At 36.6% G+C, this 66,673-nt stretch overlaps 3 protein-coding genes and 1 long non-coding RNA gene across 4 annotated transcripts in view; all 4 read right to left on the bottom strand.

The window, feature by feature from the left end:
• LOC134790084 (uncharacterized) overlaps nucleotides 1-5,429 on the bottom strand; it is a 14,964-nt gene extending 9,535 nt beyond the window's left edge. The window contains exon 1 of the mRNA XM_063760849.1: nucleotides 5,270-5,429. Coding sequence (XP_063616919.1) covers nucleotides 5,270-5,318 — 49 coding nt within the window. The 5' untranslated portion in view covers nucleotides 5,319-5,429. The remainder of the gene's footprint in view (nucleotides 1-5,269) is intronic.
• Nucleotides 5,430-39,080: 33,651 nt separating this feature from the next.
• LOC134790085 (uncharacterized) lies at nucleotides 39,081-46,601 on the bottom strand. Its single transcript, XM_063760850.1, has 7 exons — nucleotides 45,940-46,601; nucleotides 44,618-44,933; nucleotides 44,082-44,247; nucleotides 41,571-41,626; nucleotides 41,144-41,200; nucleotides 40,849-41,089; nucleotides 39,081-39,356 (listed from the first exon to the last, which is right to left on the bottom strand). The coding sequence occupies exons 1-7, from the start codon at nucleotides 46,204-46,206 to the stop codon at nucleotides 39,338-39,340; spliced, it is 1,122 nt and encodes a 373-aa protein (XP_063616920.1). The 5' UTR covers nucleotides 46,207-46,601; the 3' UTR covers nucleotides 39,081-39,337.
• Nucleotides 42,128-44,075, bottom strand: LOC134790086 (uncharacterized). Its single transcript, XR_010144157.1, has 2 exons — nucleotides 43,896-44,075; nucleotides 42,128-42,403 (listed from the first exon to the last, which is right to left on the bottom strand). It is a non-coding gene; the product is annotated as an uncharacterized LOC134790086 (long non-coding RNA).
• A 1,619-nt stretch (nucleotides 46,602-48,220) lies between the features above and the next one.
• Nucleotides 48,221-60,319, bottom strand: LOC134789532 (uncharacterized). The gene is made up of 5 exons (XM_063760106.1): nucleotides 60,162-60,319; nucleotides 59,914-59,974; nucleotides 59,776-59,835; nucleotides 59,038-59,136; nucleotides 48,221-48,389 (listed from the first exon to the last, which is right to left on the bottom strand). The coding sequence occupies exons 1-5, from the start codon at nucleotides 60,270-60,272 to the stop codon at nucleotides 48,337-48,339; spliced, it is 384 nt and encodes a 127-aa protein (XP_063616176.1). The 5' UTR covers nucleotides 60,273-60,319; the 3' UTR covers nucleotides 48,221-48,336.
• Between the last annotated feature and the right edge of the window lie 6,354 nt (nucleotides 60,320-66,673).

Genomic DNA, 66,673 nt, shown 5'->3' on the forward strand with positions numbered 1-66,673 from the left:
GATGTAATCCCATTTGTCCCCTATCCACGTGACCTACGCCATACATGAGGGACAAATGGAAATGTTTTATATACAGCGCCTATTCCCATCGGGGAACAATAAGAATACACCCGTTAATGGTGTGTTCCTATTTGTTCTTGCTTCAATGAAGTGGGGACAAATGGGAAAGATTGTTTGTCTTTTCCCACATGTTCCCGAAGGGGACAAACGGGAATACCCCCATTATTGGTGTATTTCCAGTTGTTCTCACCCCACGTGACCGCCAATACATGAGGCGTATTCCCAGTTTCCACACCTCAAATCAACCAAACAGATAAACCGATAGAAAACATTTTCTTTTTACTATTGGGATATAAAACAGCTAAATAGTTATTTTGTAAGCTAACTATTCGACAATATTATTCGCAAATAATTTATTCGTGGGCTATTTTATTCGCCGAATAAATTATTCGCGAATGAATTGAACACGAATGATCATTCGAAAAAATTATTCGTCATTCGCGAATGATTTGGTAATTCTCATTCGTAATTCGTCATTCAAATGAATTTTGCCCATCTCTGACTGAAACTACCACGAACGGAATATGTTATATTTTCCTTTAACAAAATCGCATTTTGCTCACTGTTAGCAAAGTACCCTTGTTCGAGCTGCTGAGGTGAAAAATAAATTAAATTGGTACAACACATATCAATCACATTGAACATCCATATATACATTACTACAATCTCCGCTACACGCCAAGGACGGGTTAGGCCCGCGTGTATTTAAAGTCCGTTTCGCCGTGTACACGGGTACACGGGTACCCGGATACACGGATCTTAATTACACGTGTGCACGACTACACGTGTAGAACGGGTCAGAAAACCGTGTACGTGTAGTTCGGAAACGGGTACCGAACACGTGTACACGAAACCCGGACACGACCGCGAGCCCTAGTATTTACGTCAAACAACGTCAAACGAGAATAATGAACGAATGGAGTCCCTTTGGTACATTTTAATAGGTATTACTGTACAGAAAAACCAAAGTAATAAATGAAACAAATTTAATTTGATCGGGAGTTCAAATAAAATTTATTCATGGTAACAACCCGTGTAAGTTATCATAAAACAAATTTATTTTTTAATAAGTAAGTATACGTCTTAAAATACTATTTTCCTTGAAATAAATGTGTATTTTAGATCTACATAATACTCTTTGCACTTTCGTTCTTTGCAATATAGTGCATGGGGACATTTAGGTCGCTACTGGTACTGATTGGTTATGGTCTTTATCAAAAAAATCCTGTGGTTGTCACTGTGTTCAGACAGGTTTAGCATTTACAGTTAGTCGATGTAAGCCCTTATTGGTCGTGTATATGTCGGAAACAGGGAAATGGGCCGAACGCACAAGTGCCGTTTTGCCTTGTTTAAAACTGCATCACCCCTATATCTTGCTATAATAGCAGTCCACTCTGCACGTCGCATAGGTTTTCTTGGAAATCTTGAATTTAAACATAATATTATATCTTACGAATTCCATATAAAAATAAAAATATATTGACCTCACATCGACTCATTAGATTTTTGTTCCTTCACATCCCTTCTTTGGTACTAACAAAATAATTTGTTCAAAACCATGAAATTACCACCAGATTACATAAATTATGTAATGCTATCCAAAGAACTAACCAAAAGAAATACATTCCATGCTTTTTCCTTGTTTTATCATTGTTATTTTTGCATATTTTTACGACCATTTTACGACATTGTTGACAACTTCACATTTGAGCGGTCCATACAAGACTAAACGAAAAAGTAACGCGTGATCTGTTTTAACGTTACTTTTGCGGGGCCATTTTATGCGGCTGATTGGGTATCCAGTTCTTATTCTATATCAATGGTTTTTACCTTTAATTCCGACGTTTCAGCTGAGTTGCACCAGCTGTGGTCACGGAAAGACTGACGTCCCAACAAATGTCAACAGAGATATTAATAAAACACCACTAAACTACCCGAAATTCGTTTATAAAAATGTTTGGGGTAGACAAAGAAATTGCAGCTACCCGTTAAAGTTTAATGTTTATTGTCCACGGCACGACACGCAACACTCACAGTATCCGTACACTGGTCCGAAGATATATCCGCTGGTTTCAACATTTGAATCACTGGTCCCCAAGTAGACGATAATTTGTACCCGTCCTCTCGGTTGAAATTTTTAGGGTGTTTTTTAATTTCAATCGCCTCTCTCACGATCCGCGGATAATAGTGTCGCTCGTTGGAGGGGACTTTGGCATTTTTATAAACGAATTTCGGGTAGTTTAGTGGTGTTTTATTAATATCTCTGTTGACATTTGTTGGGACGTCAGTCTTTCCGTGACCACAGCTGGTGCAACTCAGCTGAAACGTCGGAATTAAAGGTAAAAACAATGAAATTATATCGCGGTAGACCCGTTTGTGCAATTAAATATTTTCAGTATCGTTACTCTGCATAATAAATTATTTTTTACAATATAATTCTAGTATAGCATAGCTATGTATAGCCGAGAGATTACACGAGCAAAATTTCATTTAACTTTAAGAAGTAATGGACATAATATAGGTAAGGTTTAAACCCGCGAGACGGCCATATCTTCCGACGCAATTTAAATTTCGCGCAGCGCGCCATATCTTTTGTTTCCTTCTAATTTCCTGGCTTCACGCCCCCTCTTAAATGAAAACAAGATAAAGTTGTACAAATATATTCTAACCAAACGGCTTTCAGACAGGCAGGCGAAATTGCAATTACTTGTAAGTAAATGTATACATAAATTGGAGAAACGCAGCAGACTAGTAGAGCAGTACTTGTTTGAGAAACTGGGTAAGTGAGCTTGGCCAAATAAGTCTCACTGTCAGGCTCTTGTCTTGTTTACTTTTCACTTTAATTGCAAGTTAATACACCGTTACTAACAGCGGGACACAGCTGTCATCCTATAGTTGGAAAATCGTTAAACTTGGCTTAATACTTAGTTAAAATTGTGTAAGACATCTGCACAATTTTACAAGCTTTTACCTGCGTATTTTGATTTGTATTCGGGTAAGTCATATGTATTTATGTATTCAATTGACATCAATTTGAGTTGAGTTATTAAGTCAATGTTGTGTGCCCTTACAGGGTGTCATGGTCTGATTTGTATTTTATTGTATAACATCTGGATTTACTATGTACATGACGCAATAAATGAAATGATGTGTAATTTGATTTAACATGAACTAATAGAGCTGATCTGATGATACAACGGTAATGGGGCCAAAATAATTCGTAACGAAAAATGGCAACTGCACCGAGTTATCTCGACGATAGGAAAGGTTTAGTACCTATACAATCGGCAATAAAAACTTGTGTCATATATTACATAAATTATACTTGTGACTGCCAAGAGACAGCTTTACCTCTACATATTTTTATTTAGATCGTTTTCTCTACATATTTTTATTTAGATCGTTTTGTAACTATTAGTTAAATATATTTTCCCACACTTTCCCAAGCAAAACATGTTAAGTAGGATATTCGTTTATTAAGTACTACTTAAAATGGATAAACAAGTGGCTAAAGCTAATTCCATGACCAATAGTATAAAAGTATTTAAGTCGGCGAAGGAAGTCATCGTCCGCTGTCCAGTGGCGCGCATCCCACCGGGAACGGGTTGATCGCGGTTTTTACATTATTATAAAATTCCGTTCCCCACAAATAACTTCGCTACACGCGACACCCACTGCGCTTTTGCTACCTTCATGTGACGGCACTTCAAAGATGTACAGCAATGAATTTGGTAAAGATGGATACGATTGGTTGGAAACGTAACAGGTTGAAGTCATGCCAATTAACTTTTTTTGGTTTTAATTCCAATGACGTGATACTTTTAGGCACCGATGAGTTCATAGTGCCCTCTTACTCGGAAACGTTGAGTCCGTTTTAGATTTCGCGGGGCGATACGATATAAATTTCAAGGGCTATATGTTTTGTGTTATGATTCTAAAATTATTTTGATAGGTATGTCTAATTATGGGCAAACTTTCGGCCCCATTTGAACTTTAAGATACGTCAATTAATAGATCTAGAAACGATATGTCAAACAAAAACGTCACTTTTGACACTGTCACATCTAATCCATATCGTTAGAGATCTATTGATTGACGTAAAGTTCGAATCGGGCGGTTTGGCCAAAAATATATTCTTAGTTCACAAAAATATTCGTATTACTTTACTGGTTACTGGCTGTTTTACTGGCAGTCTGAAAGCAGTTAAGTGCTTTTTGATGGCCGCGGTTTTTTATTTATTTTGCGTTGTTTAAAGATAACGGACTTCAAAATTGGATGTGATACTCCGGCATCGCGTAACTTAAGAGCACATTGACCTAAGAGTAAGTGAGACTAGGTTACTGCCAATTACTTTCATGCATGTCGATTAGGTCCGGTTCCTCGATCTGATATTTAGAGGTTAATCATAACCTGCTCAGCTATGACTCAGGTCCATCCAAGTCAGATTCATCGCTTGTGAAGGTACTTTATTTAATTATGTAATTGTAAATATAATTAATCAAATTGTCCAGATTGATGATGTTATTGTATCGTTTGTTACTTACTTACACATATTTTTTGTAACAAAATCATGTTTATTCAACAAAAATGACTAGGTAGAGCTAACCGGTATATTCAATAAACAATTAAGTTTTTGCTCAACATTGGGGCTTTGATTGAATTGTTGGGCAGTGTTTTAAGTTTTTTTAAGAAGGTTGATCTTGGGCATGATCGCGGAAAAGATGCGCAAGAGATCCACGCTCGTGATTCATTGCCGAATAAATTATAGGTATTGGCCATTAATTACCGTGTCAACTAGTTTTTGTTTCAGCACTTTGCTTAATTGTGCCGGTTCGGGAAGGCACAAAGCACTTTAATCGATGTTTTAATTTTAGGAGCATCCTTACAATGTAACTAATGGCTTTGATCTATCATGTTCGTTAAAAACAAAAAAAAAACATGGCTTTACCATGTTTTAACAGTCACTCAATGTTATTTTTAAACCGTCTTACAATTACTTAAGCATAGGTTACCTACCTACTATAAATAAGGCAAAATAATGTAGCTTGTAAATTCGACTAAGTACTTAGTTTTGTATCAGTACTTGGAATAAATTAAATAAGACTTTCTTAATTTATTTTTTCGCATTCAGTACCGACCAAATTATTATAAACCTGAATAAAAATAATTGCAAATATAAAACATTTAACAAATTAGATCAAGGACTCACCTATGACAACACAGTAAACAACACACAGCAGAACCAAGGACTTGTACATCGTGATCTATTTACTCTGTTAATTACAAATAGTAGCGAGTGGCCGGCGCGGGCGGCGGCGAGAGGCGGAATGGAGCGCCCGCGCCGCCGGCCGGGTTAAAAGCGGTAAAACCTGCGCGCGCCGCCCTCGCCGGAGCCCCCTGCCCGCTCGGACAGCTCCACTGGGAACATTACTTTTAAAGGGGTACACTTTAATTTTTATTGAAAGTTTAACTAGGTACATACAGGGCCGGATTAACCCTAAGTCAAAGTAGGCAACTGCCTAGAGGCCCCGCCTCGGCTAGGGGGCCCCGGCGGCTCAGCGCGTACCAAATTAAATTTTGTTCCATAGGGTCAAAATTCAAGAGTAAATTTTTTATTCTTATAATAATGAGTATGCTTTGTTATTGTTTTTTCTTCGATCAATTCTTTAAATTAATGAAATACTGTAATAAAATTGAAGCAATACGTTACAGTTTACGGGGCGTATTCTGCGTACCTGTTGTAAAGTTGTAATAATAGGGGATTTCAGTAAAAATGGTTCACTTTTTTCGAACAACCAACAACTTTTGGGTTATTTCGACTCAGAATCACGAGGACTATTGATTAAAACAAAGAAAAAGAAAGAAGACGAACGTGTCCCTAGTTTTTCATAAGAATGCTCGACCTTCAGCAACTTTACTTCAATTTACCATTGGTTTGTGTTCCACATATCCTCTACTTCAGCTTAGCCTTTGGCCTCGCTGCGCCAAGCTCGGCCTGCGGTCTCGCTTTTTAATGCAATGGAAATTGGTTCGTTGGTTCGTATCTGTGCTCCACTATTTATCCTGAAGCCTGATGAAGCACGGCTTTGAGTTCGCATGAAAGCTCGCCTCACTGGGGCACTTCGGACTTTTAGGCCCAGATGAAGATCGATACCCGGCCTTAAAACGCTTTCACAATTTGCGATAAGTATTGTAAAAAAAAATTTCGCGCTCGCTGCGCTCGCGTTTATTTTTGGTTCTTTACTTGATTCTGTATCATCTACATGTTAGCTTGACTGGTGAATGAATAGAGTTAGACCAAGAAAAGTCTGCCATGATTTTGATAGCATACGCAGTGCAAGTGTTATTTATACGTCATAATTTCATAGAAGTTTTGACGTTTAAAATAACACTTGCACTACGAGTGCTATCAAAATTGTTGCAGGCTTATCTTGTTCTAACTCTAGTAATTTAAGTAATTTTAACATGAAAATTCTTTATTATAAGGTTGATTCTAATCATGTGGCTCGGCGTTTGGTCTTATGGTCGGACAATCGCTGTTGAGCCTCGCAAAATATTAACTATTGAGAAAATCAACTTTGCGCCACTAGTTGAACTTAGCCTTTAGCCTCGCTTAAAATTTGCCATAAGAGGTAGAATAGGAAAGTGACGGTGAAGCTCACGTCTTTGGTATTCCACTGGGAATTGGCCTTAAGCCTAAAGGGCTCTCCCCACACTTGACGCGACGCGGAATCGGCAAAAACCGATAGAATAAAGCTTTATATCCATGCAATAAGAGCGAAAAAGACATCGTTCGATTTGGATCGGCTCGGCCGACGCCTGAAGATTGAAATTAACCCTTTGACCGCCGTTGGCATGTATACAAGACAACGATAGAACGATACACTGGCGCCGCTGTCTTGTATACAAGACACAAATTCAACCGCTCGGTAAATGTGAAAAAAATATCAATTGTATTTTGTTTTACACTCATGTTAATGTTTTCGGTCTTTGTTTAAAAAAAAAATGCATTTTCAAGCAGCTATATAAATCCATTCTTTTATAATAAGGCTATCAAAAATATTGCTCCAGATTTCAACGTTTTTCATGTTCCTCGTCGCCGTTGTCTTGTATACAAGACAGCTAGGGATGGGAATGTTAACTCGATATGAGAATATTCAACATAAACATCAAATCTCGTTTTATTTAAAAAGCATTTGAACACTTGTTAAATGCCAATTGGTGGTAACTAGTAACTAGAATCCGCAAAACGAGAGAGAGACAGGCATAACTATAGCTGAAGTTCAGGGAGCTTCTTCAGCTGTCGATAGTAGAGTCAGACAAGTAAATATGTCCTTGTGGTCTAATTGCAGAACAAATGATTTATTTTGAGATGATCGTGTAGGGGGGAGTAATATCCTGCAGTGACCGCTTCGCACAAGAATGGTGGGTCTCTATTGTTTCCCAAACAGCTCCAAGCCACAATGCATTGCTTGCCCGAATTTTCGTTAGTCACAATTGGTTTTTCACAGATACGCGTAATTTTTCAGGATTGCCATCAGAATAACCTTACGAAAATCCTGAAAAGCTAACGGTTTCAGTTTTATGACTAATGATAATATATTATGACAAACAATACACTACGACTCTAAACTTTATGAGAAACAAAGGGACCCCAAGAATGGTACAGGCGGACGCTCGGACTAGTCAGTATCGCCTCACTATGAGAATGTTATATATTAAAAAGAAAAAATTGTGATGTCATCCTCGCTGGATGTAATACGGGAACTGACAAGCTCACCTAAGGAACATGTCGAATGTGAAACATGCATTCCCGAACATTTCCGATCCCCACCCTTTTCCAATATTATTGTTCTTCACTAATTGACAATTCAACCCACGTGTAATTTTCCCCAATGCTGTTCCGGTACATTTATATTATCGACACACGATGCGCAGCTCTAACGTTACGCTTATAAACTTTACGTACCGACAAGCGCTTACGCTGTTGACCTAGAGACTATTATTACTTAATTCGCGCGGAAACCGTCCTTGTCTGTCTACACTGCGGACAGTCCATGCGCGCCGTTGTCTTGTATAAAAGACTTCTCGTACAGCCTAGTGCGATGATATTACGTCATGAATCGATATTGTTTAGTGGTTGTTTTTAATGATAAAGACTTTTTATGAGAATTAATGAGAAATTATTTTTAACATGGTCGAGTGTAAAACTTATGTTAATTTTTGCCATTTTAGAAATAAATTAAAGCTGGTTAGGAACAAAGCCAAATTGAGAGATTTTTACCATAAATTGTAAATATCGATATCACTATTTGCAATCCCTAAACTTTTTATTAGTTGTTTACTTAAAATTTGCTCTGGCGTGTGAGTGAGCGTCTTTGCGGACTAGGTCCGGCGGCCAAAAGGTTAAAAACGCAAACTTATTTCCCTGTACTGAATATGCTGTGTGCAGAATTGACTGTAGGGGGCCCCGAGCCTCGCACTGCCTAGGGGCCCCGACATGCTTAATCCGGCCCTGGGTACATATACCTATGCAACTTATATCCAGTTTCAATCTCACATTCCACTGATCCGTATTATCAGTATAATGAAAACCCAGCGTAACTTAACCTAACCAGTGTTAAGTATTGGTTTGGTACTTGAAGTAGGTAATAGTAGCGGTAAAGTGTGCAACTTCCAAAATGGAAGCTACGATTTCGACCCCAGCTCTCGATAGCTAAGCTCTCGGAACTTATTATGAACATGTCACTGATACTCTTCAAGAGACTCAAAACTGCGTAAACAATCCGCATTGGGCTAGCATGGGGACTGCCCAACCTTCTCGTAGAGCTCTGTGTCCATCATTTGAACATGTAGAAACGAATGATGATTATATTTCATAGTTTTCCTTATACGATTCGCCGTTTGCCAGCTCATTCGCCCAAATGGTAATCTAGATGCATCCTTATCCTTACAGTGACAGCTTCCTGGATACAATTGTAAAGTCACGTGGTCACGTGAGTTGCGAGAGCGGCAGGAGATCGTCTGGATTATGTCATATGAGTCATATGACATAATCCAGACAGGCACACAGGCCTAACACAATAACAGGCATTAAAGACCAAGAATATACTATACTTGCCTGAGACTGTTCAACTGTTGTTATTCATCACCATCAGAAGTCAAAGGATCTTGGACGAAACGTTGTCATCGAATTACCTACACAAAATTTCAGAGAGGGCTAAAACTTTGCAAACTGTAAGTATAAAGTTATTAGAATTGTATCATGTATACCACATGTTTTTGCACCGCCTACCTACATACAACTTATCTGCTTTGCCTAAAGGTTGACTGGTAGAGAATGCCTTATGGCTTTAAGTTCGCCTCTTGTACAATGTGTTTTTCCTATGTGCATTAAACACGAAATAAATAAAAAACATTTCATTTTTGAAAATCTGATACTATGCACTTTATTTTCTAGGATATTTAAACTTTAGCATGCCATTTTATTTCGGAATTAGTCACTTGTTTTACCCTTATAGTTAGGCGGATGATAATTTGCATGGCTGCTTCAAAGTTTCCATTAGCGATTGCTAAGACTAGAAAAATGTAACACTGTCCTTTTGTTGTTGGTAATATTGCACCACAATCAGGGCCGGATTAAGCATGTCGGGGCCCCTAGGCAGTGCGAGGCTCGGGGCCCCCTACAGTCAATTCTGCACACAGCATATTCAGTACAGGGAAATAAGTTTGCGTTTTTAACCTTTTGGCCGCCGGACCTAGTCCGCTAAGACGCTCACTCACACGCCAGAGCAAATTTTAAGTAAACAACTAATAAAAAGTTTAGGGATTGCAAATAGTGATATCGATATTTACAATTTATGGTAAAAATCTCTCAATTTGGCTTTGTTCCTAACCAACTTTAATTTATTTCTAAAATGGCAAAAATTAACATAAGTTTTACACTCGACCATGTTAAAAATAAAGGTCTTTATCATTAAAAACAACCACTAAACAATATCGATTCATGACGTAATATCATCGCACTAGGCTGTACGAGAAGTCTTTTATACAAGACAACGGCGCGCATGGACTGTCCGCAGTGTAGACAGACAAGGACGGTTTCCGCGCGAATTAAGTAATAATAGTCTCTAGGTCAACAGCGTAAGCGCTTGTCGGTACGTAAAGTTTATAAGCGTAACGTTAGAGCTGCGCATCGTGTGTCGATAATATAAATGTACCGGAACAGCATTGGGGAAAATTACACGTGGGTTGAATTGTCAATTAGTGAAGAACAATAATATTGGAAAAGGGTGGGGATCGGAAATGTTCGGGAATGCATGTTTCACATTCGACATGTTCCTTAGGTGAGCTTGTCAGTTCCCGTATTACATCCAGCGAGGATGACATCACATTTTTTTTTTTAAATATATATAGTTCCCGTATTACATCCAGCGAGGAAGACATCACAATTTTTTTTTTTAAATATATAACATTCTCATAGTGAGGCGATACTGACTAGTCCGAGCGTCCGCCTGTACCATTCTTGGGGTCCCTTTGTTTCTCATAAAGTTTAGAGTCGTAGTGTATTGTTTGTCATAATATATTATCATTAGTCATAAAACTGAAACCGTTAGCTTTTCAGGATTTTCGTAAGGTTATTCTGATGGCAATCCTGAAAAATTACGCGTATCTGTGAAAAACCAATTGTGACTAACGAAAATTCGGGCAAGCAATGCATTGTGGCTTGGAGCTGTTTGGGAAACAATAGAGACCCACCATTCTTGTGCGAAGCGGTCACTGCAGGATATTACTCCCCCCTACACGATCATCTCAAAATAAATCATTTGTTCTGCAATTAGACCACAAGGACATATTTACTTGTCTGACTCTACTATCGACAGCTGAAGAAGCTCCCTGAACCTCAGCTATAGTTATGCCTGTCTCTCTCTCGTTTTGCGGATTCTAGTTACTAGTTACCACCAATTGGCATTTAACAAGTGTTCAAATGCTTTTTAAATAAAACGAGATTTGATGTTTATGTTGAATATTCTCATATCGAGTTAACATTCCCATCCCTAGCTGTCTTGTATACAAGACAACGGCGACGAGGAACATGAAAAACGTTGAAATCTGGAGCAATATTTTTGATAGCCTTATTATAAAAGAATGGATTTATATAGCTGCTTGAAAATGCATTTTTTTTTTAAACAAAGACCGAAAACATTAACATGAGTGTAAAACAAAATACAATTGATATTTTTTTCACATTTACCGAGCGGTTGAATTTGTGTCTTGTATACAAGACAGCGGCGCCAGTGTATCGTTCTATCGTTGTCTTGTATACATGCCAACGGCGGTCAAAGGGTTAATTTCAATCTTCAGGCGTCGGCCGAGCCGATCCAAATCGAACGATGTCTTTTTCGCTCTTATTGCATGGATATAAAGCTTTATTCTATCGGTTTTTGCCGATTCCGCGTCGCGTCAAGTGTGGGGAGAGCCCTTTAGGCTTAAGGCCAATTCCCAGTGGAATACCAAAGACGTGAGCTTCACCGTCACTTTCCTATTCTACCTCTTATGGCAAATTTTAAGCGAGGCTAAAGGCTAAGTTCAACTAGTGGCGCAAAGTTGATTTTCTCAATAGTTAATATTTTGCGAGGCTCAACAGCGATTGTCCGACCATAAGACCAAACGCCGAGCCACATGATTAGAATCAACCTTATAATAAAGAATTTTCATGTTAAAATTACTTAAATTACTAGAGTTAGAACAAGATAAGCTTGCAACAATTTTGATAGCACTCGTAGTGCAAGTGTTATTTTAAACGTCAAAACTTCTATGAAATTATGACGTATAAATAACACTTGCACTGCGTATGCTATCAAAATCATGGCAGACTTTTCTTGGTCTAACTCTATTCATTCACCAGTCAAGCTAACATGTAGATGATACAGAATCAAGTAAAGAACCAAAAATAAACGCGAGCGCAGCGAGCGCGAAATTTTTTTTTACAATACTTATCGCAAATTGTGAAAGCGTTTTAAGGCCGGGTATCGATCTTCATCTGGGCCTAAAAGTCCGAAGTGCCCCAGTGAGGCGAGCTTTCATGCGAAGTCAAAGCCGTGCTTCATCAGGCTTCAGGATAAATAGTGGAGCACAGATACGAACCAACGAACCAATTTCCATTGTATTAAAAAGCGAGACCGCAGGCCGAGCTTGGCGCAGCGAGGCCAAAGGCTAAGCTGAAGTAGAGGATATGTGGAACACAAACCAATGGTAAATTGAAGTAAAGTTGCTGAAGGTCGAGCATTCTTATGAAAAACTAGGGACACGTTCGTCTTCTTTCTTTTTCTTTGTTTTAATCAATAGTCCTCGTGATTCTGAGTCGAAATAACCCAAAAGTTGTTGGTTGTTCGAAAAAAAGTGAACCATTTTTACTGAAATCCCCTATTATTACAACTTTACAACAGGTACGCAGAATACGCCCCGTAAACTGTACCGTATTGCTTCAATTTTATTACAGTATTTCATTAATTTAAAGAATTGATCGAAGAAAAAACAATAACAAAGCATACTCATTATTATAAGAATAAAAAATTTTCTCTTGAATTTTGACCCTATGGAACAAAATTTTATTTGGTACGCGCTGAGCCGCCGGGGCCCCCTAGCCGAGGCGGGGCCTCTAGGCAGTTGCCTACTTTGACTTAGGGTTAATCCGGCCCTGACCACAATAGAATAAGTGTTATAGCCAGTGTTCGGGTGATCCTTGTGAACATTGAACCCAAATTATGATTGTGAAGTCTATAGTCTGTAGTTTGAACTTTGACGTCGTTAGCTCCAGACACTGCAACAACGAAGCGGCTTGATACTGGTTTCATCGGGATCACGTATCAAATATGTAGCCTAGGTCATTTTTTGCAAAAGACGCAATTCAATCAGGTTCTCGACGCAGTCTGTTCATTAGTACCTAAGTAGGTAGGCACTTCAATTGATAAGGGATATCAACCTTAAAGCAGGCCACTGACGAGCCTTCCAAATGGATGCCGTTACAATGGATTCATCCAAATGGCCGGCATCCTAATGTTAAACATTGTACGTTTTTGACATTCACGGACCGATTTTGGATTGCAGCCACGCTATTTGGACTGTTGGAAGGCTCGTCAGTGGCCACCTTAACAACTTTATTAGTTCCATTATTATTACATTGTAATTAATTACCTACCTACTTTAATCGTGACACTGCTACTGACCCTAATCCGGTACACATTTACTCTTTAGGAGATTATACTCATGTAGGTATATTAAACCACTTTAGGCTAAAAACCACGATGGCCCTAAATATAAATAACAGACGGCTTTGCTTTTTAGTGACTGACTTTCTGTATGACATAATCTATATTTTAAAAATACCAAAAAATTTAATAAGGTCATAATATATCAGCCCGACCGAGCATAAGAGCCATTGCAAAACGCATTCAATTGTTTATTGTATTCCTGTTCAATAAATTAAAGATTCATACTGATTCTCCATTGGGCGTTACAGCTTTTGTACTACATACAAAAGCAGTAACGGGCAGATATATTGGAAAAAGTTTTTAAACATGGCGTAGCTGTTAATAACACCAGGCGTGGCTCACTCCGCGATTTCGTCGCTTTGCTACAGGTAGCTAAAAGTACATCTGTTCCACACCAATTTTGGTGGCTAGCCATAAGCCGCGCGTGGCGCTGTCGCCACCTGGCGGCCATATCTATCCTGATTGTAACAGACGCGCTTTGTTAGAGAGTGAGTCTGCTGTACCTAGTACTATTATTTATTCTCTGGTAACACTCTTAAGTGACCATATCTGGAGCTTATGTCGTTCCAATAAGGTTTACGACTTAAATGGTGTAGACTATGGTACATACAACAACACTCTTAACTGTCCATCGGAGGACCTTATGCCTTTCGTAATAAGGTTTACCAATGGACAGTTAACAGTGTAGGCGATGGTACTAAAATGTTGTTGTTCCCGCCATAATCACGTAGGTACAAAACATCCAATTCCTGTTAGTGCGATCTCTTGAACTTTCCAAGAATTCGATATCTCCAACACGCATGAATTATTACAAAAGAGGATCTAGACGAGGAAAATACTAAAGTAAATAATAAATAACAACCAAAGATAAATCGAATACGATCATTTAAACAAAAACAATCATAATCGTAGGAAAGATGGCAGAGAGTTGAAACACAAGAATTATTTGACAATGGTTGATCCTAATAAGGATCAGTCTAATAAAGCTGATTCTAGTAAGGTTGGTATTTAATTGATGGTCATTGTTCCAAGAAAGTGCACTTATAAGATTACGGAATCAGATAATCAGATAGAATTAGCAACGAAATATTTATAGGTAAGTATACCTACATTATACTTAAAGATCGCTTGTTGTTGTAGAAGTACAGGTAGGTACATTAAAGATTTGTATGTTTGCGGTACCTATTGTAAAAAGGCACCATTCGGATTCAGACTGTACCAGCGCTAGTGCTGCAATATTGCTGCACGACATTACTGCGGACTGCAATGCTGCTGCAAATGTCAAAAATCCGGGCATCGATATGATTTTGACATTTGCAGTAGCAATGCATTCGGTAGTAATTCTACGCCACAATACTGCAGCAGTAATGCTGCCATTGCATTCGATGTGCAGTAAAGAGAATACTTTACAAGCTTTAATCGATCAATGTTCGACGCAAATCAAGACGTGACGAGTGTCTCAAGCAGGGATCACAAATACGGAATCATGAGTTGGAAATTCGCACGATATAATCTCTGCATGCTGAGCGTGATTACAATTCAATTATAATGTACATTATTAATGGTGAATAATGTTCTTACATAAATAATATAACCATTCTTCCTGTTACCGTAAATAAAACCACCTAACTATAGTTCAAAAGCTGCCAACTGTGGTTCGAAATTACCTCGAATATGTTCAGGTGTAACGGGGTTAGCAAATAATCAGATAAATATCTGAGACATAATATCGTAGTGGCGTACACGAAGAGAGGCCTATGCTCAGCAGTGGGCGACTGAAGGCTAGAATGATGATGATGATGACGATGAATATCGTAAAAAGAAAGCTTAAATACCTATAAACTATGAATACCTATGAACAGATACATAAAACCTAGAAATAAAACTTAGGAAGTTAGAAACCTAATGATAAATCTCAAATCAAAGCTAAGTGGCAGCTGACATCGTTCCATCTATCTATAAAGTATAATACGAGTACATATATTATATCCCATAAATGTTTAATGGAATTGCATTGAAAGCGCGAGAAAGTAGTACTTGACCATTGAATGGTTGTCCCTGTAACAATATTATGAGCGGAAATCCATGCTTTCTACGACTCTTAGGCCTTATTGAAGTAGCTGCTTGAGTCGGAGAGTTTCACAGATTGTATAAGCAACACGAAGTACAGTCGGCAATGAAATAACTATAACGTATCTAGAAAGGGTTTAAAATAACTGAGCATGCATTTTGACGCCTTAACAACTCGTGATCAGATATAAATATTTGGCTTTCCATCTGAGAAGGGTCCTTATTTACATGAAGCATAAGTAGGTACCCTTTTCTGATGTAAAGCCACTTATTTGGTCAAGAAATCTTATGGCAAGTCTGCCGCCTAATTATGGGTTTAATTTACATTAACATATTTGACAGAGCCTATATGAAGCAGAGGGCGTCCGTTCTGATTTTCTATGCTAATCGGGGTGAAAATTCCCGGCTCATTACACTTCAAGACATTATATGACTGCGCCAAGACATTCCGCTCTTAGCTCTTTAGCCCCAAGCCTTAATGAGGTTATTAGCCCCAAGAGTCTAGGATCTTAAATAGAACTAGGCTCGGGGGCTAAAGAGCTAAATAGGCTTTTAGCCTTTTAGGCGTCAAGAAATGAGGCGAGCCCTAAAAAAAGAGCTAAAAGCTCGAGTCTTTTGGTTCACTAGCCCAGCTTCAAGTACATGCGTGTCATTCAAGAGGCTAGTGTTAAGTTGATAGGAATCTTGCCCTTGATCCCCTATCAAAGCCACCGCAAGGCCGGATCAGTGCATTTACTCGAACGTTGACCGCGGCAACTTTTGCCACCGTTCAGGGTTTGCGTCACTGTGTCACGCTTCATGCACACGCTCGTCATCCATAGAGGTTTGTGTCACGTTGATCATAACAGGTGATCAAGGCTGCCGCAAGGCCGGAACAGTGCATTGGCCCGAACGTTGACCGCATCATCTTTTTGCCACTGTCCAGTGTGCAGTATAGTTGAATTATCGAGAAGATGGAATTGCATTTGTAGTGGTTGTATGCTGATAGTACAAGAAAATAGAAAATTCAAATATAGAATGCCTGTAAACAAACAATACTACTACATATGCAATTCCACGCTCTCGATGATTCAACTATAGTCGCGTATTGTTTTTGTGACTTGTGACTATCGGATGGCAACTGCAGCTGCATTATTTTTGGAATTATACGGCTACGGCGGCGCGCGGCGTAGACTCGGTCGGTGTGACTGACAATTTTCTTGATAAAATGAATACGTGACTTCAATTTTCTTGATAAAATGAGCCACGTTCAATCCGTCACTCATTTTATCAAGGAAATTGACAGTGACAGCGTCCGCGTCAATACCGCAACAGTAATGCAGAATGCATCAGCTGCAATTGATATCCGAAATATCAGGCACAGTCGCACATTAGTGTAACTTGTAAAAAGTGATTATTGTTTATCCAAAGCAATAAGCGCGTGAAGACATAATTATTTAAATAAAAAGTACATAAGTATTTATTTCATTCAATTATGTATATTAAAATACGTGTTCTGAAAGCAAGATACATAAACTTTAATAGGTACTAGTGATCCCTTATTTGGCTTTTGGCTTATAGCGGTTACCATTTTAGGGTTTGCTTTCATTTCGTAGAAATTGTTTGCATGTAGGTAACCATTTTTACTAAAGTTACGAGTTCCACTTACATTACGCAGTTGTGTTGTTATTTATAAAAACGTTTGTCAAATAATATTATACCTACATACGAGTAATATTAGGTATTTTGGACATTCTTGTAACACGTATAGTTAGACGTAACGTAAGCAAGAAGTATCTGAATTCTAAAGATGGCAGTCTCCTCGTGTTAGATTCTGGAAAAATACTCGTGAAAAACTTATAACGAATATGTAATATTGTGGTGCAATAATATCTAAATGACAATTCAGTGCATAATTACCTACTCAGATTTTATTTTGGAGAAAGGAAGCTCCTGCTTCGTAGGCACAGGGTCACTACCGACTAGACAGTATAAAGAGACTTTTTTGGGACATAAAATACAAACTAAACAATAAAACTAAACTACATGCAACATAAAACTTAAAATAATCTTATAAATAAACTTATAAATAAAAAATGCTCCCCAGGTAGCTGTCATGTGTTATGGTGCCCAGAAGACTGGCAGCGTTACCTCGTTGGATGGCCAGACTTAGTCTCTGGCCGAAGTAGCTGCCAGCCCTCTGGTCACCAGACGCTCAGAAATGTCTTTATTATATAAAGATTTCGCACGGGGCCCCCACGGACCCAGAGTTTCGACTCCGAACGGCGCAAAAATGTAGCCCTCGCCGAGGACAGCATATTTGCGCCGCTTGTTTAGTTCCGCTGTTGTGGCCGCAGCCCCCGCCTTGATGGAGGTCGCCTGTAGGTGAGACGGCGCGAGCGTGTCAACGCAGGTGGCGTCCCACACAAGCGTCTTCCCCAGCTTCCACGGAATGAGTGACATCCCGTCGGGCCGCTTGCCGTCGTCGCGTGCGATACCTGCGATGCTGACGGAAGCAAGCGCCCTACGGATGACATCATTCAAGGATGCGTGGCGGGAGATACGGCCGGCGCTCCTCTGGCAAGACAAGCCGTGGTGACCCAGTTTGTCTACCATGGTGCCACAGCGGCAGCGGTGGGGCTCGTTAGTTTTGGTGCCCAGTCGTAAGCAGGTGGCAAGGGTGAGGGTCGTCTTGTCGAGCAGGGTGCCAATATTGGTTGATGGTAATGCGTGAAGCCAGTAACCAGCTTCCGGTTCCGCCACTGCCAGCAGACGAGCGCGCTCTGCTGAACTCTGAGCAGAGTCAATGAGTTCTTATAAGGTTGATCTGCAGAGCGGCTCGTCCCATTGTTTTTGTGATTTAAGGGAAACTGGAAGCGGGCTGCTGGGCAGGACTGCAACCAGACGTCTTGGGCCTCATTCAGAGTGGTGGTGCTATTTCCGACTAGACTATAGTTTGTTTTTTTTAGCATTAGAAAAAAGGTAGAGTTAGACCAAGAAAAGTCTGCAGTGATTTTGATAGACCACGTAGTGCAAGTGTTATTTATACGTCATAATTTCATAGAAGTTTGACGTTTAAAATAACACTTGCGCTGCGTGGGCTATCATAATCTCTGCAGACTTTTCTTGGTCTAACTTTAAACAATTTTGACGTGTCTGTTTATTGAAAAACACTTTTGAAAAATAAGTCACGGCCAAATATGTAACAATTACGAATCATATACGATTATTTACAGTCTTTTGCTTTCATAAGTAATAGTTACTGATTAAAAAAAAATTAAATACCGTGACGCACTTATCGGATAATTGCATCAACAATAGCTGCGACCTAGGCAGTTAGGGTCAGATAAGTGCGCACGCAGACTGTACCTACTGACGTTTCAGATAACTGAGATAACTACGAGTATTGGGTGAAGGATCAATCGTTTACACCGGTTATAAGATACGGGACCACACAGGCACACAAGTACATACATAATGGAATAATTAATTTAATTTCAGTGTTAAGACTACCTGGTAGATAAACAAGGTTTTGTCAACGTCATTCAATTAAACTTTAATTATAAGTAGGTACTTATATACAGTGTTCGGACCATTTATCGCAAAAATAAATATTGTATGGAACATGATACATTTTTTTTTACAATTTTGAACTGCAGTTTTTGAGTTTAATCTGAAAGTTTTATACCTAAAGATACTGTGTACATAATATGTCCTATTTTGAGATATAAATGATTTTTGATGGTTTTGCGATGATTTGTCCGATCACTGCTTATATACTAGACGCTGTCTTTAAATAAGAACTGTGAGTGCCAGTTTTAAGCTATACTCGCGAGGTCTATGTACAGCTCACAGAGCCACTGTTAAGGTAGACTTCCGGCGCAATCGCTGCGATCGCACGTGGTTTTGAGCTTATGTCAATATGTATTTAGAATATCTAAAAAAATAATATTAAACCGACACAAAAGCTCCTGAATTTGTCATCGTTCTCGTTTAAATGCTTTTTTCTTCAAAATGCTTTAAATGCCTTCACCCTGTTCTACTTTTGAAAATTGAATTGGGTAGGCTTCGCTCCACAGTAAAAGTAACGAAGCAAAAGATCGTCAACCTCCTCTTCTTCTAATAATATTTTCGTAATTAATCGGTTCATCACGTCTGCACCGTATGGAATAACAACTGCGACTGTCGCCGGAGTCATGGTATAATAATATACTCCGCCTGGTACTCTATTCCGAGATTCGCGTATGACCTAACTGACACGGGCCTACGTCATCATGCTGTTTACAGGTTCTCAAACTTTAAAATGTGGGAGAATTTTAACCAACGGTGAAAATTATTTTAACGGCATTAATTTTAAGTTAGTCATGTAGAAACATAGTAAAATAAAACAAATGTAATGTATTAAATTAAACTTTATTTATCTATACAAGACAAACGTTTGAAAAACTAATTCACAGTTACACATTAATTACCAAGCTTACGACGTGAAAAGTTTGGAAAACACTGCGACTGCTGACACTGAGCGAGAAGGAAATAACAATTAACACGCGTTCGACAAGGATGACGGTCAGGGCATGAAGTTATCTAGATCCGAATTGTCAAATGTGACAGCGGTATCCTGTGTTGCCAGTAATGTAAACAGAATTACCCGAACGTCTGAAATTTCTTTCGTGAATCGGAAGATATTGCTAACGAATAATTAAAAATGACGTGTTATTGTAAAATTTAAGATAAAATACATATAAATGAAAATTATAAAATTTTAAAGAAATATTTTAACTTATTGACCATAGGTATAATGTACCCATGTAACATGTTATGTTGAAATAAAGTGGCAATGTTATTGTGACGTAGGCCCGTGTCACTCTGGGAATAGAAGACCATGTTTTATTAGACCATGGCCGGAGTCGCGCCGCTCGGAAGCGAATCTGCGTCAGTTAACGCTGCGACACTGAAGCAGCGACTCTGACGCTGCGGCAGTTGCGTCAGAGCCGCTTTGCTCGGAAGTCCAGCTTTATATCTAGGAGTGATTCTCAAGAAAGTGGCATCGACAGGTTAAAGTAAATGAATTTTTTTTTTGTATTTTTTTTTACTTTTAAGAATGAAAAATATGTTTTACTACTTCAAGTACCTACCCCAAATTTTCAAAAGGGAACGGAAAAGAAGAAGTTATTTTCAAGACTTACAATAACCTATATACATTGAACACAGGTTAAAGTTAAGCAGGTTACAGTGAAAAATACATTCATTTTTAGGGTTCCGTACCCAAAGGGTAAAATGGGACCCTATTACTAAGACTTCACTGTCCGTCCGTCCGTCCGTCCGTCCGTCCGTCCGTCCGTCCGTCCGTCTGTCACCAGGCTGTATCTCACGAACCGTGATAGCCTGACAGTTGAAATTTTCACAGATGATGTATTTCTGTTGCCGCTATAACAACAAATACTAAAAACAGAATAAAATAAATATTTAAATGGGGCTCCCATACAACAAACGTGAATTTTCACCAAAGTTAAGCAACGTCGGGAGTGGTCAGTACTTGGATGGGTGACCGTTTTTTTTGCTTTTTTTTTCCGTTTTTTTTTTTTTGCATTATGGTACGGAACCCTTCGTGCGCGAGTCCGACTCGCACTTGCCCGGTTTTTATTTTTTCCCTTGAACGGATAATAATACGAATGTCTCACTTTAAGCATAGATGAATAAACCTTCATACAATATTAAAATGATGTTATTACATTAGGACCCATACCAAATTCTTAAAATAATCGAGACAAGTTAAAGTTAACATTCCGTTACAAACCCCCAGATGTCTGCCTTTAACCACTTGTCTCTACGAAACTACGACACTTGGGTCATGATGGTACCCTACGGCGGTTAACTTGATACTTACCTAATACTTTGCCATAGTTATGATCTAAATATTTTTTTCTGTGTATGAGTCAGATGACTCAGATGCAATACCGCGCATGTACAGGTTGGTACAGGTTAACAGTGAAAATATCCTTGCACAAACTTCGTGCTTGAATATTGTTGTAAAAAATATATATATAAGGCCTGTGCAAAGTACATTTTAAAAGGTATTGTTTATGTTATTATATAGCATGATATTTTATTTACAAAAATTGATGCTTATAAAATCTAAAGAACTAAAACTGGAAGAGCGATGCTTTTGGACAAGACAGGTTACAGTGAAAAGTGCTACTCTTTATTTTTTATAAATATAAGTATTAAATTTAAATAAAAATAATGACTTGGCCTCGATAAACATTGTTTTAGTTTATCTAGATACATTTTTGTTTCATATGAAAAAGAGCAAATAAAGATACATTCAATTCAAATACTCGATGACAGGTTAAGATGCCACTATTTTGAGAATCACTCCTAGCTAAGAAAGCCGCAGCGCAGGTTCAGCTTTTATCAAAGATCACTTTTGTACGAATTCACCTATAACAGCGATTCTTAATTAGATAAGTATTTAATAGGTACTTAACTAATAACAGGTACAGTTACAATTGCAATAACTAAAAGTACTGTTATTATAAAAATTTTCCTTATAAATCGAATAGTTCTTTAAATGTTATCAGTAATAATTGTACCTAATGAAACTCATGGTAGGTATCTTGTCTTCACAATATGAGTCATTTTGTCGTTCGCTCTGACCAATACCTTTTACACGAATACCTACTCGTTATTTTTCACATCACCTATTCGGAAAAGGGCTTTTTCTTCCCCGCTAGGAGGGATCAAAGTGGCACTTTTCCTCCCTGCTAGGGGGGATCAAAGTGGCACTTTGCGTTCTAGGACACTGTTTTTGTTATTTTTTGCATTATTTGTTTAGCTTGAATAATATTTTGTAACATAATAATTGTGTCAACACTAATATTTTTTTATTTTCCTCATAGTTGATGTGAAAAGCAGTATGTGTCACACGGTATCAAAATTATTTCGTCTTGGGCGTTAACACCCCATATAACCATTCCAGTCGCAGAATCACAAAGTGGTAACTAAATGTCAGATGTGTCGTAACAGAGTCCACACAATGTGTCTAGAATTGTTTCGAAACAAAGTGTCGTCGCCGTGTCTACACTTTTCCGTAACAAGGTGTCGACACATTTGTGTGCACTTTGCGTGCGGTTTGCGACTAAATCTGACAGCAAATTTGTGACAGCAAATGTCAATATAAAATACCTTTTGAAAACCAAGGTTTGTCAAACTACTATTAGTGTCTCGTGTGCTCGTAATTCTAGTAAGTCATCATGGGCAATGCAAATGATAATAATCGACCGAAACCATATAAACACCCAACATCCGTCAAGTTTTTACAGAAATGCAATAAGCTACTTAGGTCAGGCAACGAATGCTCCAAAAGTTGTAGAGGGAAATGCTCGGAACACAATTTTTGACTCCGTAACTCGGTTTGACAAGTTAGGAGGTGAACATATCAAAAGTCCCCGGCCGTAGCCCTTGAGCGGGGGGGCGAGAGAGGGGGATTTGAAGGTCCCATTTTCCGGTTTTTCGATTATATCTCGGAAACTATGCATCTCAGCGACATGGCCACTTATACAAAATGAAAGTTAATTTAATTTGTTACAAGTTTATTCCGTCAATTTTTTCGATATGTTGAATAGTTTTTGAGATATCCGCTCTTGAAAGTTTATTTAGGGCTCTCAATTTTATCTTGATATATCTATATCAGTGAAGGTGCTAGGCCGTGTTTGGTATCGTTTTTGTATACATCTGGGGTGCTGAATCCATTTAAGGTATCACATTGACACCATTCCACAAAATAAAAATAAAAATTTTTTTAGGGTTCCGTACCTCAAAAGGAAAAAACGGAACCCTTATAGGATCACTCGTGCGTCTGTATGTATGTCCGTCTGAATACACAAAATAGTTCTTTACCTATAGATGACAGGAAAACCTATTAGAAATGTGCAGTCAAGCGCGAGTCGGACTTAATGTACGGAACCCTTAATACGCGAGTCCGACTCGCACTTGGCCGGTTTTTTTGAAACTCCTCTTGACGCTTAACCGCTGAACCGATTTCGTTGAAATTTGGTATAGAAATAGTTTGCGTCAAGAAAAAGGACATAGGATAGATAGATCTTATAACCAAAATCATCTTTTGAAGGTGTGAAAAGTGGCGTGGAAATTTGTACGGGAAATCAATAACCGCTGAACCGATCTATATGAAATTTGGGATGGTCTACATCTTTGATTTAGTTAAAAATGATAAAAAAACATGACTTCAAACCTAAACTTAAACAGTATTAACTTCAAGAAGTCAATTCTGAATTCCCCCCTACACCTCATTTCACACCTTTAAAGGATGATTTTTGAGATAACTTATTATGTGCTGCCTCGGGACTCAAAATATATGTGTACCAAATTTAAATTAAAACTGTTCAGCAGTTTAAGCGTGAAGAGGAGTTTAAAAGAAAGTATTTTAATAAGTTTATATGTTTTTACTTCGGAATGGTGTCAATGTGATACCTTAACTAAATTTGGTACTGCGAATTTATACGAAAACGATACCAAACATGGCCTCGTAGCTTTACTGTTGTAGAAGTCAAAATAAAATTGAGAGCCCTAAATTCTTATTACTTGGCCAAACTTGTGTAGAAGGAAAAGGTAAAATAAAAGTCTTCGGCAGGAATATAAGACACAAATATTTTTTTTTTGCGTTACTATTTCAATCATCAAATATAAACATACCTTGATTATATTATTCTAGTGAGATCCTCATAGATAAACAAAAACATTTACTTAAAAAATTACAAGGTCGAAATGTCACGGAACTTGTGAGAGTAATATGTGAAAAATAAAAACTTTTATGACAAAAAAATCTGGACACAATTTAAGAATCACTTAATTGCGTCGAGGAATCATCTGTATTTTTGCTTGTTTCATTACCTCCTCGCTTCTTTTTTGTCCTTTGTATTCTGTAGCAATTTGTTAGATCTGAAAATAAAGATAACTTGCGTCGTCACGGATGTCGATTCATAGGTTTTAGGGAGTGCAGAATTCGAAAACGATGATCATTTTATAATCCAAGATGGCGGCTACGTATTTTGTCATAAAAGTCGTCATGAATATCGTTTTATAGGTTTTAGGAAGTGCCGATTTCGAAAATGATGACCAGTTTGGAATCCAAGATAACTGCCGTGCACTTTGTCATAAAAGTCGTCATGGATATCGTTTTATAGGTTTAAGGGAGTGCAGAATTCGAAAATGATGACCATTTTGGATTCCAAGATGTCTGCCGTGCACTTTGTCATATGACCCGTCATGGATGTTGATTTATAGGTGTTAGGAAGAGTAGAATTCGAAAATGATGACCATGACCAACGTGCACGGCAGACATCTTAGATTCTAAAACGGTCATAATTTTCGAATTCTCCACTCCCTAATACCTATAAATCGAGATCCATGACGACTTTTATGACAAAGTGTACGGTAGACATCTTGGTTTCCAAAATGGTCATCATTTTCTAAATCTGCGCCCCCAAAACCTATAAAACGACACCCATGACGACTTTTATGAGTGCATGGCCGCCATTTTGGATTTCAAAATGGTCATCATTTTCTAAATCGGGGCCCCCTAAAACCTATAAAACGACATCCATGAAGACTTTTATGACATAGTGCATGGCCGCCATCTTGGAATCCGAAATCTGCGCCCCCTAAAACCTATAAAACGACACTCATGACGACTTTTATGACATAGTGCATAGCCGCCATTTTGGATTTCAAAATGGTCATCATTTTCTAAATCGGGGCCCCCTAAAACCTATAAAACGACATCCATGACGACTTTTATGACATAGTGCATGGCCGCCATCTTGGAATCCAAAATGGTCATCATTTTCGAAATCTGCGCCCCCTAAAACCTATAAAACGACACTCATGACGACTTTTATGGCATAGTGCATGGCCGCCATTTTGGATTCCAAAATGGTCATCATTTTCAAAATTGGGGCCCCCTAAAACGTATAAAATGACATCCATGACGACTTTTATGACACAGTGCATGGCCGCCCTTTCGGATTCCAAAATGGTCATTATTTTCGAAATCGGCACTCCCTAAAACCTTATACAGGATGTCCCAGAAGTACCACGCCACACTGAAACCGGAGGTAGGTCAACTCCATAGGAACACAACCAGCCTAACATGACCTCAGTAAAAGTTGCACGGTTTTCGAGTTATTAGCAAAATTAAGAATTTTGATAATTTTCCCGTATTTTTACATTTTTAGTACCAGCATCGACTTAAAACGCTATAAAAACAGTTTTTTTTATTTCTATTAATAGCTGTTGAGTTAATTCAGAAGTGCAAAGTGCTATTTCGTCTGTCACTAATTTAAAATGCTGAAAAAAAATCGATTAATCTTGATTTAAATTATCAAATAAACATGAAGATCATCTTTGACCGCCTACCATGGGAAAAAAAGATTAGAAAGGAAACAAGCAAATAAAAACACTAAATTAGGCATGTTATGCAGATTTAGAAATGGTATGACACTTGTATCTTCTACGATAACATGAGGCATTCTTATCACATTAGCGATAACCCATCCAACGAACTTAAAACTGAAATTCCGAAAGCAGTCACTGTGCGGTACAAATAATGCTAAGTACATCTGTTATTTGATCGAATTATTGTGCCTGGCTAAAATACCAACTGTTAACTTCTCATTTGGAGGCTAAGGAGTAATAAATTGTGGATAAAACATCGATGATAATAAAAAAACTGTTTTGTCTTTTATTGATTTATTTGAACAGTAATTAGGTTAATAAGTATCACAATAAATGTTCGAATTGTCTTCCGTGGACCCTAATGCATAACAAACATCTCCTCATAAAATTTCGGCTTAATCTTCTTAAGTTGAACTCCGATATGGTACGGGCTGCGTCGAATACTCGTTGCCGCAATTCTGCTTCACTGCGGATTGGTTTGGCGTAGACTTTGTCTTTCAAACACCCCCAATAAAAAAAATCAAGAGGGTTTAAATCCGGAGATCGTGGTGGCCATAAAATTGGTCCTAATCGCCCAATCCATCTCCCGGGGAATTTATCGCTGAGGTGCTCGCGGACTAGCCGAGCGTAGTGTGCCGGGCAACCATCTTGTTGGAACCACATCTTACGTCTCAGTTCCAACGGCACATCTTCCAACAAACCAGGCAAGTCTTCTTGCAAAAATGTTAAATAATTTCTACCATTAAGAATAGGAGGCAGCTCGACCGGTCCTACAATTTGTCCATTAAGGATTCCACTCCACAAATTAATTTTAAATTGGTGCTGGGACCGATCTTCTCGTTTTTCATGTGGGTTTTCTGTCTGCCAACTATGGATGTTATGCAAATTAAGATATCCATCTTTTTTGCAAGCCGATTCGTCAGTCCACAATACTTCATTGAAAAAATTCGGGTTTTGTCTACACATCTGTACCATTCTTCGGCAAAATTGGACACGGAGTTCGTAGTCGGCTGGAAGAAGTGTTTGGACTCGATGGATGTGGAAGGGATGGTATCGATGACGCTTCAAAATTCTTTGTACCGAGGATTTTGATATGCCAGTGCGGCGTTGCACAATCCGCACAGAAGTCCCTGGCTCCGCTCGTACTTCTTCCAATACCGCATCGTCGTCCACAGTCTGAGGTCTTCCTGCTCGGCCATTTCCTCCGGGTAGCCTTCCTTCTCGATATGCGTTGACAAATCTTAAAATAACTTCATGCGTCGGTCGATTACGTTTTGGATATCGGTCTGCGTACAATGTTGCTGCCAATCTTGCGTTGTACGAAACATTGCCTTGATTTGAACCCCTCCTTGTTTCGCCATAAATCAAGTGCATGTCAGCGTACTCACTATGCAGGTACTGGTGATTCGCCATTTTTGTTAATCAGTGTCCAAGGGGTGCCAAGTTGTCGTTCAGATCCATAAACAGTCTAGTAAAAAAGCAAATCAGAGTCCGGGGCAGAGCCAAGTCGATAAAGTTTAAGAAATCAGGAATACAGAAATAACAGAGAACACAGGTATCGCACAAAGCGCAAGATAACCAACTGATGTGGCTTTAATAAGCTACTGCTATTAATAACTACTACTACTAATACTCATGTACTCCATCCCCCCTTTCTTTAATGAGATGAGACACATCCTAAGAGAAGGCTTGAGAAATTAACATGTGCGTGAGAGGGAGAGCTATTGTTGGTCAATCTCAAAAGGGAGATAAAGATTAAAAAGACCACGTTGCACAATACGATAGCAGTAGCACTAATGATGTTTTTACTGAACAATGATGGCTTGCGGCATCTCTAAAGTGATAAGAATGATTGCGCATTTTGCAAAATCATTTGATCAGATAACAAATGGGTCATTGTTGCGACCGCTTTCGGAATTCCAGTTTTAAGTTCGTTGGACGGGTTATCGCTAATATGATAAGAATGCCTCATGTTATCGTAGAAGATACAAGTGTCATACCATTTCTAAATCTGCATAACATGCCTAATTTAGTGTTTTTATTTGCTTGTTTCCTTTCTAATCTTTTTTTCCCATGGTAGGCGGTCAAAGATGATCTTCATGTTTATTTGATGATTTAAATCAAGATTAATCAATTTTTTTTCAGCATTTTACATTAGTGACAGACGAAATAGCACTTTGCACTTCTGAATTAACTCAACAGCTATTAATAGAAATAAAAAAAACTGTTTTTAATAGCGTTTTAAGTCGATGCTGGTACTAAAAATGTAAAAATACGGGAAAATTATCAAAATTCTTAATTTTGCTAATAACTCGAAAACCGTGCAACTTTTACTGAGGTCATGTTAGGCTGGTTGTGTTCCTATGGAGTTGACCTACCTCCGGTTTCAGTGTGGCGTGGTACTTCTGGGACACCCTGTATATCGACACCCATCTCGACTTTTATGACAAAGTGTTTTGCTACCATCTGCATGCAAGACATTTCTATTATTTTTACGTACAAAAATGGCCCCCTGTCAACTTTCAATCGAGATTTAATCGATAATTTATTCGATTAATATTCAGATTCATTCAATTTCAATCTATGTTAGGTCGACTAAACTAATCGCGATTAAAATTTGAGAATTAACTTTTTTTATTCCATTAATTAGTCGAATAAACAGTTAATCGATTAATGCCCATTTCTGACCACGGCATTTTTACACTTTGAGAATATCTGAAAACAAATCAACACAAGGAGCCATTTTGCAAATCCAGTAACATACCAGTAACTTTGTTATTACTTTTGACAGCGCGTGTCATGTGTCAACACAGAGTCGACACAAAGTCGAAACGTTGCAACTACTTTGTGACTGCAATATTTCTCAGCCTTAAACCATATTTATACATCATAATTAACAAGTTTCGTAGTATGTAAAGCGTTATTTCTGTTATTTAAGTATAGTATACGCATCGAAGTACTAAAAATGCTTCAAATAATATAGTTATGAACACAGGCACTGAGAAGTAAACAATTTCATTTCCGGCTAAACTAAAACAATGTGGTGGCGCGTTGATTATATTACACTTAGTTTATCAAATCACTCGAGCAGTTTAATTCCCCATAATAATTTAAGTCCTATTGTAATATAAATGCAAACAATATATAATTACGTCTTGTAATCCGTTTGCGAGATGGCGTATTAATGTCACTTATTTTTATTTAAGTATTTTTCCATCTGACAGTTTCCATTTGACAGGAACAAAATGAACGAATGAACGAATGATTTTGGCATAAAGTAGTCGCAAACTCGAAACAATGTGTGCACACGGCGACCACACTTTATGTCACTTTGTGTCATGTGTCGACCCTTCCCCATTTCTGGTAACTGTGTCGACACGGCGACGACTCTGCGACTGGAATTGTGACCGAAACAGACGGTGTCGACACAAGATGTGTCAACACCGCGTCGTAACGGCGACTGGAAATGGTTGTATGGGACTTGAATCCCTCATTACGCTCAGGATTCTATTGTAGAATCTATCGCTTCATTCAGGATTAAATGTACGCCCTTGACGGAAATATATCATTTTGATCCGTTGTAACACAAACTACTATTGGGGTTCTGTTTTTAACCTTTACGATAGGTACAACCTACCCTTTTGTTTTTGAGTAGACAAGCTTGGGGCTTTTGATTGCGTAATGATGATTTGGGTATTTTTACCCCTCCACCTCATTTAAGGAACTATAACATTTTTGATATTTCCCCTCATCCTTTTTAATTTCACAAATTCAGACTAGTTAGTCTAATAACACCTCATACTGACTCATACATTGCAATCCGTTAAACGTTACTTAAGTACGAGTAGGTAGGTAAACCCGGAAGCTAGCTAGGAAAGCAAATCATTATAAAAAAATTACTATATGGCCGTGCCTAACAATTAGACATAGGTACATATGTATCTAGTACATACTCGTAGAGGTTACATATGTAGGTTTGACAACGGGAAGTGGCGTAAAAATCAATAAAAATAGTTTGGTATTTTGTTTAATTGCTCTATACATATATACAAATCGAAATACGCTTCTTCTCATAAAATCCTATCATTCAACTATTCAATTTTAAATATGAATATGGTGCTAATAATATTTATTCCGCCAAGCTTAATGCAGATTCACACTTGTCCTATTTTTTAGCATCCCCAGCGAGATCATCACGACTACCAATTAAATTAATTGTGTTCGATCAAAGCATGACGGCCGTTTGAATAGGTGTCAGACTCGTCAAGTATGTAATGCTCGTATTTATATCTACAAATTACTCAAGTAAATAAAATACCAATCCTTTTTTATTTGAGTTGATTGGCGTATTCGAGAAATATCAAAGACTAAATTTTTATTAATTGGTTTGAATTTTAATCCCTTCCAAGGCACAAGGAAGCCCACTTGTATAGACTTTAATACCTAAAAATATAATTAACAAATTCGACCAGTTATTTTTGATGAGAATGAAAAGCATATTCGATAGCAACTCATTTTATTCGATCTACCCGCTAGTACATATTTGTATGAATACCCACAACAACAATTTTGTTTCTAAAAAATGTAAAGGAAACTAATTATGAATTATGACTTCAGCCTTTTACGTTCAGATTTTTTTAATTGGGTGTTGTACTTAAATGACTAATCAATTAGACAGAATTACGAAACACATACTTACTGTCTGATAATATAAAAATAATTTTATAAATAAGAAAATGTTGAACTATGGGGTATTTTAATCACGATAGATATTACTCACAAGCTATCTCTAAGCGTGATCTTAGCGTTCTGCATAATTCTCTTGATTACTTAATTGTAAGACCTAGGTCATATTAATAAACAAAGAACATGAGTCATATACAAATAGAAGTCACACAGTTGTACAAAAAATCATTAATGGTAATGTTTCATTAGACAACTAAAATCATTTCGTCTGTGCTGTGGGCTTATGTTATGGAGGCAAATCTAATCATATTTATCCTCTACAAACAAAAACCTAATAAGATAATGCCAAAGAATTAAAAATACCTAATTACAATAAATTATAAGGCTTTTTCTAGGCGTCTATAGTCTGTAGGCTTAGCACAAGAACGCCGCAACAGTATCTCCCCTGCCCACTCTTAGGGTTGCCAGATGGTCGGGGTTTGGCGGGATTCTCCCGATTTTTAGCATGTGTTCCCGATTCCCGACAAAGTGAAAACTGTCCCGAAAAACAGCTTCACGTTATAAAACAATAATTTCAAGTTCCGAACTGTCGTCGAGCGAGCGAGTGACCCACGTCGAGCGTAGTGCCCATAATGTAAAATATCGTTGTTTTTAATACAATTACTTTAATTTGAATGTTTTTTTTTCCCGACTTAAGTCCCAAAATCCCGAAAAATTTATATTTTTTCCCGATAAAAGCACCTTTCGATCTGGCAACCCTATGCCCACTGGATGGCGAAACCTTACTTAAAACTCTAAAGGCTACTTGCACGTTCCAGGATTAGCCAACTAGTTCGGAGTTAACCGTTTAAACTCGGAGTTAACCGTACTTAACCCTGTACCTATAAGTGCCACTTGCACCATACCACTAACCCGGGGTTAACCGGTTAAACCATTAACCCAGTGTCAAATTGTACTGGTACCCATGGTTACTCTGAGGTTGAATCAGTTAACCCCGGGTTAGTGAATGGTGCAAGTGGCCCTAAACGGTTAACGGTTAACTCCGAGTTAGTTGGAACTAACCCTGGAAGTTGCAAGTGGTTTAAGTGATTCACACAAGTAGAGAATCTGTCATGTAGGTACTCGTATTATCATAACGGACATAGGAGAACTTATACTTTTCAGTATAGCAATATGTCTGTTGTAAAAAACTGCGATGTTTTGCAAAGTTTGAGTGGACAGGATATGTCACAGACAGATTTTTTAAGGCCTCCATGCACTATTGCGCCTAAGTTTCCGAAAAAACGTATACGTATACGTAGAACTATACAACTTACAATAGTGTTAATTATAATATACGCCTGACGCGTGAGTACGAAGTCACATCTGCGAGGTAATTGTACATTTGTGATTAACAGGCGCTTATAAGGAAACTTATTGAAAACTCAGTGAATTTTATGTTATTGTGTATTTTTTAACCCACAATAAATTCATTTTAATCCGACTTCAATCTCGCCGCACTTTGTCACTACGTTTCAGTCCTGATGGGCTTCCTGTCATCTATAGGTAAAGAACTATTTTGTGTATTCAGACGGACACACATACAGACGCACGAGTGATCCTATAAGGGTTCCGTTTTTTCCTTTTGAGGTACGGAACCCTAAAAAGATTTATTTTTATTTTGTGGAATGGCGTCAATGTGATATCTTAAATGGATTCAGCACCCCAGATTTATACGAAAACGATACCAAACACGGCTTAGCACCTTCACTGATATAGATATAATTATCAAGATAAAATTGAGAGCCCTAAATAAACTTTTAAGAGCGGATATCTCAAAAACTATTCAACATATCGAAAAAATTGATTGAATAAACTTGTAACAAATTAAATTAACTTTCATTTTGTATAAGTGGCCATGTCGCTGAGATGCATAGTTTCCGAGATATAATCGAAAAACGGGAAAATGGGACCTTCAAAGCCCCTCTCTCCCCCCCGCTCAAGGGCTACGGCCGGGGACTTTTGATATGTTCACCTCCTAACTTGTCAAACCGAGTTACGGAGTCAAAAATTGTGTTCCGAGCATTTTCCTCTACAACTTTTGGAGCATTCGTTGCCTGACCTAAGTAGCTTATTGAATTTCTTTAAAAACTTTTCTGTAAAAGGTTGACGGGTGTTGGGTGTTTATATAGTTTCGGTCGATTATTATCATTTGCATTGCCCATGATGACTTACTAGAATTACGAGCACACGAGACACTAATAGTAGTTTGACAAACCTTGGTTTTCAAGAGGTATTTTATATTGACATTTGCTGTCACAAATTTGCTGTCAGATTTAGTCGCAAACCGCACGCAAAGTGCACACAAATGTGTCGACACCTTGTTACGGAAAAGTGTAGACACGGCGACGACACTTTGTTTCGAAACAATTCTAGACACATTGTGTGGACTCTGTTACGACACATCTGACATTTAGTTACCACTTTGTGATTCTGCGACTGGAATGGTTATATGGGTTACGCTCGGTCAGAAGTCAATTTGAGGATTAGATCCAGTGTTTTGTTGGAGTGCAAAGTTCGATGGCATGAGGAACGCAACAATTTTACTTGAGGCCTGTCGTGAATTATTAGATCTCGATTACAAAGTCTCGCTTACCCCCCTCGTTGCACAATGTAGGTACCTACTATTAAGCACTTGTTTGTAAGTCTCATCTTATTGCGTGCCTAGTGTAGTATGTACGTACTTACAATGGAGTGATGCAATAATAGTAAGATTTATGGGACCAACTAATCGGCCCTAGGAAAATCCTGCTTGTGGTTTTGTTTGAATTAATCATGTTTAATTTGCTCCACTTAGTATTACCTACGCGTTCTTAGAATCCATCTCATTATTTTTTTATTGGTTTCAGTAAGAAATACGATGTGAACTCTAGTCATGTACAATGTTGTTCCATTGTTTCAGGCAGGTCATTGTCATCTACTTAATCCCTACTAATACGTGGGCAATACTGAAAGTTTCTGTAATGACTTACATTAGAGATGACGCAGTGAGTTAAAATAATTATTGTTAGAAAATCTAACTCTTTAACTATCAGGTAGTCACAATTTATTTCGGTGTGATGTGTATTTTAGGAATGCCGTCAATTTGAAAAGTGTATGCCAAGCGTTTTCATAATTTTTTATCGAGAATTTTTTATGCTAGAATTTAATGCGGCTTCAATGTGCTCTGAGTAGACAACAAGTTTAATACCAAGTTTCGAATATTATCTATTTATTTTCTATGAAGCCTAGTTATCGTGCGATGATTTGTGGTAGGTTTTATAAATTTAAGAAGTCTTTCAACAGCGACTATCCAAATTGAAATCGCAGCGGTGTGCTCAATAATAATAAGTTACAAGAAAGTCGTATATGTAAAGGGCCCCTGTTTCGACAGGTTAAGGCTCTTGAGAGTGAGTTGAGAGTTTGTATATTTTTTCAAATATTACTAAGCATATCATTACCTTGAAAGCTTTTGAATAAGTTATATTAGTTCTTTGTTAATAATTTAATGTATAAACTGTAGGGTTTTAGTTGAAACTTTTCGTGATACAAATTTAGGTCAGATCCCAAGTTCGTGAATTCGTGTCCCCTGTTTCGGCATAAAGTTTTCTTAGAGTAATTGGTGATAATTTGCTGATAATCATTTATATTTATCGGTCTTACCTACTTACGAATAATTGTATGGTCAAATTAAAAATAATATTTAAAAACATGTTAAATTGAGAGCTAGCTTAAAGTTGTTTGTACTCGTCGACTTTAATGGTTGAATTAAGACTTTGTAAACCATATTATGGGCACTTTAATACGTGATTAAGAGCCAAACTATTTAAATAAAAAAAAATTAAATTAAAATTAAAAAAAATTAAAAAATAATTAAAAATAAAAATGATTTACAAAAAATAGTTTACTATCTTATACGTTAAATATAAACATACACAAAAATAAATCAAATAAATTGAATAATAAATAAAATTGTGCTAGTAGTTAAGATGAGAATATACGTGGAATATACCTTAAAATTTTTAACTAGGGTCACATTCAAACTCGTTTTATGAGAATTCTAGTGAAAAAAACATATACCGAATTTCGTTCATACGAAACTTTATGAAATACATTAATTGTTCATTAATTTATTTTTTTAATTATCTTCGTTGTTATATTTAAAAACAAGCACTCAAAATGTATCTAGAAAATCCTTGATTCGTTAGTGGCACGAAATAGGAGACACACGAAAAATAAAATGACCGCTATTTCGTGAGTCTTGCAATTTTAAGTTATTTCTATGCATATATTCAATCTTTTTTCTTATCAAATCAATTACTAAGGAACCCACAGAAACACTCCCAAAAACTTTTATTCGAATGGGTTTATCTTTTCCTTCCTATAAGCTTAACAAGTGAGAGCGCGCACCTTACGCCTAAAAAAAGTGCACGCATACAAGTACAACACAGCTGTTCGCGGCCGTCTGACAGTTTCGACCGTCGTATTACTCTCAGTTTAGTTACTAAAATATTGGTTATTATTTTATTGAAGAGATTAAATAATACAGATTTTTTTCATATGTATAATTTGAATAAAAAATAATTGAATTCCTTATTATTTGCGCCAGAAACAAAACTAACGAAATAACGTACTAACACGAACTTGGGGCCGTTTACCTTAGTTACAATTTATTTCGGTGTGATGTGTATTTTAGGAATGCCGTCAATTTGAAAAGTGTATGCCAAGCGTTTTCATAATTTTTTATCGAGAATTTTTTATGCTAGAATTTAATGCGGCTTCAATGTGCTCTCAGTAGACAACAAGTTTAATACCAAGTTTCGAATATTATCTGTTTATTTTCTATGAAGCCTAGTTCTCGTGCGATGGTTTGTGGTAGGTTTTATAAAGGCCATAGTCGGTTTTCCATAGTAAGTTGGCCCTTAAGTCAATTTGATTCGGGTTTTTTTTGGGATTACCTCTTATGGTGAAGGATATTTTTGCTGAGTATCAACATCCTACTAGTGACAGTTTTTGAGTTATGATTTTATTAATTTTTTTCTTTAATGTATTGGTTTTCGGGATGTATTCAAGCGATTTGCTTAAATTTTTTAAATAGTGTTTTTTATTTAGGTATACATCGGTACTCAAAAAACGAATACCAGTTGTCATATAAAAAAATGGAAAGAAAAGTAAAACAAAAATATTTTTATTTTTTTTGTCGTGGTGAAATACTACTACATTGAAAAACATCGATTGAGTACAGAACTTAACCACACACATTGTAATAATCAAGTTCAATATCCCCACACTAGAGGCTCGTCGTAAGATGTTTGACTTTTTGAATTTATATAAAATTGTACACTCAAAAATTGACTCTCCTGCACTATTATCATCCATTACCTTTAACACGCCTAGATTTAGAGGTCGTAACACTAAACTTTTCGCACTTAGAGTGTACAAAAACAACACTTCATTCTATAATCCAATCACAAGAATGTGCCGCCAATATAACGATTTAATAGCCGGGGATCATCGCGGTAGGGGCACTGATACTGATATTGATATTTTTGACCCTCACATCGCTAGGTTTAGGAAGTGCTTGGCTGGCGTCCTCTTCCCCTCTTCTCCCACTTAACTGATGACATCTGCCTTAATCCTCTAAGTTTGTTTCAGTGATGTTTAATAGTCTTTATAATGTAAAGTTCGTTACTCGTTATATTGTAATGTTTAGATAGTTATTTCTTCTATGATATTTTTCACTGTAGCTATAGGAATATGGTGTTAATTAGTTTGTAATATTTCCGCTCAATTGTAAAACATGCTGTGTACACTTGTTTTGGATCTCGTGCTAGATTTAAGCCATAATGTGCAATTGTATTACTTACCCATGATATTGTACGATGTCTGTTTAGTGTACCTAATAAAGTAAAATAAAAAATAAAAATACATTGCTAATTTTTGACAGGAAGTACCGTTTGGAAAATGTTGATATTTAGGCAAGTATTAGGCCAATGTTTGGCCTACAACTAGAAAAAAAAATTAGAGGTGTCGCTACTTCACCACGACATAAAAAAAATGTTTTATTTTTGGTTTACTTTTTTTTCTATTTTTTTATATGACAACTGGTATTCGTTTTTTGAGTATCGATGCATACCTAAATAAAGAACACTATTTAAAAAAAAAAGCAAATCGCTTGAATACATCCCGAAAAACAATACATTAAGGAAAAAAAATAATAAAATCATAAGTCAAAAACTGTCACTAGTAGGATGTTGATACTCGGCAAAAATATCCTTCACCATAAGAGGTACTCACAAAAAAAAACCCGAATCAAATTGACTTAAGGGCCAACTTACTATGGAAAACCGACTATAGCCTTTAAGAAGTCTTTCAACAGCGACTATCCAAATTGAAATCGCAGCGGTGTGCTCAATAATAATAAGTTACAAGAAAGTCGTATATTAGCGGATTCAGACAACCTTAGGTACAGCTATACAAATAAGTCAAGAAAAAGAAATCCTACATGCACACGTAATACATCAGAAAACATCTAAAACGATACCCCACAAGCGCCATACAAAATCACTGTACCTACGCCCAAATTTTCAAATGAAAAGTGCCTTAGGAAAAATGTCCCATTTGTACTTTTCAGGATGATCCTATCGTAAAGAAAATTTGTACGCATTGTCAAATAGAATTGAGAAAAGGAACTATGAAAGAAAATATTACATATTTTCTGTAGTTTTTAGAATATAGGAACTTTCATTAAATATTATAACTGCGAAAGTAGGGATTGCAATCCGGTCCGGCGGATCCGGTAATCCGGCCGGATCCGGCACTTTTTAGGAGCTACCGGATCCGGACGGACGTTGAAATCACCGGATCCGGACCGGATCCGGGAAAATAGAAAAAAAGATCGCACGCAGCACCCACTGCGCGTTTTAGGTGAGATAAGGGCGACGGATAGAAGAAAGAAGTTAAACAAAATAAAGAACGAATGAAAAAAATCCAAATTTAGTAAAATAAGAAGATATTTAATATGACGATGATTGAGAACAGAAGAGGATTTCCTCTTCTTTCATGTTGGTGGCACGAATCGGCACGATACGACGATTACTTATATAATTACAAGTACAAATTAAAGGATGGAGATGCCATGGAAGGCATTTGTAACGACCGGTCTGGCCTAGTGAGTAGTGACCATTCAGTGACCCTGCCTATGAAGCCGATGGTCCTGGGTTTGAATACCGGTAAGGGCATTTATTTGTGTGATGAACACAGATATTTGTTCCTGAGTTATGGGTGTTTTCTACGTATATAAGCATGTATTTATCAATATACTATACGTATATATGTCGTCGCCTAGTAGTACTACCTAGAACTCTAGCTAGTGCCCATATTACAAGCTTTGCTTGGTTTGGGGCTACGAGTAGGTCGATCTGTATAAAATTGTCCCCAAATATTTATTCATGAATTATTTATTTATTTGTGATTAAGGCTATAAAACTATTTTCACGGATAAAAAATGAAAGCAAGATAATATTGAAGCGCATTTCATACAATTTTGGTTAAAGGTAAAATATCTTGTTACTAGAATGGATGTCAGCGTTACAAATAATTCCATCAAAGAACAGTTACGAAAACTTGTCCTTTCAAGGAGTTACATTTCCCATCCCATAATTATCCCATTAACAGGCTTTGGAATCTAATCAAATTTATATTTTTATTGTAAACGTATAAATTTGAGCAGAATGTGAATGATTAAATATAATAAAATTAATAAATAACTTAGATTTCAAATTTTATTTTTAAATTGAGATTGACTAAGTATGTGACACTTTTTAATATTTAGTTTTATTTTATTGTTAAAAAGTTATTTCTTATTAACTTCAATTGTTGTTTTATGAATACATTTGTAAAAATACCCTTTGTTTCTCATATAACGCATAAAACTTGAAAAATATGTCATTTAATTAACTTTAATATCCTTATACCTAACCGGATCCGGTCCGGCCGGATCCGGCCGGATCGAAGCCAAAATCCGGCCGGATCCGGCCGGATTGAAAATCAATCCGGTTTGCAATCCCTATGCGAAAGTATAACTCTGTCTCTCTGTACAGGTAACATAAGAAAATTGTATTTCTTTGTTTTACGGTTCGGTATCATATTTTGCGTAGACTATCATCAACACTTGGCACGGTGAATTATGCAACCCACAAAACCATAATTTTAATATCTTGACTATAGTTCGTTTTTTTAGCATTAGAAATAAGGTAAGCAATCTTGATGTGTCTTTTAATAGAAAAACACATTTTTTAAATAAGTTACGGCAAATATGTAACAAATATGAATCTAATACGATCATTTATATTCTTCTTGCTTTCATAAGTAATAGACTAATAGTTACTGAATTTTAAAAAGCGTTTTTCAATTAAAAGACATGTCAAGATCGCTTACCTTCTTTCAAGTTCATTCTAATGCTAAAAAAACCGAACTATACATCTTATAGATCTAGAAAGGGAAGAATAAAAGACAAGATAAATAAAAATCAAAGTCTTTAATCATTGCACACATTCTTAACACAGGTACCTACCTATTCCTCCAGAAACTAGGTAGGTATAGGTACCTGATATCGATCATAATTCATTACATTCTTAACTAAAATGTTCTTTCGCTTCTCTTACTGCTATTGTTTTTCACATTGTAAATGTTTCTATTTTCTCTCACGATCACAGATTACTTCACAAATTACAATTGTCTAAGTAACGTCGACTTTCACTGTAGTCCAGCCAGACTTAGCGTTTTTTACCGTACCTGAAAATAAAGAAAATATTTTAATCTTATTATCATCATACGAATATGTACATTTGTAACTTGTTTAACTATTTTATTAAAGGCTATATTTATATATCATAGGTACCTAGTAGGGGGATTACCGTAGGTACTTCATAGGTACAAGTAAGTACCAGCTTTTACGACAAAATTCGAATGACGTAGGGATTATGAAAATATTAGGTCATTACCTATGAAATTGGCGTTTTGTACGGAGAATTTCAACGAAACACGAATTTCCATACAATTAATTTTGCGGATATTTTTTTGATGGCTAATTCAAACCAAACAAAATTTTTCCAGTAATTTTTGACACCTTTAAGGTATGTTTTCAATATCTCCATTTCTTGAAAATTGGTACCATTAGAAAAATATAAGTAATTTTAATACTCGAACCGACAGCACATGAAAAGACCTATTTTCAAGGCTTAATTCTGAACACTTAACAATAAAAAATAACAATTAATTGTATGTAAAATCGTTGTTTATTGAGTGCACTGTAGTTTTATTGTAATTGTGTATGTACTTTTGTAAAAAAAAAAAAACTAGGATCAGACTTATATCTATGAACAAAAACGCCAATTTCATAGGTAAGGACCCAATATTAACTCTTGAAAATCAGCCACCTCATTTATAAGATAAGATAAGAAATATTTATCAGCACAAAAAGAACATACCTAATACACTAATTTATATTTAAACGAACAGATAATTGTGCTAAAAGGTCCTCAGCTTGATGTTGATTGTGATCATGAAATTGTGGCAGTCAGTGAACTAGGGAGGCTTGTAACTAGTATTTACCTACTAGAAAATATCAGGTAATAAGTTTGGCCAAAATGGTCAGCGCCTTATACCAGAGAAAACATACATAAACTTGTAAAATCTGACTCGTAGTAAGAGCAATGAACTTGAAAGAGTTGAAAGTTCGGTAGACGCCCCAGGTCAAACTAATATATTAACAAGTAAGACCTTATGACACACAACTAAATTGGATAATATGAATGCATATAATATAGTTACATATATTGGAAATTGACCTAATATGACTAGCGTCAGAATCAGAAACTAAGCGAAAGGTCACGTGTTTGGCTGACATTTGAATAAAACCTGATTAAGAACAGACATAAAAAATCTAATGTACGTCATAAGGATAAATGGATGCATAACAGGCAAATATTTCCATTACAGGTGGTTCGTGTTATTGGATTTATATTTAAATACAAACTGTGATTTAAAGCCATGTTTTGAATTTTATATTTTTAGAGCAGTAATATCACATAAAATTGATATAAGTAGTCGACACCGGCAATCGAAAAACATTAAAATATTATATGATTCAAAAATTGTATACTCTTAAATATTGCATCATTTACCATTTAAAACTTATCTCATAAATATTTAAACGCTTATATAAATATTTGTGTTGGAATCGACTCCGTAATAATTAATAGATCACTGTAAAAATTATACATACCCTCCGCCGTACGAGCTGGACTGAGCAGTAGCTGTAGCAGTGGCAGTAGCGGTGGCAGAGGCAACGCCGCCTCCATTTCCCCCGCAACCGCCTCCGCAACCGCCTCCTTGATTCCCGAAACCAACGTGGTTGTCACCGCCGTATCCGTGGCCGCCACCGCCACCACCACCGCCGCCGCCACCGCCGCCGCCGCCGCCGTATCCGCCGCCGTAACCACCGCCGCCACCGCCGCCGTAGCCACCTCCGTAACCGCCGCCGCCGCCATAGCCGCCACCGCCGTTGCCACCTTGGTAACCGCCACCACCTTGGTAACCGCCACCACCGTGGTGACCGTAATGACCGCCGCCGTGATCTTTAAATAAAAAGGAAAATATTAAAAAAATATACATACATAAGAACAATAAATACGCAAAATAATTGTTAACAGACAATGTATCAAAATATTCAAAATACAGTTTGTTATTCTGGGCTCGTATTTAAGTAATAGTCTCAATTAGAAGGTGACGAGGCTAACTGCCATAGGTAATTTGGATAAGTGGCGTATCGAACTGTCAAATTTTGTCTGTCTTGCAAAACTTGATAGTACCATTGACTTGCGATTGTTCTGATTTAGGTAACCCTTCCGTCTTTTATTACTTTCTCATTACTAATAAAGAGTGATTACGAACTGACGAAATACTAGATTTTGAGTAAAACTAACAAGAAGTACTACAGATATTTACCATGATTCTCATGAACGACTTTCACAACTATCGTCTTGGATGGCTCCTGGTAACCACCGCCGCCGCTGATCCGGCCGGATTGAAAATCAATCCGGTTTGCAATCCCTATGCGAAAGTATAACTCTGTCTCTCTGTACAGGTAACATAAGAAAATTGTATTTCTTTGTTTTACGGTTCGGTATCATATTTTGCGTAGACTATCATCAACACTTGGCACGGTGAATTATGCAACCCACAAAACCATAATTTTAATATCTTGACTATAGTTCGTTTTTTTAGCATTAGAAATAAGGTAAGCAATCTTGATGTGTCTTTTAATAGAAAAACACATTTTTTAAATAAGTTACGGCAAATATGTAACAAATATGAATCTAATACGATCATTTATATTCTTCTTGCTTTCATAAGTAATAGACTAATAGTTACTGAATTTTAAAAAGCGTTTTTCAATTAAAAGACATGTCAAGATCGCTTACCTTCTTTCAAGTTCATTCTAATGCTAAAAAAACCGAACTATACATCTTATAGATCTAGAAAGGGAAGAATAAAAGACAAGATAAATAAAAATCAAAGTCTTTAATCATTGCACACATTCTTAACACAGGTACCTACCTATTCCTCCAGAAACTAGGTAGGTATAGGTACCTGATATCGATCATAATTCATTACATTCTTAACTAAAATGTTCTTTCGCTTCTCTTACTGCTATTGTTTTTCACATTGTAAATGTTTCTATTTTCTCTCACGATCACAGATTACTTCACAAATTACAATTGTCTAAGTAACGTCGACTTTCACTGTAGTCCAGCCAGACTTAGCGTTTTTTACCGTACCTGAAAATAAAGAAAATATTTTAATCTTATTATCATCATACGAATATGTACATTTGTAACTTGTTTAACTATTTTATTAAAGGCTATATTTATATATCATAGGTACCTAGTAGGGGGATTACCGTAGGTACTTCATAGGTACAAGTAAGTACCAGCTTTTACGACAAAATTCGAATGACGTAGGGATTATGAAAATATTAGGTCATTACCTATGAAATTGGCGTTTTGTACGGAGAATTTCAACGAAACACGAATTTCCATACAATTAATTTTGCGGATATTTTTTTGATGGCTAATTCAAACCAAACAAAATTTTTCCAGTAATTTTTGACACCTTTAAGGTATGTTTTCAATATCTCCATTTCTTGAAAATTGGTACCATTAGAAAAATATAAGTAATTTTAATACTCGAACCGACAGCACATGAAAAGACCTATTTTCAAGGCTTAATTCTGAACACTTAACAATAAAAAATAACAATTAATTGTATGTAAAATCGTTGTTTATTGAGTGCACTGTAGTTTTATTGTAATTGTGTATGTACTTTTGTAAAAAAAAAAAAACTAGGATCAGACTTATATCTATGAACAAAAACGCCAATTTCATAGGTAAGGACCCAATATTAACTCTTGAAAATCAGCCACCTCATTTATAAGATAAGATAAGAAATATTTATCAGCACAAAAAGAACATACCTAATACACTAATTTATATTTAAACGAACAGATAATTGTGCTAAAAGGTCCTCAGCTTGATGTTGATTGTGATCATGAAATTGTGGCAGTCAGTGAACTAGGGAGGCTTGTAACTAGTATTTACCTACTAGAAAATATCAGGTAATAAGTTTGGCCAAAATGGTCAGCGCCTTATACCAGAGAAAACATACATAAACTTGTAAAATCTGACTCGTAGTAAGAGCAATGAACTTGAAAGAGTTGAAAGTTCGGTAGACGCCCCAGGTCAAACTAATATATTAACAAGTAAGACCTTATGACACACAACTAAATTGGATAATATGAATGCATATAATATAGTTACATATATTGGAAATTGACCTAATATGACTAGCGTCAGAATCAGAAACTAAGCGAAAGGTCACGTGTTTGGCTGACATTTGAATAAAACCTGATTAAGAACAGACATAAAAAATCTAATGTACGTCATAAGGATAAATGGATGCATAACAGGCAAATATTTCCATTACAGGTGGTTCGTGTTATTGGATTTATATTTAAATACAAACTGTGATTTAAAGCCATGTTTTGAATTTTATATTTTTAGAGCAGTAATATCACATAAAATTGATATAAGTAGTCGACACCGGCAATCGAAAAACATTAAAATATTATATGATTCAAAAATTGTATACTCTTAAATATTGCATCATTTACCATTTAAAACTTATCTCATAAATATTTAAACGCTTATATAAATATTTGTGTTGGAATCGACTCCGTAATAATTAATAGATCACTGTAAAAATTATACATACCCTCCGCCGTACGAGCTGGACTGAGCAGTAGCTGTAGCAGTGGCAGTAGCGGTGGCAGAGGCAACGCCGCCTCCATTTCCCCCGCAACCGCCTCCGCAACCGCCTCCTTGATTCCCGAAACCAACGTGGTTGTCACCGCCGTATCCGTGGCCGCCACCGCCACCACCACCGCCGCCGCCACCGCCGCCGCCGCCGCCGTATCCGCCGCCGTAACCACCGCCGCCACCGCCGCCGTAGCCACCTCCGTAACCGCCGCCGCCGCCATAGCCGCCACCGCCGTTGCCACCTTGGTAACCGCCACCACCTTGGTAACCGCCACCACCGTGGTGACCGTAATGACCGCCGCCGTGATCTTTAAATAAAAAGGAAAATATTAAAAAAATATACATACATAAGAACAATAAATACGCAAAATAATTGTTAACAGACAATGTATCAAAATATTCAAAATACAGTTTGTTATTCTGGGCTCGTATTTAAGTAATAGTCTCAATTAGAAGGTGACGAGGCTAACTGCCATAGGTAATTTGGATAAGTGGCGTATCGAACTGTCAAATTTTGTCTGTCTTGCAAAACTTGATAGTACCATTGACTTGCGATTGTTCTGATTTAGGTAACCCTTCCGTCTTTTATTACTTTCTCATTACTAATAAAGAGTGATTACGAACTGACGAAATACTAGATTTTGAGTAAAACTAACAAGAAGTACTACAGATATTTACCATGATTCTCATGAACGACTTTCACAACTATCGTCTTGGATGGCTCCTGGTAACCACCGCCGCCGCTGTAGCCGCCGCCGCCACCGTAGCCGCCGCCACCACCGTAGCCGCCGCCGCCCCCGTAGTTTCCACCGCCCCCGTAGTTTCCACTGCCCCCGTAGCCACCTCCGTAGCCAACGCTGAAACCACCTCCTCCATACTCGTAACCACCGCCACCGCCACCGTGGCCCAAGAGGATTTTCTTCAGCAAGTGTCGCTTCTGACGATTACTTTGAGTCTTTGTGGTTTCCTGTTGCACTTTTTGGTCTTCTAGTTTCTGTAGCAGAAAATTATACATACGGGTCATGTTTGGAATGTAGGTTTTCAGGTAAATTGTATTCTTTTAGTGTTAAATACAATGTGCAAAGCACTTTCTTCTTATTAGTTACTTCTTACTAGTACTTTAGGTACTTATTATTAGTAGGTACTTTCTTTACGAAACACATACATCTATAACAGTACAGTATAATTTACAAACCGAGTAATTATCATTGCTCTGATTTATTAAAAAAAAATTGCCATTCGCTTTCATTCAGTAGGACTAAGCTCTTGAAAAAATATTTAGCATACCAATATAATGCAACATAATTATGTCTACAAAGTTATATTTATATGTACTACTAAAGTCATACTAATTTGCACATACGTTCACATTTAAGTAGGTATGTACCTACTACATATTAAATCCGATATAACGAAGAAGCAACTTGACAGACCGGTCGAGATGTTGTTAAACATGTAGCGCTTCCAATTATGGCTAGACTAAGTATCAAAATAAAAAAGCTTAATAAGTTTCAAGGTTAAGTGACTAGTAATATAGGTACCCTATAGAGCTTTCCATGTACTACTTCTAACACTAAATTCTAAAGTACCTAAAAGAGTTTAAGTATCTACTTAATTTCTTTTGGTTCACAAAATCATTTCTGTGGACCAGAAGATAAACCTACTTCTAAAGAAAAGACAATACAAAAATCTCCAATTTCTGAGGTCTCCTATAACCTAGTCTAGACCATGGTAGCAATGTCCAATATCCAAATGTCTTGAGTATGTTATCTTAAAAAGGGTTATCGCCTTGGTCCCACTAATGTATGAAAGGAAACTACTCATACATGCTTGCAATATATAAAAATAATCATTTGAATTATCCATATTTGAACCTTATCCTTGTTCTGAAAATTCTCTTTAAAATACCTACACTTTTTACTAGAAACACATACCTACAGTAACCACGATGTCATAGCTACAAACTAAACTAAAAATAACAATGTTTAATCACTATTCACCTGAACATAAATCGGCTTGGGTGGCCCGCCTAAAGATTTGGCTGAAGGCTCGGAGCGGCCTTGCGGCGCATTCTGCTGCGCGAGAAGCACTAGCACGGGAAACTGCCGCGCACGGTCATTGCTGTGAGTCCTGGAGTCCCTCGGGGGGGCCAGCACAGGGGCCACTAGGACCACCCGCTCCCCGCCGTCGAGGGTGTTGTCTGTCACACTAGCCGCGGTCAAGGCGACCAGCGCCAGCAAGCTCGCTACCTCACCAACGCGTCCCATTGTGATCACTGGCGCTGGACCCACAACGCCCACCTATTTATATGACCAGTTTTTTCTGCAGACTCTGTGCGACGTCACAACTCAGCCGTTTCGTATGAAGCAGTGCGTCTGATTCCCACAATGACGTTATCGTTGATGAGATACATTAATCTATGTTCTATCCTTCGATAACTGTGTTTTTCCTGATTTAAATTAAAGTATCTACGTATTACGGTAGTTCGGTATTTGAGGTTGCTGTAAACAAAACAAAAGATGATAACTCGTACTGTGCGGCCGAGCAAAACGTGATATAACACGCCTGGTAATTTGCAAAGTCCACGCACGTATACATCTGGTTATTCCCTTAAACCGGATGCCGGCTTGGAATGTATCTATATAATACGCACGCCTCATATGTGGTGAGAGCCTTTTTATCTTTTTTTTGCGAGATTAACATAGTTTATTTACATATATGTAGTTATAAAGCAGTGTAGATTTATCTTACGCCTGGTTTGTTCCTTTTTTAAACACGCTTGATGCGTGCGGGGCGCAGTGATTGTGATTCTTTATTTGTGGCGAATCTTGACTCGCATCACATAATATTATGTTACAGGTTTAAGCCAGGAATAAAATTCATATAAATTCAAAATTATATATGTTAACGACCACTGTCCTTATACACACTCACATTACCTCATAACATAACTAGTGAATCGGCAGAATAGATGTAGGGACAAGTGACTGAAAGTAGGTATACAGTCATAGGTTCATAGGATAGGGCATTGACAATTTACTCTCATCTACCTAAGTTTCTACGCTACTGGCGTACGTCGTATGTTCTCCATACGACACAAACATTTCCACATACGTACAAATACTGCTAGAATAAAGTCGGGCCAAGTTATATCTGCACAGACTGCAGTAACAGAGTGCCAGATTTCTATGAAAATATAACGTTTATAGTGGGCAACATTTTTGTCACTACATAGAGTACATAGTCGATGCAAATTTATTTGTCATGAATGTCATGATCCATACTTGCGTGGGTAAAGGATGGCATCGCTGCTTGATCAGTGCATGGTTCACCGCAATTAAAGTCGGACGGGAGCAATTAATTGACGCTAATGGATGGTTCCGAGTAATGTGGAAAAGGTACAGCCATTGTCCCTTGATTAAAACCCATAAGGTGAAATAATCAATGCAAAAACTTGCTCACGTTACTGTAGGAATTAGATGGTGTATGCTACTACATTTTAGCTTAGAGCTAGGCAAACCGCGGCTCGCGAGCTGCATGCAGATTGCAGCTCCATGGACCTACAATCGCGGCTCTTCATGACTGCCAAACTATTCGAGGATTTAGGCCACTCAAATCAACTTTTGTGGATCTTTGACAGTCTTAAAACTGATGGTTTTTACTGTGGTTGACTTGTCTTCAACAGTTTGCTAACCCCCTGTTGTAGCTGATTAACTAAACTAGCGTAAAGTTTTTGATGTACCTACCTACATATACCTAGTACAAGTATATCTACTGATATCTTTACATCCTTGCCATATGAAATTAACCCTAGATTAACGCTGCATTGCACTAAAGTAGCGGTCGGCTACCTTTTAGCAGCCAAGGGCCATATAGTAGTTAACGCACTTTGTTAATATTTATGACTTTACCAGACATTGTCATTTGTCAATATTACATACAAAATAGCCAGGGAGGCTCGCTGGCCGCCTGTTGCCGACCGCTGCACTAAAGTATTCCCCTCTTTACCTAAAGATATAATAGGTAGGTACCTCAATAAACCTCAACAGGTTATTGACAGGTTGTACTGCTCATACTCACACCCAGTAGTTAACATAAAACAGGCAAGTACGTGATACGACATGCAAATGAATAGATTTAACTTTTTGACGGCGAAAGATAACGTCATTTCTGGTTTACCCCCAGAAAAAAACTTAAGTACCTACTTATAGGAAGTTTTAACATTCCCAAAATATATTTTTCTTTGTTAAATGTTGTTTGAGGATAATAATACAAAGTTAATGTCGGTAATCTATTTAATTGAAATAATGCTTATAATTTCTAATTTCATTTAAAAAAATTGTACACGCTAATTTAACGAATATATAGTGACTAAGTACGAATATTATTTTATATCCTTATAGGGCAGGCACAACGCCGTAGGTTCGACCAATACCGTTGTAATTATATTCTGTAACAAGAAAATAAACATTTAATATTGTTTACAAGTTTTTCTCAAAAACGTTACTCAAAAGCAGTTAAAGAGCGTGAATCACGGCTCTTTAACTGCTTATGGGTTCCTCTCCGGATGTTGTCTGTCTGTCGGTTTATAAAATATTTCCATACAATTCTATTACTAACTAGTCCCAACTCGATGGAGTGTAATTTGTACCGTAAAACCACCATACTGGCTAATGTCCTCTATAAACGTCACCAGTAATCGTATGTAATTTGCAACACATCGCGGCATTTGACCGATCGAAGTTCGTTGCTCCTACTTAGCCGGCAATTATGTAAAATCGCACAATGATATATAACTCAAAATAAGTTATAGGCCTTCCGAAATTGAAGCGCTTACCTTGTACAAATTGTACGTTGCCTTTAGTCGCACCTCATCAAGCGAGAAATGTGCACGTGCTTACCACAAGCTTTTTTCAGTTTTGTCTGAGTTTTTCTTCCATTTATGAAAATATTTTGCTTTAGAACTGCGTAATTTAATAATAGTTATACCTACCTAAACAAATATATTTGTTTTAATTGTTTTGGACCATACTTGGTTTTGGACTATAGTTGTGGTTATCTATGTACAGATAAATACATACATACTTTTAAGAGCCAACAGGAGTGGTCATTCCTCCATACAAACGTAGTCCTCGTTTTCCTCCGTGGTTTTTGAAGCTAGAGCAATGATTTTTTCAACACAGATTAATATTGTCAATATCTGTGTCGGACCGTTTTGCTTTTTTTGATATTTTTGTTTTTTAAGGCGCTAGAGCCCTTCAAAAACGGCCAAAATGGCCTAATAGACTATGCCGCAATGAGAGGCGTGGTATTCAAAACTGATATCAATTAGCCAAAAAAGCAAAACGGTCCGACACAGATAATTTCATAATCATTTAGATTTCCAAATTTGGTTACGATTGGTTAAGTTTTGGGGGAGGAAAAAGAGGACTACGAAACCTCGATTTTTGTCATTTTTACGCAGGATTTTTCGCCTCAGCTGCAGTTGTCCCTATCGCACTAATTTTAGGGGCGGAGTCAAGTTTCTAAATACGTACACAGCCAGAAAAGTGATGGGCAATAGTCGACATTTAATGTCGATAATCTAGTGATGTAAGAAGTTATCGATAAACCGTCTTGTGTGAAAATATCTAGATCCTAAGATACAAGGGGTTTTGGGTTGAGAGTAGGGAACACATTTTTGTAGTTATGATATACAATCTATTATGAACTTTTTGATTCTAATATTTCAAATTAGAAATCAAAATCAAAAATATTTTATTGCATGGTTAAAATGGGTTAACACAATTTTTAGGTACCTACAGGCACGCTTCGTAATTGTCGAGCAATTTAGGGTCCTAGCTGAATTGGTTGTTCCATACTTACTCGTGCTCTATGGAATGTCCAATTTAGCTAGAACCCTAAATGGCTCAACAATCACGGAGCGTGACAGTACAAATGATTCATGTTCTGTATATCCTGCCCTACAATGGCGTTAATATTTGGTTGTCATGTCTATACTTCGTTTTTAAGCATTATTGAAAAAAAAAAGTAAATACTAATATTAACCACTAAGTACATAACTATTACAAAAAAAGCTAAATAATTATACGATTGCATGCTTAAAAAAGACACGTCACCTTCACTCTAATGCTAAACAAACGAAGAATAAGAACTAACAGCGATAAGACCGCCTGTTGCTACCTTTATCTACATTGTAAATCGGTTTTAGGGTTCCGTACCCAAAGGGTAAAACACGGGACCCTATTACTAAGATTCCGCTGTCCGTCCGTCCGTCTGTCACCAGGCTGTATCTCACGAACCGTGATAGCTAGACAGTTGAAATTTTCACAGATGATTTATTTCTGTTGCCGCTATAACAACAAATACTAAAAACAGGATAAAATAAAAATTTTAGTGGGGCCTCCCATACAACAAACGTGATTTTTGACCGAAGTTAAGCAACGTCGGGCGGGGTCAGTACTTGGATGGGTGACCGTTTTTATAAATAATGGTACGGAACCCTTCGTGTGCGAGTCCGACTTGCACTTCGCCGGTATTTTTTAAATTTGTTTTTATGTTTGTGGTGTAATAAAGAATATTTTAGAGTCAGACCAAGAAAAGTCTACAGCAATTTTGATAGCACACGCAGTGCAAGTGTTATTTATATGTCATAATTTCATAGAAGCGACGTTTGAAATAATACTTGCACTGCGTGTTCTATCAAAATCGCTATAGATTTTTCTTGGCCTAACTCTACTTTAAATTACAAAGTAAGGCCTAAATTATAAAATAAGGCCCATCAATGTTTTTTTTTGTGTTTATTAAACTTGATATTTTGTCTATAGTATTAGCGGACATGGCCTCAAAATTTAAACCCGCTTAAGAATCGGGCCTTATTTCGTGCATTATATACAATACTACCCATTTTTGTGTAGTCATTATTTATACTATAGAAGCATTGTTTGAGTAGCCAATTATTTAAACAGTATTTTTTTAAAGGGCAACGGTGGCAATATTTTAAGGTCTGGATAATAAGATACAGATCTTAATAAGGATATCAATGTAAGTGAATGTTACCATGACTACCAAACAAACAAATGTGATAGAATTTGCCAGCTGGCATTGTAACATTCAGACAGTTACCTATGTACCTAATCTGAAATATGAATAAATTAGTAATATTTTAAACAGGAAAGTAAACCGAATTTTGGCCTTTTGCTGGACACAATCACAATAGTAATTTGTTTTACAAGAGGGCAAAGTTTATCGCCACCGGTTGATGCAGCACCAATGGTAGAAAATGCAAGCTCATCATCAACTGCATAATCGACGTTTGATATGACTATTGAATTCGTTTTTTTGCATTAAGGTAACAGATTTTGACATGTCTTATTAAAAATTACCATTGAAAAATAAGTCATAGCAAATATGTTAGAATTATAAATCATATTAATCATATTAATGAGCAAGAGCACCCTAAACCGGCGAGCGTGTATGAGGAATTTTATGAATGTGAAGGAAGCGAAAGTGGTATGTCAGGATCGTAGCAAGTGGAAATCCGTGGTCTCTGCCTACCCCTCCGGGAAATAGGCGTGATTGTATGTATGTATGTATGTATGTATTAATCATATACTTTTTTATATTCTTTTGCTTTCATAAGTAATATAAACTAATTTTTGAAAGCGTTTTTCAATAATTATTAATAAAAAGACACGTCATGATTGTTTACCTTCTTTCTAATGCTAAAAAATAACGAACTATAATAACCGGGCCTTATTTGGTACAGAACCTTGATTTGATAGGTACATCGGATATTCTGGGCCCCTGAGTTTGTTACGTAAAGGACAAAATGGTGACATGTGGTTAGAGCTGATACTGTTAAACTAGTGGTTCTGTGCGCTAAGTATAAAAAATAAGCTTCAGCGAACTCATTAAGCCTAGAAAAAACCCTACACCCTACTGCCACTTAAGTCAGTCTTGAGTCTTTGAATCAATTTCCGTAGTAGTACTACTACTACTAAGGTACTAGGAGGTAATAAGGCCTATAGTAGGTATAATAAGGCCTACCTGAAAAATAATGTTCTTACAACAGTGTAACCGTGTTAGTTATTTGAGTAACATATATGTAAAGTGATACAATTAAAAGCTAACAGCAAACCAGTACATAAATTATATCTTATGTACTTCTTATGAATTACACTCTTATAAAGGTTTCGGCTAATTACGCATATGTGCATCACGCAATAAAATCTATAAGTAGGTACCTTCTAAAGTAATGAATACTCGTATTCTTAAAATAATGTTTCGTATAATAATAATACCCTCAGGTACCTTTAATATAATATAATACATAGTATAATACTTAGTAGCGCTGGTGGCCTAGCGGTAAGGTAGCGCTGGTGGCCTAGCGGTAAGAGCGTGCGACTTTCAATCCGGAGGTCGCGGGTTCGAACCCCGGCTCGTACCAATGAGTTTTTCGGAACTTATGTACGAAATGTCATTTGATATTTGCCAGTCGCTTTTCGGTGAAGGAAAACATCGTGAGGAAACCGGACTAATCCCAATAAGGCCTAGTTTCCCCTCTGGGTTGGAAGGTCAGATGGCAGTCGCTTTCGTAAAAACTAGTGCCTACGTCAAATCATGGGATTAGTTGTCAAGCGGACCCCAGGCTCCCATGAGCCGTGGCAAAATGCCGGGATAACGCGAGGAAGAAGAAGACATAGTATAATACTTAGAGGTTAAGTTCGTTGAAATTTAGATACTTAAATAAATTACTTTCAATCGGAATAGAGATGTTTTAGTGCCTTAAATTTTCAAATAAAATAAAACTAATATGATACTGGCAAATATTGGTCACATTTCTTGAGTACCTGGGCCTTATGAGAATACAGTAGGTATATGGTGCTTATAAGAATTATGTGCTTCATAAATCGAAGTAGGTTTATATAAACGTACATAGGCATTTTACATTAAATTTTTTTTAATGAAATCTGTTTTTAATTCACAAAAAATAATACTATTACACGTTCTTAACCTAGTTATAATCTTTAATATTTAAGATTTTAGTAACTAGGATGAGGGGGACATATTAAATTTATTCCCTAATCTTAAGTTCTAATATATTTATTACTTATCATTATAAATACATAATGTATATTTATGTGTAGGTATATGTATTATATTTATGTGCTTACTTAACTAATAATTATTCTTGTACTATGGTATTCAGTTCTTTTTTTATTATATACTTAATCTTATTAGGCTTATTACTTATTTCTAGTAAAACTCTATTAGGAAAGTTGTTTAGAATAGTAGGTAAGTATGAATTCCAAACTCTATTGCCATATTCATTAAATATTATGTGTGTAACTAATAAACACGATTTACCTATATGTATGTAGGTACCTACCTATACTTCGGCAAGTCATCTTTGACATTAGAAAAATGCAGCAAACTTAAAAAAAATGTAATCGACAATGATCGACCTCCCATTATAAATTAAATTTAGTGCCTTTTTCTAATGTTAAAGTTGGCTGTTGAGTGTAAGAGTATATATAAGTAAGTACACGATTTATTTTCCCTACCCTTTTGACTCATTATTCGACGTTATCATGAATTCTTTATAAGTAAGTATCATAAGTAGGTACCCTACGTACAACACAAATGTCATAATTATTGTAATATTATAACCAGAAGTTTTGTAAACAACACGTAGGTATAACAAAAGGTATAGGTATACTTGAATAAAGGTAGATGAATTGCGTGCGGTCCAATAGGTAACCACAACTCACGGAGTCCAAAACAATAAGCTGATCAGCAAAGTCAAGTAAACAAAGCCAAGTCACAGTAGTAGAAAGATTATCGAGTTCCGTAAACGTAAGCCGGGTCAAAAAATTCAATCGCAACACAGTAAGTAATAAGTGAACGCCTCGTGGCAGTAACGCACGAAAATAGTTATTTGTACAACAAGAGATCAAAGTTTGATATTTCTTCGAGTGCTTATTTTGAGTCCCGTGCAAGCGAAAGATTCTATAATAGATTCACGAGCGTAGCGAGTGAATCTAATTTAGAATCTTGAGCGTAGTAAGGGATTCAAAAGCGCACGAGATGTAAATAACTTTGATCTCGTGTAGTACACAAAATTTTTCACCCTAAGCAGTGAGAACATACCTAGAGGGACAGAGATAATAGAACCCAAGTATATCGAACTTGTATTAGACCCCGCATGTTGAAATGACATTTGACTATAAAGGTCACTTGAATGTCATTTTGTCTCACTCAGTGAGCAAAATCGCATTTTGCTCACTGAGTGAGACACACACAGTGAGCAAAATGCCATTTTGCTCACTGAGTGAGACAAAATGACTCAGTGAGCAAAATCGCATTTTGCTCACTGTTTTTAAGAAGCAAAGTAGCCTTGTTCGAGCTGCTGAGGTGAAAATGACATTGCAAATTGTCGGCAATGAGGCGCGCGCGGGTGCAAGCGTACGCATCTGTGTGCGTGCATTACACACACAAATACAGTCTCTCACGCCCCGTCAGAGCGACGGGTATATTCAGCTTGAAATCTCAAAATTGACTTTTAGCTCAGCTCCCGTTTCGTCTTAAGTACCTATGTATATCGTCGCCTAGACTAGTACCAATAGTACATGCTTTGCTTTGCTTATTTTGGGACTAGGTTGCCTAAATTTAATATTAATTTATTTATAATGTTAACTTCTGGCTCCATCATTAAACCAGTATCATTCATATAAGTATTACTTATATTGTAAGTGTTTTGCGACCAATGACCAACACATATATGATACATTTCAGCTCAGTAGTACACCGTCGAAGTTAAATTTCAACATAGATATTAAACATATATAATGACAGGCATAAAATTAAGTGTAACAAAAAAAGAGTGTAAATACTAGTCTACGTTTGTTAAAGTGCAAAACATTGTTTGCATAAAGGTGTTCCTTTATAGATAATATTCTGGTGTTTTCCCTTCACAAAGGTAATAAAGTACCTATAGGTGCAAGTTTTCCGAAGTCACATATCCGCGTTCCACGTGTTTAGGTACAAGATAGCTTCATAACATCAATAAACTCTTATTGCTATGACGAACATACATAAATATGCAATAGTAAAGTTGCATAGGTTGTATGTACAGTACCTCTACGCTTCGATAGTTAATTTAGTGTAAGTACGAGTATCTGCTTGGATTTCACGGGCCTATAAATCCCGGTCTTTTGATAGGCTTGCGTGGGGATATGGATCTAACACGTAGAGGCCCCTTGGAGAGCTTTAATTTCATGTAGTATCTGTATTATTACAATTTAATTTAAGTATATAGAAAATGACGAAATCTAGGGCAAAATATAGTGTGGAAATTTAATATAACCTAATATTTAAATGGTAAGTAAACATTATAGATACCTACATAGTTAATTACGATATATGTTTTTTTTTACTTACAAAACGCATTTCTTTATCGATTATAGTAATTTGTAATGTAAGTAATTTACAACGACTCACATCGGCTGAACTAGGTACGTCTCGTTTTGTTACTTCGGCCCTTATGCCGGTGTTATGTATAAAGTATATTGGATAAAAGTAAGCGTAATTACATGTTATTAGAATGGAACTCTAAAGTAATTCGCTCAATTATTTTAAAATACTAATGATTGAACAGCCAATTCAAACGTACATTGTGACATCAAAATAATATCTAAACGACGTCATACTCGCGTGCATTTCGCTAGTACTACAAAGTACAACAAACATTAACTCAGAAATAACCTATTTATAATGGTTTGTTTACATTTTTTAAATAGGTACCTACCTAAAAGTAGGTACAGACATAGAATAGAGGTCAAATCAAATTACTTTGTTTTGTCAGACTTTTTCGAAATATGGATGCGTCAGGTGACAACCAAAATGCAGTACATAATTGCTACAACATATTCAGAGCCAATGTAGTGCACCCGTGCTTGTAACAAAACAGGTTGATTTTTGTTTAATATTTTTTATGCAATTAGTGAGTTTTGGTTGTCATATCACCTGACATTGATGTAATAAGAACCGTGTCCCGATTTGGGCCATGGTGCGTCCAGTAATGAATCGCATACTAACGAATAGGGGTTTACAAGTACATTCACGGAAAAATAGTTTCCTTGTTAATTGAAGTGGGCATATGATTATAGGCAACCCAATACCAGTGGCTTAATTGCCGTTTATATATCTGAAGATTCTTCATGGATACTGTCAAATCTTATAAAATATGTCTCCCATTTCTGTTCATGGAGGTTTTATTGGTTGTGTTAGATGCCTTGCATACCCTTATTACCAAATAATGTGCTGATTTGGCCGGGTAGCAACGAGATCGTACCGTGTACCAAAAAGAAGGTAAGAGGGGAAATGGTCGGCTGCCCAGGTCCAATGTATGCTATATTTCTTCATGCTCTTAGCAACTAGGGCAAGTTAAATATCATTTTTGTATAATTTAGGGACGATGAATTCATTTTTGACATAATCATTATACCTTTTCATACAAATAAACAGATTTTTGCACAATAAAAGAAAATTATATGTATTTTTTTTAGGACAATTTTGGCCTTTACAATCACAGTGTGGCGATTAGTACTAAATATTTTTTTTACACTTCAGCTAATTTCTAAAAAGTATTCTAAAAAGTATCACTTTAAAATAGGCACTCATATATTTATTTGTGAATAATAATTAGTAGCGCGTGGCGGTGACGATTTACATTTAAATTGAATTATGGCCAAAGTCAAACTTTAAAAATGTAAAAAAAAACTGAATCTGGCATTTGAAAAGCATGGATACAATGTTTTACAATCTATCTATATATATAAATGCAAGTGTCCTGACTGACTGACTGACTGACTGACTGACTGACTGATTCATCAACGCAGAGCCGAAACTACAAAAGATAGAAAGTTGAAATTTTCACACCAGATTACATTTATAAAGTGTACAAGAGATAAGAAGCGATTTTGAGAAATTCAACCCCTAAGGGGGTTAAAAAGGGGATGAAAGTTTGTATGGGGTTCAAGTTTTATTTTAAGCTAGGAATTTGAAACTTCGTAAAAAGATATATTATTAAAATACACGAAAACTAATTTCAGCGTTTTTGAAAATTCATCCCTTAAGGTGGTGAAAAAGGGGTTGAAAGTTTGTATGGATATCAAAAATTATTTCGAGCGCGGGACTTGAATCTTTGTATTTGGGGATATTATTAGAAGACAAGAAAAGTAATTACAGCGTTTTGTAAAATTCATCCCCTAACAGGGTTAAAAAGGGGTTGAAAGTTTGAATCCATTACAAATGCTTTGAAACTTCTTAGAAAGGCATAATAGCCGATTACAAAAAAAAGTAATTGCCAGGTTTTTGAAAATTTAACCCCTAAGGGGGTTAAAAAGGGGATGAAATTTCGACATAGGGTGCAAATTTTATTTTAAGCTAGGAACTTGAAACTTTGTAAAAAGGTATTAAATTAAAATATAAGAAAACTAATTTCAGCGTTTTTGAAAATTCATCCCCTAAGGTGGTGAAAAAGGGGTTGAAAGTTTGTATGGATATCAAACATTTTTTCGAGCGCGGGACTTGAATCTTTGTATTTGGGGATATTATTAGAAGACAAGAAAAGTAATTTCAGCGTTTTGTAAAATGTATCGCCTAAAAGGGTTAAAAGGGGGTTTAAAGTTTGAATCCATTACAAATGCTTTGAAACTTCTTAGAAAGGCATAATAGCCGATTACGAAAAAAGTAATTGCAAGGTTTTTGGAAATTCAACCCCTAAGGGGGTTAAAAAGGGGATAAAAGTTCGTCTTGGGATGCAAATTTAATTTTAAGCTAGGAACTTGAAACTATGCAAAAAGGTATTAAATTAAAAAACAAGAAAACGAATTTAAGCATTTATTAAAATTCATCCCCCAAGGTCGTGAGAAAGGGGTTGAAAGTTTGTATGGAGATCAAATATTTTGTGAGTGCGGAACTTCAATCTTTGTATAAGGGCATATTATTAGAATACAAAAAAAGTAATTTCAGGGTTTTTAAAAATTCATTCCTTAAAAGGGTTAAAAGGGGGTTGAAAATTTGTATTGGGTCAAGTTTTATTTTAAGCTAGGAATATTTAATTTCGTAAAAACTTATTTCATTAAAAGAGAAGATAACTAATTTCAGCGTTTGTCTAAATTCATCCCTTAAGGTGGTGAAAAAGGGGATGAAAGTTTGTATGAACGTCAAACATTTTTTTAAGTGCGGGACTTGAATCGTTGTATAAGAGCATATTATTAGAATGCAAGAAAAGTAACGCGGAAAAGTAGTCCACGCGGACGAAGTCGCGGGCAACAGCTAGTGTTTTAATATTTTGCAGATAAATTACAGGCGATATTTTTACAAATAAAATGGGTTTCTGCCGCCCTATTATAAGGCAGTAGACTTCTATGCAACCAAGGTATGCCCACCAAATACGCTCATAAGAACGATATATTCTATCGATATAGGCTATCTAATGACATACATAAGTTACTTCGGGACGCATCATGGCCCAGAACCATAGAGGTACAATAACATAGAGATGACACGGGGGAGGGGCCAAAGGACCGAACGAGATGCACTTATGGAAATTTCAGTAGGAGTAGCAGAGAAAGCGGTATTATTGGTTGTCCAAAAATTTAGTATGGTTTATGGTGGGCAACAAATAACCCGACCGAATTACGTAGATTGTTTTTGGTATGTTGTCAGGAATGTTAAAACGTGTTTTTAATATTGTCGCTTTGCGTATGTTTTGTCCTTCACGGAGGCACGCGTATAGCTCATCTATGTAATACTAGGTCTATGCCCAGAACCCATACTATCCGGTACACGGTTCTTTATGCAAGAATTACATTTCCACAGGTAAGACATTTGCTGTAACAAAACAGTTTATCCTTTATGCTGGTCGTAACTTGCGGTTTTTGAACGCATCATAGAGGTTTATGATATGAGATATGTGAGTAGATAAAAATATAAACCGCTTTTACGAAAAGTACAAAAATACATTTTTTTGTAAAATAATGACCGGGCTAAATACGCTTTTCAACATTAAACTATAGTTATCTAAATACCTGGTACTTGACTGACGACCACCGTCGTCCCTCTGTTGGGATTGTTGACGCTGTATGGCGACATGGGAACATTTCCATATACTGGATAGTTCGCCGTACCTGTAAATAGGGTTTGTCAAAAATATTTAAAATATTTGTTTCTTTTTTTTACCACTGTACATACTTTGTACTGTCAAGATTATGCTGACGAATCCAAATTCAACAAGGTTGCATGTGCATTGTTGCATTTTGTTCTATTATTTACCGTGCTAAGGGGCCCACTGATTAACAGTCCGCCGGACGGTATCGGCCTGTCAGTTGTTCGGAACTGTCAAAATTTTGTTCTAACTGACAGGCCGATACCGTCCGGCGGACAGTTAATCAATGGGGTCCTTTACACATTAAATATTTGTATTATTCCTTGGGTCTATTTATTTAATTATATTAGCCACTGTTTGGTTTGGCCATTTGAATAAAGATGCAAAATATAAATTTACTTTTTAAAGCGTGGTGTGGTGGTGTTGTTTTTAAGCGTGGAGGTGGTGGCATGGTGATGGTCGTGATGGCAGTGAAATTTTCTGGTCTTTATTAATAATTTACGTCATTAGCTGATATCATAAAATTATAATTATATAAAACAAGTGATGAACTTGACATTTCTTTGTTTTATTTTAAATAAGTATATATTGGTGAATGAATGATAAGGACGATTTTGAAGTAAGTAAACACATCATCATAAATCATCACATTTGAGCTTACCCCTATCAGGAACTACAATCACTGTTGGCGCTCGAGCCTGTGCTCTCGCGGGTGCAAAACCTAAAAAAAATATTTGGTATCAGAACATACAAACATAACATTGCAAAAATGTATGTATATATCGAGGTATACAATTACCTGGCCTAAAAAGCTGTCTTTTTATTCGCTGCAGAACCAAGCTCTCCTCTTTGTTCATATTCTGAAATAAACAAAAATATTTACTTAATTAAACAGTCATGTCAGACCATATAACCCCATTTTTCAATGAATTGTAACTAACAAACTCGGTTATTATTTGCTCATTTGAATAGATCATGACGACGCTAAGATAGGCTCTGCATAATTAATTGAGAACAGTCATAGATATCTATCATAATATATCTGACCTCAGCCATCCTGATTGGCTTCGTGGCGTCATCTTCTTGGAAACACAAAGCCACAGTAAACAACGGTACCACAAATAAGAGAACAACAGATAAACTCATTTTCTTGAACATTTCGACTTGCAGATATTGTATTGTCTGGCAACAGCAGTCTGGCTACGTTCGAGTGCACATACAAGTGTAATCTAGTCGCATGTTTTGTGTCGTCTCTTTTTATATTCTTCAGTGGAAATTATACTTTTCTTATCTTATACAATTAAGCTCTGTATTTTTCTAATTGCATCTACGCTTGAGATTCATAATTATTACGTCAGTACAAATTGTAAGAGTCATGGTCATGGCTATGTTAGCTATAAGTACAGTAGTTGGAGTATAAAATCTATCCTAGTATTAAACCACATAATTTTAACATAGAATTGATATCTTTGTTAATATTTATTTAAAAGTGTTAGAGTAAAGTAGGTACCAATTTTATAAAATTTTATTGCCTTCTCATAGAAAGAATCAGATAAGAATATCACAAATTACGTCAAACTCGAAGAAAAAAACGGAAACCCACAACTTACCTACGCAATATATTCTTGTATCTTATGGTTGATTCTTATCTTATTTCTAATTATATTACACATTTCCAGTTATTTCCATTATGTTGTTTTATGCTTTTCTCGGCGAATTGGATAAGGGGATTGCTCTTCTAGTTTCTGAAACAAAATAAAAAATTAAGCCGTACGTATCAGTTACAATTAATTAGTGACCGTAAAACGGGGTGAGTAGGTTTCGCGGGGAGAGGTGGGTTATGAATAATGAACTCCAATTTCAAATGGAGCTATAGTACGCATAATAAAAAAGAATCGATCCAACAATCTTCCAAAATCACCTTTGTATGAAAACCCCTTTCTCCCCAAATACGAGGCACTACGGGGTGAGGTGGGTTTTCCTCTTTATCGTCAAAGTTATGAAATGGAACTACCTAAAATAAAATAAAAACGAATATACAAACGTCCGGAACACTTTTTATATATGTCGCAGTCAAAAATGTGAACTGGTCAAAAGAACTTTTAACCGACAAAAACAGGCAAAACTGCTTTTGACTGAGCATGTTGGTCAAAAGTAGTTTTACCTGAAAATCATTGGTTAATAGTAATTGTGACTGTTACTATCAGTCAAAAGTACTCGCAGAGATAGGTAGGTTAGGGTTATTTTTTTTTTGTTACGCCCAAAAAACGAAACTGTTCCCAGAGATAGGTAGGTTAGGGTTATTTTTTTTTGCTACGCCCTAAAAACGAAACTGCTGCCAGAAATAGGTATGATTTTCAGGTAAAACTACTTTTGACCAACATGCTCAGTCAAAAGCAGTTTTGCCTGTTTTTGTCGGTTAAAAGTTCTTTTGACCAGTTCACACTTTTGACTGCAACATATACACCATTCAGTTTTCATATGTAAAAATAAAATGTTATCGAGGTTTGAATTTCAGTTTTGGCCCTACTCACCCCATTTTACGGTACCGGGGACCGATATTCATGACTTACTTTAACATAAATCGGCTTTACATTTTCTTCGCTTTTAGGTTCTTCATTCGTAGTAGTATTAGTCTCACCAGCCAATACCATCAAAAGTGGAAAATCCTTCGCTGTTCTTGATACTTTATCATTAACGTTAGAAGTTGGTGATAGAACTGGCGCTATTAGTAATACCTTTTCATTTTCTCCGTCAATGACTACTATACTTAACAGAAACACTAACGCTGTGATGATTTTAGATGTATTTAACATCGTGTCTTATATGGAATGTTTTAGGATACATCGGTTCCGTATTTATAAGGTTTGTTCAATGACACCAGGGTTCATATCGTGACGGGTAAGGCATGAGTGATCTAATGCATGCATTAAGCAGGTAATGTTGTCAGGAGCGATCGTGAAACTTAATTTAATAATGTTTTGTGTTTAGGTCAATTAGTGTACCTAATCAAAATAGCAGAAAAACTAACCCGATATAAAAATTAGATACCTAGCGAAACTGTCTAATTTTATATAATCCTACACATATTTACCTCCATGAGAATCGAATTTAAATTGTTGTGACACATACTAACATTGAATAATTTTACTTCCATGAGAATCGTTTATGCTTTTGTTGTGGAATTTTATGTTAATAATAATGTTAATTTAATATTACTAATAAAACTTTATTATTATCATTTACAATTATCTTACTATACTAAACTAAATTAACCTTATAAGAGTTAGGAGCTTCTAAAAATAATGTGTTCGTAATTTTGTTTTCGCTTCTAACTCGTATAATACCTAATTAAAGAATCTAAAAAAAGTCAAACTAGGGGCAAGGGGGCATAGTTATTTTCATTAATACCTTACACCAATTGTGTAAAAATATTTTATATATCCAGGAATTTTATAAAATAATTTGATTTGTTGCACCTATAATAGTTGAAGCTGAAATATTGCCTAAAAACACTTTTAGGTAGGTTACATAGTACCTACATACAAATACGTGGATAATAAAAACCACGTCATTTGACATTAGAATTTCCTCATTCAAAACAGGATTTTTAATGGTACCTACTCGAGTATTTGTCCATATGTGATTCCTTTATTCAGTTACGTTTTATGACTGGTTTTCTTCATGGGCAGGTTTTTCTAGATGGCGTATTTAATCGTTATCTGGCAAATTAACTGTCATCTCATATGTATATAAATTGCTTATTATTAACTGTCTCTGGCGATAGGACAGTTATTTTCGTCAGTAAGAAAATAGGTATACATGTATATATTTATTTGTAAGGTGTTACTGAACCATAATAGCTAAACACTTACTTTATTTTTTACCCCAACTCGTTATTTAGAACTTAAAATCCATTTAGTGTTGCTGACATTTATTTAACACGCTTATTTTCTTATTGCATATTATTATTAAAGTAATCTGTAGCGAATGTTATGACCATATTAGGTACAAATGAAAATAACGACCATAATCGATTATGGTTGTTATTTTCAGTTGTCATTCGTCACGTTCCAAATTAACGAAAACTACGCTAAAGGTGGCCACTGACGAGCCTTCCAACAGTCCAAATAGCGTGGCTGCAATCCAAAATCGGTCCGTGAATGTCAAAAACGTACAATGTTTAATATTAGGATGCCGTCCATTTGGATGAATCCATTGTAACGGTATCCATTTGGAAGGCTCGTCAGTGGCCTGCTTTACACATATCACATCCATATATACTTATGTTATGCCTACTCTTGCTTTTTTAACCCCCTTATGAGGGATGTTATAAGTGGACTACTATGTGTGTGTGCCTATCTGTGGCACAGTAGGTCTCAGACTATTAAATCGATTTGAATGCGGTTTTATTTATTATTTTAAAGAAGGTGTTCTAACCGGAGGTGCTTAGAGTGGAGTAGTTTAGCGATTTAGTTAACCTGGTACTTACTTATTTATTATAAAATATGATTAATTAGGTATCGTGTTGAAAATAAAAGCACTGAACAGGTACGAGTATCAGCACGGTCCCAGATTGAGGCCAATGATCCTACTTGTTTTAAAATAAATACAAGGAGAAAAATGAAATCTTTTTCGCCAGTTGGCAAGTGCACTTTCTACCGTTTACGAGTAGTGCCCGACCAAGACAAGTCTGCAACGATTTTGATAGCACACGCAGTGCAAGTGTTATTTTAAACGTCAGACTTCTATGAAATTATGACGTATAAATAACACTCGCACTGTGTATGCTACCAGAATCATTGCAGACTTATCTTTGTCTAACTCTACTCTTACTTTTCTAACGTTTTAAATAGGCAGGTATACAGCGAAGGGTGTTGTAAAGTCCATCGTCCATGGTTCATTTTATTGATCCCGCTTTCAACCGTGAGTTTGTTGTAGTAGTTTCTTCATAACATAAACTAGTGGTTCTGTAAATTGTAGACCTCGCGAACCCTATTTGTCAGTATTGGCATTTTAAGTATGGCATATGCCAGTAGCCAGTATTAACTATGCCATTAAAAAAATCCTAAAATTGATGCGACGAAAAATTCCATGTAGGTACTTAATCCAAACCTGCTCTCCAAATATCACTGGAATCGGTTGAGAAACCGGTAGAGAAGAACAGCCGGAACAGAATTAGTAAGTACGAAAGCATTTGGATAAGCTGAAACGGAGAACTTCGCTCTCTCTCGGGGAACAAAGAGAAGTTGTGTTCTTTTAAACCTGGCATTTGAACTCATTGAATCTTACCTGTCACTGGAAGAATTTCAATTCAGCGCTATGCGATGGTTCTTGCGCAGTTAACATAGTATAACAAAGAACAGATAAGAACAATGATATCTATAAATAAGTGTAACAGGTCTGCCTAGGGACTGTATCAAAGTAGGAGTTTGTTGTTCTATCGAGCGTAACTCATTCTGAGGTACTTGCTGGTAATCATCAAGTACGTACGATACACAAAGAACTCATAAATGCGATGTGACAATTCCCAACTAAATTAGATGTTCGAGTTTAGGTCGCTTATGTTTTTCATCAACGTATTTGTACTTAAAATAGGTTGATAAAGGCACAAGTGCTTGACAAATGCTCCGTTTGTTATGAACCCTATAGTTTGTGTAAAGCTGCTTATTATCTAGTATTGTCTCGGTAGGCGTGGTCAGCTGGTAAGGGAATTCCACTAAATAGATGTGTCATCTGCATCTACGATCACTACGATACATACTTACAGAGTACAGTACGGTTACCATCAGTTTGTCACTGACATAAACGCCGTCGAGAACGTAATTTACTTTCTATACATCCCGTTTGCACTAATATGCGAGTGCGAGCGAGATGTATAGAAAGTAAATTACGTTCTCGACGGCGTTTATGTCAGTGACAAACTGATGGTAACCGTACTGATGTAGTGAATAATCCTTTGCCTTCGTATTTTCTCGGAAACGTTCGTATTTATCAATGCTACTTCAGTCAACCTCAGTACTTTTTGTACAGAAACTGACTGAAATAGCGTACATAACACGTTCGTGCGTTTCCGTGAAAATACGATGGTAAAGGATTATACACTACATCTGTACCTATCGGAAGATACTTAATATTAATTTAAGTGTTAATTTTTCCCGTAGGAAGCCAAAAGTAGGTTTATTTACAAACAAAAATACTAAGTACTTATTCTAATATTAGACTGCGGACATCATTACTATAAAATATCATTTCGTGACCTCTGATATTTCAATAGGTACATAACATATACTCCGGTATGTTTTTAGCATGTCGGTTGATAGATGTATATTACAAAACATACCTAATTGAAAGAACTTTTTTGTCTGATTTCTGATTTCAATATTAACTTCCTTAGTTTTATTCAAAGATATATTTAGTTCATAAGTTATTTACCTATTTGTCTTTTTATTGTCTTATTCGTATTTTTTATTATCTTGTACATAACTAAATATATTTTTCACCTCAGCAGCTCGAACAAGGGTACTTTGCTTCTTAAAAACAGTGAGCAAAATGCGATTTTGCTCACTGAGTCATTTTGTCTCACTCAGTGAGCAAAATAGCATTTTGCTCACTGAGTGAGACAAAATGACATTCAAGTGACCTTTATAGTCAAATGTCATTTCAACATGCGGGGTCTAATACAAGTTCGAATTACTTGGGTTCTATTATCTCTGTCCCTCTAGGTATGTTCTCACTGCTTAGGGTGAAAAATTTTGTGTACTACACGAGATCAAAGTTATTTACATCTCGTGCGCTTTTGAATCCCTTACTACGCTCAAGATTCTAAATTAGATTCACTCGCTACGCTCGTGAATCTATTATAGAATCTTTCGCTTGCACGGGACTCAAAATAAGCACTGGAAGAAATATCAAACTTTGATCTCTTGTTGTACAAATAACTATTATACATCAACACAAAAAAAAACTTCCTGCACTATTACCCTTGAAGTGACTATTTACTCAACATTTTATTTATATATACCACACACACACAAGTTTATCTCTCAAAGTTTTATATGAAACGGTATTTTTTCTCGATTTTGGGATTAAACTCATGGATATAGATAGATATAGCTAAACGTTGAAGATACACCCAATGTGGAAGGTCTTGTCTGGAAAAACTCGCTCCTTGGCGATAAGACTACCTAAATATATGACCTGTTGTATTTCCTATTACTAGGTGTTACTTTTATTGAAGTGTGTGTATTTTTTTTTTTAATAAAGATGTGATGTACTTAACATAGGTGTTTGTATTATACTTTTTAGGTAAGTACCCATACAACCATTTCCAGTCGCCGTTACGACGCGGTGTTGACACATCTTGTGTCGACACCGTCTGTTTCGGTCACAATTCCAGTCGCAGAGTCGTCGCCGTGTCGACACAGTTACCAGAAATGGGGAAGGGTCGACACATGACACAAAGTGACATAAAGTGTGGTCGCCGTGTGCACACATTGTTTCGGGTTTGCGACTACTTTATGCCAAAATCATTCGTTCATTCGTTCATTTTGTTCCTG

This window comes from Cydia splendana, chromosome 4 (assembly GCF_910591565.1).
Source record: "Cydia splendana chromosome 4, ilCydSple1.2, whole genome shotgun sequence".
NCBI classification, from domain to species: Eukaryota; Metazoa; Arthropoda; class Insecta; order Lepidoptera; family Tortricidae; genus Cydia; species Cydia splendana.

Excerpts from the sequence above, each read along its gene's own strand:
- LOC134789532 (XM_063760106.1), bottom strand. The coding sequence starts at position 60,272 with ATGTTCAAGAAAATGAGTTTATCTGTTGTTCTCTTATTTGTGGTACCG. Across the intron at positions 59,137-59,775 it reads GATTGTAGTTCCTGATAGGG|GTACGGCGAACTATCCAGTA; the intron begins GTAAGCTCAAAT and ends CCCTATTTACAG. Across the intron at positions 48,390-59,037 it reads GGTCGTCAGTCAAGTACCAG|AATATAATTACAACGGTATT; the intron begins GTATTTAGATAA and ends TTCTTGTTACAG.
- LOC134790085 (XM_063760850.1), bottom strand. The coding sequence starts at position 46,206 with ATGGGACGCGTTGGTGAGGTAGCGAGCTTGCTGGCGCTGGTCGCCTTG. Across the intron at positions 44,934-45,939 it reads CCAAGCCGATTTATGTTCAG|AAACTAGAAGACCAAAAAGT; the intron begins GTGAATAGTGAT and ends TTTCTGCTACAG. Across the intron at positions 44,248-44,617 it reads AGTCGTTCATGAGAATCATG|ATCACGGCGGCGGTCATTAC; the intron begins GTAAATATCTGT and ends TTTTATTTAAAG.